Source organism: Adiantum capillus-veneris, chromosome 2 (assembly GCF_014529385.1).
Source record: "Adiantum capillus-veneris isolate H3 chromosome 2, ASM1452938v2, whole genome shotgun sequence".
NCBI classification, from domain to species: domain Eukaryota; kingdom Viridiplantae; phylum Streptophyta; class Polypodiopsida; order Polypodiales; family Pteridaceae; genus Adiantum; species Adiantum capillus-veneris.
Window position 1 is genome coordinate 141,723,765 of NC_140932.1, and position 72,089 is coordinate 141,795,853.

The following is a 72,089-nucleotide window of genomic DNA, read 5'->3' on the forward strand; positions in this document are numbered from 1 at the left end:
TTTTTGAATGCTACCTCTAAGACCAGCCTTGTTCTCCTCTCCAACATGGCCCTCGTCCTCATGTGTGCTGCTTGGCAGACTTGGAATCTCCTCTTTCTTGGTTGCCTCAAGGAAGCTAAAGTTGAGCGACTCAATGAACAATCTTGGAGAGAGCTTATGGAGATCCTCTTCACCATATATGATCATCTTCAGAGAAGAATTCAATGTGCCTTTGTGGCTATGGTGATTGTATTACTCTTCATCAAGGCATTTCATTGGCTTGCTCAGAAGTGGGTGGAGTTTATTGAGACAACTCCAACGGCCTCACTCCTTTTCCACATTTGAATGGTCTCCTTTCTTATGCTCCTCCTCTTCTTGGATTGCACCTTCCTACACACACATGTTGCGTCTCTTTCCTATACAATGGCACAAAAAGTGCTTGAGGAGCTTCTTATGCGGAATATTGTCGCCTCTTGGAATGCATTGATTGTGGGATATGCGTAACAAGAGCAGTGCAAGAAAGCTCTAGGCTATTTTCAGCGAATACAAAGCAAGTGCATCTCTCCCAATTCAATCACCTATACTTTGGTGTTGGAGGCTATGCTTACACCTTGAAGGGATGTGACTCTATGCAAGTTCTCGAGGAGCTTCCTGTTCAGAGTGTGGACACTTGGAATGCACTGATCGCGGGATACGCACAACAGGAGCAGGGCCAAAAAGCTCTAGGTTGTTTTCAGCTGCCTATCCAGACTATGGACTCTTGGAATGCACTGATTGCATGATTTTCCACAAGAGAAAGCTCTAGTCTATTTCCAACAAATGCAACCACCTATGTATGCATCTTGAAGGCACGTGGCTCTATGCAAGATACTGATATAGACAAAAAAGTTCACAATTCTATTGAAAAAAGGTGTCGTGCTTGGCACTGTCTTGGTTGATATGTATGCCAAATGTGGTGCGCTTGAAGCAGCACAAGATTTGCTTGAGGAGCTTCATGTTGCCTCTTGGAATGCATTGATTGAAGATGTGCGCAACAAGAGCGGGTCCAAAAAGCTCTTCCATACCAAAGCTTTGTTGGTGCAACTTCAACCTTGACCAGAAAGCTCTACAATATTTCCAACGGATGCAAAGCAGGTGTATCCCCAAATTAAGTCACATATATTATTGTCTTGAATGCTATGCTTACATCATGAAGGCATGTGCAACTCATCGATTGTTTTCTCCTTCAGGCAGCACAAGGTGCTGATATAGACACATAATTTCACAATTATATTGTTAGTCAAAGGTTGTTGAAAAAACATGTCATGCTTGGCACTACCTTGGTCAATATGTATGCCAAATGTGGAGCACTTGAGAAAGCACAAAAATTGCTATGTTCGGAATGCCGCCTATTGGAATGCACTGATTGCGGGATATGTGCAACAAGAGCAGTGCCTGAAAGCTTTACAATGTTTCTAGCGGATGTAAAGCACTTGTATCTCTCCAAATTTAGCAATATATACTTTTGTCTTGTAGGCTATGCTTACATCTTGAAGGCATGTGGCTCTACGCAGTTGCTCGAGGAGCTTCCTGTCCAGAGTGTGGACTCTTGGAATGCAATGATTGCAAGATTTGCCCCTATGGCAGGGGCAAAAAGCTCTAGTCTATTTTCAACAAATGCGAAGTGAGGGCCTCTCTCCAAATGCAATCACATAAGCGTGCATGTTGAAGGCATGTGGATGTACGCAAGATGCCGATATGTCGTGCTTGGCACTACCTTGGTCGATATGTATGCCAAATGCGGAGCGCTTGAGCAAGCACAAAAAGTGATCTGTCCGGAATGTCGCCTCTTGAAATGCATTGATTGCGGGATAACGGTGCAACAAGACGAGTACCATAAAGCTTTACAATGTTTCTAGCGGATGCAAAGCACCACTATCTCTCCAAATTCAGCCATATATAATTATGTCTTACAGGCTATGCTTACATCTTGAAGGCACATGGCTTTACACAATCGCTCAAGGAGCTTCCTGTCAGGAGTGTGGACTGTTGGAATGCACTGATTGAAAGATTTCCCCCTATGGCAGGGCCAGAAAGCTCTAGTTTGTTTTTAACAAATGCGAAGCGAGGGCCTCTCTCTAGATGCAATTACATAAGCGTGCATCTTGAAGACATGTGGATGTAAGCAAGATGCCGATATGTCGTGCTTGGCACTACCTTGGTCAATACGTATGCCAAATGTCGAGTGCTTGAGAGAGCACAAAAAGTGCTTTGTGCGGAATGTCGTCTCTTGGAATGCACTGATTGGGGGATGCAAAGCACGTGTATCTCTCCAAATTCAGCCATATATACTTTTGTCTTGCAGGCTATGCTTACATCTTGAAGGCATCTGGCCATTCTACGCAATTGCTCGAGGAGCTTCTTGTCCGGAGTGTGGACTCTTGGAATGCACTGATTGCAAGATTTTCCCCTATAGCATGACCAAAAAGCTTTAGTCTGTTTTTAGCAAATGCAAAGGGACAGCCTCCCTCCATATGCAATCACATAAGCATGCGTCTTAAAGACATGTTGTTGTACGCAAGATGCCGATATGTCGTGATTGGCACTACTTTGCTCGATATGTATGCCAAATGTCAAGCGCTTGAGAAAGCACAAAAAGTGCTCTGTCCGAAACATCACCTCTTGGAATGCATTGATTGCGGGATGCAAAGCACATGTATCTCTCCAAATTCAGCCATATATACTTTTGTCTTGCAGGCTATGCTTACATCTTAAACGCATGTGGCTCTATGCAATTTCTCGAGGAACGTCTTGTCCGGAGTGTGGACTCTTGGAATGCACTAATTGCAAGGTTTCCCCCTATGGCAAGGCCAAAAAGCTCTAGTCCGTGTTCAGCAAATACGAAGCGAGGGCCTCTCTCTAGATGCAATCACATAAGCGTGCATCTTGAAGGCATGTGGTTGTATGCAAGATGTATGTTGTGCTTGGCACTACTTTGGTCGATATGTATGCCAAATGTGGAGCGCTTGAGAAAGTACAAAAAGTGCCATGTCCGCATTGTCGCCTCTTGGAATGCACTGATTGCACAATATGTGTAACAAGAGCAGTGCCATGAAGCTTTACAATGTTTCTAGCGGATGCAAAGCACGTGGATCTCTCCAAATTCAGCCATATATACTTTTGTCTTGCAAGCTATGCTTACATTGTGAAGGCGTGTGGCTCTACACAATTGCTCAAGGAGCTTCTTGTTCGGAGTTTGGATTCTTGGAATGCATTGATTGCAAGGTTTGCCCCTATGGCAAGGCCAGAAAACTCTAGTCTGTTTTCAGCAAATGCAAAGCGAGTGCCTCTCTCCAGATGCAATCACATAAGCGTGCATCTTGAAGGCATGTGGATGTATGTAAGATACCGCTATGTTGTGCTTGGCACTACCTTGGTCGATATGTATGCCAAATGTGGAGCGCTTGAGAAAGCACAAAAGCACTATGTCAGGAATGTTGCCTCTTTGAATGCACTGATTGCGTGATACGTGCAATAAGAGCAGTGCCAAAAAGATTTACAATGTTTCAGCGAATGCAAAGCATGTGTATCTCTCCAAATTCAGTCATATATACTTCTATCCAATGCGAAGCAGATGCAATCACATAAGCGTGCATCTTGAAGGCATGTGGTATACACAAGATGCCGACATGGGCTTAAAAATTCACTCTAATCTTGTTAGTCAAGGGATGTTGCAAATTATTGCCGTGCTTGGCAATGCCTTGGTCGATATCTATGCCAAATGTGGTGCGGGATGTCGTCTTTGGAACGCACTGATTGCAAGATATGCCCAAAAAGTGTCGGGCCAGGAAGATATGGGATGTTCTTAGTAGGTGCTTGAGGAGCTTACTATTCAGAACGGTGTTAACTGATTGTGGTATATGCACAACAGGAGCAGGGACAGAAAGCTCTAGGCTATTTTCAACGGATGCAAAGTGAGAGCCTTTATCTGGATGCAATCACCTGCGTGTGCATCTTTAAGGCATGTGGCTCTACGCAAGATGTTGATATCGGCTTAAAAATTCACTATGATATTGTTAGTCAAGGGTTGTTGCAAAAAATTGTTGTGCTTGGCAATGCCTTGGTCAATACGTATGCTAAATGTGGTGCACTTCAGAAAGCACAAAATGTGCTTGAGGAGCTTCTTGTCTTGAATGTTGTCTCTTGGAGTGCATTGATTGCGGGATACTCCCATTAAAAGCATGCTAGAAAGCTCTTAGCTGTTTTCAGCGGATGCAAAGCAAGGGACTCTCTCCAATACGGGCTTGAAAATTCACTTTAATATTGTTAATCAAGGACTATTGCAAAAAATTGTTGTGCTTGGCAATGCCTTCGTCGATATATATGCCAAATGTGGTGTGAGATGTTGTCTTTTCGAACTCTATGATTGCATGTCGGGCCAATGGCCATGAGCTATGGGTATGTTTTCAACAAGTGCTTGAGGAGCTTACTATTTGGAACGACGTTAAATGATTGCGAGATACGCACAATAGGAGTAGGGACAGAAAGCTCTAAGCTATTCTAGCGGATGCAAAGTGAGGGCCTCTGTCCAAATGCAATCACCTTCGCGTGCATCTTGAAGGCATGTGGCTCTACAAAAGATGTTGATATGGGCTTAAAAATTCACTCTAATATTGTTAGTCAAGGGTTGTTGCAAAAAATTGTCGTGCTTGGCAATGCCTTGGTCAATACGTATGCTAAATGTGGTGCACTTTAGAAAGCACAAAATGTGCTTGAGGAGCTTCTTGTCGTGAATGTCGTCTCTTGGAGTGCATTGATTGCGAGATACTCCCACTAAAAGCAGGCTAGAAAGCTCTTGGTTGTTTTCATCGGATGCAAAGCAAGGGCCTCTCTCCAGATGCAATCATATAAGTGTGCATCTTGAAGGCATATGTCTGTACGCAAGATGCCGTATGGGCTTGAAAATTCACTTTAATATTGTTAGTCAAGGACTATTGCAAAAAAAATTCGTGCTTGGCAACGCCTTGGTCGACATACATGCCAAATGTGGTGTAAGATGTCGTCTTTTGGAACAGTATGATTGCAAGATATGCTCGACCAAGGGTCGATGACCATGAGCTATGGGTATGTTTTCAACAGGTGCTTGAGGAGCTTACTATTTGGAACAACATTAAATTATTGCGGGACACGCACAAGAGGAGTAGGGACAGAAAGCTCTAAGCTATTTTTTGCGGATGCAAAGTGAGGGCCTTTGTCCAGATGCAATCACCTCCACGTGCATCTTGAAGGCATGTGGCTCTACACAAGATGTTGATATGGGCTTAAAAATTCACTCTGATATTGTTAGTCAAGGGTTGTCGCAAAAAATTGTCGTGCTTGGCAATGCCTTGGTCAATACGTATGCTAAATGTGGTGCACTTCAGAAAGCACAAAATGTGCTTGAGGAGCTTCTTGTCCTGAATGGCGTCTCTTGGAGTGCATTGATTGCGGGATACTCCCATTAAAAGCAGGCCAGAAAGCTCTTGGCTGTTTTCAGCGGATGCAAAGCAAGGGCCTCTCTCAGATGAAATCACATAAGTGTGCATCTTGAAGGCATGTGGTTGTACGCAAGATGCCGATACGGGCTTGAAAATTAACTTTAATATTATTAGTCAAGGACTATTGCAAAAAATTGTCGTGCTTGGCAATGCCTTGGTCGATATATATGCCAAATGTGGTGTAAGATACAATCAGATAAGTGTGCATCTTGGGGCATGTGGCTACACGCAAGATGCCGATAAGGGCTTTAAAATTCACTCTGATATTGTTAGTCCAGGGCTGTTGCAAAAAGTTGATGTGCTTGGCAATGCCTTGGTCAATAGGTCTGCCTAATGTGGTGCAAGATGTCATCTTTTGGAACGCATTGATTGCAGGATATTCCCGACAAGGGCTGGCCAAGAAGCTATGGGTTGTTTTTAGCAAGTGCTTGAGGAGCTTACTATTTGGAACGATGTTAACTGATTGCGGGATATGCACAACAGGAGCAGGGATAGAAAGCTCTAGGCTATTTTTAGCGGATGGGCCTTTGTCCAACGGAAATCACCTACGCATTGCATCTTGAAGGCATGTGGCTCTACGCTAGATGTTCACTCTGATATTGTTATTCAAGGGCTGTTGCAAATAATTGTCGTGCTTGGCCATGCCTTGGTCCATATGTATGCTAAATGTGGTGCACTCCAGAAAGCAAAAAACATGCCTGAGGAGCTTACTGTCATCCCGAATGGAGTCTTTTGGAGTGCATTGATTGTGGGTTACGTGCAACAGGAGCAGGGCTAGAATCTCTCGGCTGTTTTCAGCGGATGCAAAGCGAGGGCCTCTCTCTAGATGCAATCACATATGTGTGCATCTTGAAGGTATGTAGCTATTGTTACCATATACATGTGGTAGTGATGTGTGTGAACACACTAGGACCGCCGGGGGATTTTTTCCCTCTTTAGGAGGTTTTTTCCCCCGAGCATTGTATATATGCCCATCAATCTAGGGTTATCTATCTTTCCATTGCACACTAAGTAACACACTCTCTATTGTGTGCCTTGAGCTTCCTTCATCTTCTCCAAGATTTGTGTGTTTCTCTGCAACCCTAATTCCAACAATTGGTATCAGAGTAGGTTACGTCCTCCCGGGCTTAGTCGCCAGCTGCTCCAACACACGCCTGCTCACTTTCTCTAATTACATTGAGGTTTGGCAAGCGTTCGCAAGTCGAAAAATATTTTGGGTGGGCTCATAGAGCTCAATCTGCTCAGATTTTTTATTCGGGCTCATTTCGGCCTCCGTTTCCACTACAGGCAGGTCTGCACAGGCTATTTCATCATTTTGTGCAGAATTTCTGTCAGTGCCATTTTCTGCATAACAGGTGCCTTACAGTCTTCCATGGTTTGTGCTATATAGCACGTGTTGTTCCTGCTTTGTTTCTCCTCTTTTCGGGAAGTTTTCACATCAGGTGCAGCATTTACCATGGCTGACAACAACACGGATGTGTTCAAGATGTTTTGCTGTTGAGGACAGGTTGGATGGGGACAATTACCGTATGTGGGCTTACATGATGCAACATGTTCTTGTGTCAAAGGGCGTCTGGAATATTGTGCAGGGCATTGATGTACGTCCTGGTTCTGAGAATGCAGGCGATGTTGAGGATGTTGCAGGTCTTGCTGCAAGGATTGCTGCTATTAGAGTTGTTTTTCCTACGGCTGAACAAGCTCGTTGGGATGTAAAGGATGCGTAGGCTCATGCATTGATTGCATTGTCTGTGAAGCGCACCATTGTTCCTCACATCCGTTCAGCAATCTGCAAAACAGGCTTGGGATATTCTAGCAAGTCTTTATGCAAGCCGCAATGAGGCTAAAATTGCTTTGCTGCGTAAAGAGCTGGAGTCGAAGATTATGCATGAGGAAGATAATATGGACACTTTTCTTGCTAGTGTCAAGGATATCAATGAGCAACTTATTTCTGTAGGTGAAGTCATTTCAGGCAGTTCCCTTGTGCAGACTGTTCTTGATGCCTTACCAGATTCTTACCAGACTTTTGCTAGTACTTGGAGACTTATGACCCAAAGAAATCCTGAAGTTGTCAAGTTTGATGCATTATGCACATTGCTGTTGCAAGAGTCACCTTCTAGAAAAAACAGGACTAGGTAACGTGCAGTCGAACATGCTTTTATTGCTTATCAGAGAAAGGGTGGTAACAGCAATACAACCACTTCTTATGGTTCTGTTGCGAGTGGAAAAAATTATGTTCCTAATGCTTCTATTGGCAGCAATTCGTCTGGAAATTATGGTGATAAGGGCAAAAAGAAAACGCGTTGCCATAATTGTAAAGCTAATGATCACTTGATCAAGTCGTGTCCTAAGTTGAAGGCCAAAGAGGCTAAGAAGAAAGAGGGTGGTTCCACTGCAAATGCTGGTTCCACTACAAATGCAGTCATTGTTGAGTCTTCTGTGAAAGGAGATTGTGTCGCTGATGTTGATGCAGAATGGGCTTTTAGCGCAGAGTGCACTTACAATCCTTTTGTCCATGATGCATGCTTGTCAGTTGCTGCAGATTCACATGTGTGGTATTTCAACAGTGGTGCTACAAAGCACATTACCTCACATCATGAATTGTTCACCTCTCTTGAGTCTGTCCCTCATGGGAATTCAGTCACTTGTGCCAACAATGCCGCTTATCCGATTCAGGGACTTGGAAAGATTGTGCTTACTGCTGCACGACAGTTCCTTCACACTTGTTGATGCACTTTATGTACCTGGCATCAAGAAGAATCTCTTGTCTATATCCGCACTTGCTAGACTTGGACTTGTAGTCAAATTTGTGGATGACGAATGTACAGTTCATGATCTCAGTTTTGGGGATGAAATTGTTGCATCTAGCCTTTTGTGCCTTGGGCTGTATAAGCTCACTTTGTATGACAAGTGTGGATAAAATTTTGCAAATGTTGTTACAGATTCAAGGGCTATTTCAGATGCAAAACTTTGGCATGCACGTTTTGGTCATCTGAATTTTGCCAGTTTGCTGCGTTTGTAAAAATCTAATATGGTTGCTTCTTTGCCGCCTCTTGAAGCACCTGTCAAACATGTTTGTGAAGGCTGTATTTTGGGTAAGATGCAGCTTTCTAAGTTTCCAAAAGGATGATTCAGTTCGGGCCACATGCAGGTTGCAGCTTGTGCATAATGATGTTTGTGGACCCATGCAAACTCCGTCCTTGGGCAATTACCTTTACTTCGTGACTTTTATTGATGATTACTCCAGGCATGCATGGGTATTTCCGCTTAAAGCGAAGTCCGAAGTTTTTATGTGCTTCAAACAATTTTTGGCTATGGCTGAAAATGTCTCGAAATGTACTATGGGCACCCTCCGTACCGATCGAGGGGGGGAGTATATGTCTCATGGATTCAATGCATTTCTGGCTAGTTGTGGGATAAACACCAATGTACAGTGCCTTACACACCTCAACAAAATGGTGTTGCTAAGAGGAAAAACAGGTCACTTACGAAAATGGCACAATGTATGGTCAAAAGTCAATCGTTGCCGCATTCTTTTTGGCCTGAGGCCATTATGTGTGCCACTTATGTACTAAACAGGTGTCCTACGAAAGCTTTGCAGTCTATTACTGCATATGAAGCATGGCATGATAGAAAGCTTCTATTGAGCACATACGTGTTTTTGGCTGTTTGGCATATGCTTTGGTGCCACAAACACAGCGCAGGAAATTGGATGTTAAGGCTATCGAATGTATTTTTGTTGGTTATAGTGCTGAAAGCAAAGGTTACAGGTTGTATCATCCGCAAACAAAACGTATCCTGGTTTCACGGGATGTAGTGGTTCACGCTCTCGCCATGCATCTTATGCATCAGATTGTTATGCTTTGGCTATGTCTAGCTTACATGATGTCGAGGAGCCTCTGTCTTTTGATGAAGCACAAAATTCAGAAAATTGGATGGCTGCCATGCAATCAGAATATGATGCACTTATAGAAAATGACACATGGACTTTATGTGATTTGCCTCCTGGCAAAAAGGCCATTGGTATGAAGTGGGTTTGCAAGTTGAAACGCAAGCCAGATGGTGAGATTGATCGCCATAAGGCTCGACTTGTTGCAAAGGGTTATGCACAACAAAAAGGCATAGATTATGAAGAAACTTTTGCTCCCACTTGTCATATGACTACTGTGCGTTTCCTATGTGCATTGGCAACTCATTTTATGTGATTTGCCTCCTGGCAAAAAGGCCATTGGTATGAAGTGGGTTTGCAAGTTGAAACGCAAGCCAGATGGTGAGATTGATCGCCATAAGGCTCGACTTGTTGCAAAGGGTTATGCACAACAAAAAGGCATAGATTATGAAGAAACTTTTGCTCCCACTTGTCATATGACTACTGTGCGTTTCCTATGTGCATTGGCAACTCATTTTGGTTGGGATGTACATCAATCAGACATTGTTACTGCTTTCTTGAATGGTGACATATTTGAGAAAGTTTATGTAACGCAGCCTCGCGGTTTCGTCATAAAAGGACAAGAGGACAAAGTGTGCAGATGTAAGAAGGCTTTGTATGGGTTGAAGCAATCTCCTCGTGCTTGGCATGAGAAAGCTGACACTCATTTGGTGAAACGAGGCTTTCGTAACAGTCCAACAGAAAGCACATTGTATGTAAAGCGTGAGGGTGATGTACTTCTCATTGTGGTTCTTTATGTCGATGATTTGCTGATCACTGGACGAAATGAGAGACATATTGCTAAATTTAAGGCTGATTTGAATGCTACTTTCAAGATGAAAGATTTGGGGCTGTTACATCATTACTTGGGTATACAGTTTAAGCAGTGTGATGGTGGTATTGCCTTGTGTCAAAAAAGTTACATAGAGACATTGCTATGTAAGTTTGGACTTGAGGATTGGCACTCCCATGGAAACGGGTTTGAAGTTGAGTCTACATGATGCTGGCAATCTTGCTGATGTCACTCTTTATCAATCTGTTGTTGGCTGCCTCATTTATGTATGCAACACGAGGCCGGATATTCAGTTTGCAGTCTCACAGGTTAGCAGATTTATGCATAGCCCAGGGTGTAAGCATTGGCAGGCTGTCAAGAGGATTTTCCACTACCTCAGTGGCACTTTACATCTTGGCTTGTTTTATCCCAAGGGGGATCATTGCCGCCAGACTTACATGCTTTTTCAGACTCAGATTGGGTTGGTTGTTTTGACACTCGAGTGTCCACAAGTGGTTTTTGTTTCATGCTTGGCAGTTCATGTATATCACGGTTGAGCAAGAAGCAACCTACTGTGGCCATTTCGAGTTGTGAGGCTGAGTACAAGGCAGTCTTCACAGCTACAGTTGAGTGTGTATGGCTGAGACGTCTTATGGATGATTTGGGTGTTGGACAGGACATTGCCAACACTATCTACACTCATAGTCAGAGCGCATTGGCAATTGCGAGGAACCCAGTTTTTCATGCTCGCACAAAGCACATTGAGGTGCATTACCACTATGTCAAGGAGAGGCTCTCAGCAGGAGAGATCAACTTGGCTTATGTGCCAACACATGACAACCTTGCAGACCTTTTCACAAAGGCATTGTCTCATGATGAGAAGCTTGAAGCTTTCCGCAAAGCTTTGGGCTTACTCCCCTTTGCGGACTAATCATGTCCTTAGGGCATAGCACTTCCCTTTACTCATGTGCCAGCTCTCGTTCACCGCATCACTCCAGTGGGGATTTGTTACCATATACATGTGGTAGTGATGTGTGTGAACACACTAGGACCGCCGGGGCATTTTTCTCTCTTTAGGAGGTTTTTTCCCCCGAGCATTGTATATACGCCCATCACTCTAGGGCTATCTATCTTTCCATTGCACACTAAGTAGCACACTCTCCATTGTGTGCCTTGAGCTTCCTTCGTCTTCTCCAAGCTGTGTGCGTTTCTCTGCAACCCTAATTCCAACAGCTGTACGCTAGATGCCGATATGAGCTTAAACATTCACTCTGATATTGTTAGTCAGGGGTTGTTGCCAAAAAGTGCCGTGCTTGGCAATGCTTTGGTGAACATGTATGCCAAATGTGGTGCTCTTGTGCGAGATGTCGTCTTTTGGACCACACTGATTGTAAGATATGTCCGACAAGGGCCGGGCTAGGAAGCTCTGGGCTGTTTTCAGCAGGTGCAGAGCGAGGGCGTTTCTCCAGATGCTATCACCTACATGTGCATCTTGAAGGCATGTGACTCTACGCAAGATGCTCTTGAAAAGAGATGTTGTGCTTGTCATTGCCTTCGTCGATATGTATACCAGATGTGGTGCACTTCAAAAAGCACAAAAAGTGCTTGAGTCCTCATCATGGTCTTCATGCATTTGAACTAGAAGCAGGTGCTCAAAAGAAGGATTTGTACCAAGTCAACAGTGAGTTGTGTTGCTTCACATCAGAAAGTCGCATATTTAGGATCATACTGGTGAGTGTATATGTTGGTCAATATGTATACCAATTGTGGTACCCACAAATATCCATAGAGAGGCAAAAAATCCACTCATGAAGAGCATGATGAGGAGTAAAAAACATGGCTATGTCAAGGAAGATCTAGGATGTTTAAACCAAATACGAAGGGAAAGCCTTTCTTCTCTTCAAATGGCCCTCTACCATTGTAAAAGAGCCCTCTCGGCTCTTCCATTACAAAGCTTGGTAACACAACTTCACGCTTTGCAATGTCCACTCCGCCTCCACTATCATGTTTGTTTCTAGCAGTGCGGTCATACGAAAGCTTAAATGTAACCTGCGTGCATCAACGATCTTCATTCGATCGCACGACGAGTAAGCATTACCATTTATTTACTTTTGACACTGAGAACGCAGTTAATGAATGCACTGAAAATCGCACGTTGTTGTGGGAATGACACGTTCTCTCGTATTATAAAAATTGGGGAGGCCTGTGCAAACTCCCCCACTCAAGGAGACTTGCATGTTTTTTTCTTTGAAACATAAAATGGAACAACAAACAATTAATAACATTGACGTCTTGTATGATTACGAACATTGAGTTTGATAGAACTCTAATCCTCCTTGTGGTTTTTTGCGAGATACACGTCTTAAACACTACGATCGATACTCTCTCTCTTTCTCTATGTATCATTTTAATGTCTCTCCTTCTCGTTCATAAATATCTTTAACATAATTAATAGCATCAAATAATAGAACTTGTCTATTTCTTTTTATTTGAGAAGTTTCCAATACTCATCTCGATATTGATACTGGGAGCTTTCAAAATAAAATCCAATGGGAGAAAGATGCTTTGAATCTCGCTTGGCCAAGTGAGCAAGGACGAGACGTAGGCCTTACGTGTGTTGGAGAAAAACAAAGAGGCAGAGCGTGCAGGTCTCTCGCAACGTCCATTGCAAATCTCTCTCTCCCCCCCTCCTCGTGGCGCAAGCATCATCTCTTTCGAGTCTCCTCTTCGAAGCTTGTCCTGACTCCTATCCTCCGTGTATCGTCAACTAATGTGGTTTGCCTCTGTCACGGAGCCAAGGCAGATTGAATTGAGAGACAAATGATGGACACAGCTTCGGAAGCTAGGTTGGCGAATGGGAGAGAGAGAGAGAGAGAGAGCACCAACTAGAGGATGTTGCATGCATGCATGCTTGCAACGGTGCATCTGTGAAGGCAGCCGCTATAATTGTGAACAGCAAGCATCTCTTAGATTCTTGTTTAGCATTTCTAATTAGCATGTCCATGCACGTCACCATTTAAAATCAATCTTAATGAGTAGGATTTGAACACATCATGTATATAGTATGAAACTCAACCTTAACCACTAGGCTATATGCTTAAGCTGGTCCTTGAGCCCCTTTGAGCCATTAAAAAAAAGAATACAAACACCCCCCTTTTCCCTTTTTTTTTCCCACCTTTCACTTTTCCTCCCCCCCCCCCCCCCCCCCCTCCTTTCTCTTTCCTTTTCCCTTTTTTTTTCCCACCTTTCCCTTTTCCTCCCCCCCCCCCCCCCCCAAAAAAAGCTAATTAATTAATGGCTTTTGAAAAAGTCGTTTTGGCTGCCTACTTTTCTCGATCTCAATTTTGATGCGAACAGCTAACGAAGCACTCAGTTCACACCATTTCCGCAGTGACGCAAACAAGGCAAACTAGTTTACCGTCCCCTCCTCTCATTTGACATGCTCGCGATGGTGATCGAAGTTGGCATCGTCATCCATCCGCGTCAAAGTTGGCAATTCATTTTCCCACGTCTGTTCTTTCCACGCATTCGCGGGTGCAACCCTCAACGCATAAGCTACACTTCTGACCTGCGGTGCAAATCTAGAGAGAAGCGATGCAGGAGGTTGTTGCGGGAGGCCATCTTCAAAATTTGGGCTGCCTGGACCATCTCCCCTTGGGTAGCCCTTCTGCGCGCTTCTATTCGAGTACTCTCTCTCTCTCTCTCTCTCTCTCTCTCTCTCACACACACACACACACACCCACCCACCCACCCACCCACCGACCGATGCCCACCCACCTGCTAAGGGCAGTGATCTGAACAGGGTTTAGCAGGAGCCATGGAGGCTTTACCACAACCAGCAACTTGGTCGAGGTGATCTCGCATGGTCCACCTGCAGCTGTCATCAGCAATACTGTGCCATATGATACGGAGCGTCCTCTCCAAATTGCAGTGAGAGAGGCAACTATTGTAGACTTCTGGGAGGTTGCAGATACACACTGTGGTGCTTTCCTTCCGGAGCTAGTTTTTCCTATGGATGCACTTATGCGGTTGGACAGGTAGAAGCTCCTGTAGACGCGTCAAACTGTGACTATTACGTTGAAATCTTGATCATGGATTTAGCAGCTTTGCTTACAGAGTTGTGGCAATGGTTGGAGGTTTGACGGTGCCTCTAGGTTGTCGAAGAAATTGTCTGGTTGCAGTAAGTGATTGCTGGCATTCTGACCTGGGACATCGTGAGCAGCCTTTGGAGAATGAACCTCTAGCTGGTCTGAAGCTGAGCAGTGTTTTGGGGGTACTAACTGTTGACACATTAGCAGACTTTCTGCCCAGAAGGAAGTCAACTGGTTCTCGTAGGTATGCCTGTGCAATTTGCCATGTTCTAGCTGTTTGAGTGTTTTCTTATGCCCTCTACATGTACATGTACTTTCCCACTCTCCATTAAACATTTACCCCATGGTAGAGAAAAGGTCTTTATCAAGGTTTTGAGACGTCATTCTCTTTCCATATCCTCTACTAAGCTACTAGCTGAACACACGCCCACGTGCGCGCACACACACACCCACACACACCAAGCTTCTTGTCTTTCACTGCCTGCTTAGTAGTTACAGCGGGCATCCAGTGCCAATCGGGAGAATCACTACTACAACTTTTCAATACAATTGGAAAAGAATTGAAATACTTCATGGTCGAATTTTGAGATGACAATGAAGAGGCGGACAAAGAACCAACTAGGTGCCCTTGGAGACATCTCATTATTGTATTAGTGATCTGTCACGATTTAACTATCCCGTGTGATCCCACTCGCATGATTTGAGAAAGAATGGCACCCTCGCCTCTTATTTATAAGCACTTGGTCATAAAATCCCCAAAAGCAACTTAAAAAGCACTTGCTATTTATAATAGTGCTGAAACACTAGTCTTGTATATGCTGCAAAAGTTGCTTGGGCCAGTAAAGTGACTTGTGCCAGATATTGATAATCTGACCATAACTTTTGTGTACGATATGAAAAGTTTATGTAAGTACGGTTTTAAGATGTGAAGAAGACTTTGATGGTCATCTCTGACCTCAAAAGTCCAAAGATAGACAAGCTACTTTTCTAAAATGGCAATTTTACGTAAAATTGCAATTTATTACTCAACTTGGACAAGTGTTGTCTAAGGTGTGCTCCATGTCCGCCTAGAGAGGGATATTTCAGAGCTTGCTCAAAATTTTTAACCTACTTTTGAGATGGTTTAGGAATTCTTGTGTGTTTTGACAAATTAGTTGTTAAAGGTGGACATGGGAACACACCTTTGTCTTTGATTTATTTTCTTACTTATCAACATGTACTATGTGTTGGACATATTTCTATGAAAGCGTTTTACTTCTAGACTTCTTGAGAATTATAAGCAAATTTATATCGGTCCCTAAAAGACACGTAGTGGCTTTCTCTCTATAAGATCAGTGTTAAAAGCACTTAAATTATTTGTTTCTGAACTATTTGGCACCGCAAAAAAGCACCTAGTGTAGATTATTGCCATGTTATCATTGCCACATAATCAGCCTACCCTACAGACAGTGCAGGCGTCACAAATGGGTGACGTGGCATGGCCCGACACACTCCCAGAATGGGGCAGCAGACCCAAACACAAACACACCAAGTGTGGCGGTAGTGACACGTGGCAGCAGTACAGCATGCCGGATTTTCCGCCGCAAATCCCGCTGACATACTGACGTGGCAGAGCGTACGGATTTTCGCTTTTTATGCTGATGTTGTACGAAAATCTGCTTTTGCGCTGCTGAAAAGCCTACGTTGGCTGATTTGAGAAGCTTTTGGATTAAGTGCTTAAATCTTACAAGCTTTTGATTACTGCTTTTGGGGCTCTGCTTTTGGGCATCCCTTGTAACCTATAAATTAGAGGGCAGGGCCCTCACTTCTCAGAGCATCTGGACGCAGAGTCTGAGAGTGAGAACCCTCCCACTCTCTTGTACTTTGAACACAAATTAATACAAAAAGAAATACCGAAAGGGGCGCCAGTCTTTGGGGCCAATATCTCTAGGCACGAAACTCCGCCGGGTCGTGTCGAATCAAGTGTGAATTGTGACTGTTTTGAAGCGAATTTTTGCTGTGTCGCGGTAGAATCTTGGCTTGGGGTGTCCAAGTTGGTTACAATGCTATCAAAGCGCGGCCGATTTCTCTTCTACCGGGAAATCCGATCCTTTTCTCGCGACACTTATAAATTCCAACCAAGAACAGTAGACTTCCTTTGCGTCTCGGAATGCAGGAAGAGATCACGAAGAAGATTCTCACGAAGAGTACGGCCCACCTCGGCCTACTCAGGCAGAGATTAAAGAGATGGAACGTTGACTGGTTGACGACGCGACAAAGATGATGATCAACATTGCGAAGGATCCGAAATTTGCAAAATTTTTGACTCAGACATCCTTCAAAGAATTGCACGCCCAGTGGCAAAAAGCCACAGAGCCACTGATCAAACCGGCACTGAAGAAACCTCCTGCTCCGAGGATGTTTACAGAGTAAGAATTGGAAGAGGTGGTTTAAACACGGATTAGTCAGCTTGTTGACGCGAACGACAAAGCCAAAAAGCACGACAAAAAGCAAAAGAAAGGAACCGACTTCCCGGGATATTTGGTTCGTCAGTCTACCTTTGCATCGGCAAGAAAGCAGAAGAAGCGTGTGCGATTTGAAGGAGTATGTAGTTCTTCTTCTTCTTCTGGCAATTCTTCTAGCTCTTCTGACTCGAGCGAAGAAGATAAGAAAGGGAAAAAGAGAAGCAAAAAGCAAAGCTTCGGAAAGGGCAAGAAAAAGGCAAAGAAGCCTAAGTTTCGCCTAGTTTCTGACAGTTCTACAAAGGAGTCAAGGACTCATCCACTTCCTTGAGGATAAAAGCAAGAAAGTTCGATAATTTAAAGAAGGTGGACAGTCAATTAAGTTTGACACTTTTTCTGGATTCCGAGATGCTTCGAGGGCTTTGGCCTTCATATAGCAGTTTGATATATCTTTTTCTGGAGGGCATTACTCAGAGCACTCCAAGATTCAGAGGGCTACCTCTTTCTTCAAGGGAAATGCTCGAACATGGCGGTCCACCCTTCTGTTGAACAAGGAAGTGCTAGTTAAATGGTTGAAATTCAAAAGGCTTTTTATTTCTTCTTGGCTGACTCGGGAGTACGAACGAGATATACGAATTGCTTGGAATCATCTCTGGATGACCAAGAGAGATTCTTTGGACGCATATTGCGAGAGATCTTGGAGCTCTTTTCTACCAGCTTCTTCGTCTAAGAAGATCTCGTTTAAAGAACAGATTGAGCGGTTTTGCTGCGAACTTCCTATAGAGATCCGAGATCACTGCCTAGAACAAAAGTCAGATTCTATTCAAGAATTGATGGGTCATGCGAAACGGGGTTTTGCCATACATTCAGGCAATGTGACTTACCCCACAAATGAGATCATGACTCAGAGAACCGAACAAACGTCTAATAATGAAGGTAGAAAGAAGAAGAGCCCCCAAGAAAAGAAAGATAAGGATTCACGACCCCGTCTCACTCTTCGGGAGAGGGCCAACTATATCAAAGAGGTGAAGTGTTTTGGATGCGGGGAACATGGGCAGTGTCCTAAAAAGGTACAGTTTGAAGAAAGGCTAGAGAGTTCGAAAGCAGCTGAGGAACGTGGACGAAAAGGCAAGATGAAAGCAGGATTTGTTCCAGATTGCATGGGTACTGATCCAAGCACGATTGATGAAAATACGAACTTTGCCGTGCTTGGGGCAAAGTAAAAGATCAAGAAGCCCTGATTTTCTTTGATGGAGGAGCCAAGGCCAACTTCATTTCACCTGAATTGGCGGCACGGCTCGAGATTACATCCGATCGGATAGGCCCACAAGCAGAGGCAGTTCTAGCGGCCCGACAGGGACGTGGCTATTACACCTGTCATTGGCAAACTTCGGTTGCTGTTTGTTTACTCAATCTTTTTGAAACAGTTGAATGATGAACATAGGACATATATGGCCAATATTTTCTCCACACTCATGCCGATTGCTTTTCTCAGGGCCTGCCAGGCGAGTTGCCACCAGCTTGTCCCGAGGATCATACAAATTGATGTGATACCTGGGAAGCACACCTCCAAACCGGCCACCTTACCGTGTGAGTCGAGCCCAGAATGAAGAGATTATGAACCAAGTGAAACCTCTTGGAAAAAGGTCTTATCCAGTCGAGTACTTCACCTTACTGCTCTCCGGTGTTAGTTTTGAAGAAAGACGGTATCTTGGAGAATGTGCATGATTATAGAGCTCTCAATAAAATCACCATCAAGAACAGATTTCCGATTCCTAGGATCGATGATGTTCTAGACCGACTACAGGGATCCTCTTGTTTCGGAAGGATCGATTTGAAGAGCGGATATCATCAGATCCGAATCGCGTCGGGAGATGTCTACAAGACAGCTTTTCAGACGACCTTCGGTTTATTTGAATTTTTGGTGATGGCTTTGGCCTTACCAATGCTCCAGCGACCTTTTAGCGAATGATGAATAGGATTTTTAGAGAGTATAGATCTTTTGTTGGCACTTTCTTTGATGACATTATTGTCTTCTCCAATGATGAGGCAGAACATAGAGAACATATGCTCTAGGTCTTTCAGGCATTGCGGGATCACAAGTTGGTGATCAATGCAAAGAAGAGTGAATTTTTCTTATCAGAGATACACTTTTTGGGACACATCGTCTCAACAGAGCAGGAGTGCAGATGTACCCGGTTAAGATAGAGACCCGGCCAAGATAGAGACTATACGTGATTGGCCCGATATGAAGAATGTCCATGAAGTTAGAAGCTTCTTGGGCTTATGTTCTTACTACCGGCGGTTCATTAGAAAGTTTGCAGAGGTTGCTTCCCCTTTGCATATTTTGACACAGTAAGGAGTGTCACGTGACACATCCAACCCTATGTGTCCGTGGACAAGCTACAGCATGATCAGGGTTCAATTCCGTCAAGAGTCTAGAATAGGAAGTGATCTGGCACTTTTGTGAGTCTCTTCACAGACCGTGCATGTCTACACACTTAAATTAGATGCATATCCTGTCACCAAGAGGTGTATTTTTCCTGTTGCCTTTCGTAAATAAGTATTAGATATATTTATTTTATTTTTACTTGTTTGTCCCAAAACCCTTGAAAAGGTGCAAGTGGACATTGCATGGCCAGTGTGAAACGGCTGCAGCCAAATGGGTTTCTCACATCGGGGATCTAGGTCGGTCAGACAGGGACTGCCCGAGCCAGTTAGCACTGAATTCTGATGAGTATGGAAGCTCGTGTGCGCCAAACTGGAATTTGGGCCACTCGTCAAGTCACTGCAACTTTATAAGTTGAAAGGGGCTAGTAAATTAACCCACATTGTAGATGGTGGTCAAATGGTAGTCTTCAATGATGGTCAGGAGACCGATAGGGACGCCATGGATGCATCTCCTAAAATTTAGGGAACTGCTATTTTTGACCAGAAAATGTGTTCGCGTTATTAGCTCTGGAATGACAAGGGGAACATTTTATTGCTCTGCTGTCAAGTCAACTGACGCACCAGTTGAGATATTTTTAGCAAGGAAAGCCCAAACTCGGAAACTGGGCGACTTGTCAGCCTGTGAGCGATTCTGCCACTCTGGGAGGCAAAAACGAGGTGCATATCAACAAAGGGGGCGCCATTTTCAGCCTCAGGTGGATTGTAGCAGGTACAGAAGCTATGGAATGCTTACCTTGCCCTCTATGCACAGTATGGTGACGGGAGTGATGCCCCGCATGCTACATACTGCTCTCTTTCTCCCCTACGTACAGTATGTTATGCCCCACTAGTGGGCTTCTCATACGACCTATGTAGAGTTCTGGGGGTTTATGCGCGTTTGCCAAGGCAAGAGCCTTCTGAACGGGAACCGGATTAGCTAATTGCTAATCCCCCACAGGTATGCACAGTTCCATCACGAAAGATTGCGAGTTTGGAGAGTTTTCTCGTGTGAAAACTCGTCCAATTCACAGGGGAACTGTCCCATTGCGTGCGGGAGCCCTTGGGACACGCGTACTACGCGTGTTCGCTCCGCTAAAAACGATCCGAAACAGGGAATTACAGCCTGCTGTGTTTTTCTGCAGGTTTAGGGTTTCGCACCTAAACTGCAAGGGAACATCGGGGGAGCCTCGTGAGAGCCTTGGGATGCGTGTACAGGCTTTTGGGCTCCCGACAGTGAAAAACAGAGAATTACAGCCCGCTGAATTTTTGTGACAGCTCACCAGAAAGCTTCCAGATATCGAGGGAATCCGTCCTAGACAGGTGTTTTTGACCTATAGGGTTTTTGCGTCGTTATGCTGTCAAAATCCGGTCGAAAACCTGCGTTTTCAGCCCTCGCCAGGTTTGGACAGCTTTATGAAAGCTTGTGCTAAGTGGTCGGATCGTCTACCTTAATTTGAATAAAAAAATACCGAAAGGGGCGCCAGTCTTTGGGGCCTACAGGGTGTCGGTTTCGTGTGCGCAGTGACATTCTAGTCGCTGGACGCAACTGTGTTCTGTTCCCTTCTCAGTGCTCTGTGTAAAGTTAACAGGTAATTGAAATAGTACCGCCCTCTACGTTGTATAGGCCGGTTATATGGTTTCATCGACGGGATAGTCACTTTTCCTTCAAAAAGTGCAGCGTGGATTGTTGTGGGTGAAAGCAACACAGAGCTTGTCGATATGGCAGAGAAGAGAGACCAAGTACCTGAAGAGGGATCTTCCTCACATGGCACGGAGAAAATTCCTTCAACTCTTCAAGAAGAGGATAGGTTGTTTAGAACTCAACTGCGTTGTTGCATGGACATGTTTCAGCAGTTGGCTAACAACCCAAGGATGCAGGAATTCTTACATGCTCCGACACAGGGTTTTCAGCCTCCTACACAGGGCATGACTGAGCCGTTGCAGGAAAAGGAGATTTCCAATGCGCAGAGGACTCATGATGCTCGAGGGAAAGCCCATGTGGTTGAGCAACTAGCGGTGTCCAATGATCCAAAGCAACTTGCTTTAGCTGGACAGGAACCGTTTGTGAATGGTCAAGGGAGCAATGAACAGGCTATGCGTCAGACCCTTCCATTACCTAATACTTATCCTGGTTATTTTGGAGGTGGTTCAGTGTTTCAAGCTATGGCTGGACCTTCCACAGGTTATATGCCAGGGAATGTGTTCGGGACAATGCAAACAGGCATGGGTAACCCTATGTACGCGAACATGGGTGTCCAACCAGGTTTTCAGGGTGCCTATGGCCAGTTTCGAGTGCCTGGAACACAATTTGGTATGGCTGGTTTTTCGCAGCCATACGTACAAAATGCAGTTATGACAGGGAAAACAGTTGATGCGAGTGCTGGAATGAACACTCATGGAGCACCACTGTTACAGGCACCTGTTTATGAGAATGTGGCTCCTTTGAGTCAGCTTAAGGATTACAAGGAAGGTGGGCAGGGAGTGAAGGTTGAAACTTTCAGAGAAACTGAGGACCAATTGAAGGCTTTGACCTTCATACAGCAGTTCGATGCAGCTTATGCTGGAGGAAACTTCACGAAATCTTCAAAGATACGCAAGGCTGCCACTTTCTTGAAAGGGAATGCGCTCCAATGGTGGACCACATTGTTGAACCAGGGTCAAGCCCCAACAACGTGGGTCCAATTCAAACAGCTTTTTGCGCCTGCATGGTTGACAAACACTTTTGAAGTGGATGTGATGACAGAATGGCACGAGTTGAATGCTAAACAGTGTGCGAATTTGGAAGAGTACAATAAACGGTTTTGGGCCGCCCTGTTGCCAGTCACCTCTTACAGGTTTGTGCCTTTGTCAGAACAAGAGAAGTACTGTTGTGGATTGCCCAAGAAAATCAGGGACTATTGCACAAAGACTACTGTCATGAATATGTTTCAGTTGATAGAGAATGCAAGAGTGGCCAGCAATCTGTCGAAGGGAGATTCCGATGGATTTAATAGCCACAAGAAAGGGTCCCAGGGCAAACAGTTTTCAGCCAAGGGCAATGTTGTAGCAAAGCCTTCTGAGCCTCCCACAAAGAAGCCCTCCACTGAAGAAGGTGATACGTCCAAGAAGCAGTCTAAGTCTTCTTCGGGACGAGGACAAGGACAAAAGAGGCATTTTTCTGGCAAAACTTTTGAAGAACGGAAAGCTCTTAGGGAGGCCAAGAAATGCTACATTTGTGAACAGGAAGGACACTTTGCAAATGAGTGCCCAGAAGAAGTCACAGGATAAGGATGACAAGTCAGACCATAAAGGGAAGAAGCCAAAGCCGAGTGCAGGACTTGTTCCAGATTTGGTTGGAGATCAGCCAAACAGAGATGCCACGGAGTTGTGCAGAGCTTGGGGCAAAGTTAGAGACCAGACAGTGCTGGTTTTCTTTGATCCAGGAGCCCGTGCAAATTTCATATCACCAGAATTGGCATCAAAGTTGGGCATTCGTGCAGAGGAGATGGGTATGACAGGCGAAGCAGGTTTGGCATGCCCAGGACATTCAGAGCATGTTACTCCCATTCTGGGAAAGCTTCGTCTGCACATTCAGAGCTATGTGGATGCGGAAGAATTTCATATTATGCCGCTTGAGGGCTGTGATGTGTTATTGGGTATCCCATGGTGTTACAGGTTGCATGCTATGGTGGATACTTACAACAAAAAGATTACCCTTGTACATAGAGGAAAGACTCATGTCCTTGATGTAAAGCTTAAAGGCGAGTCTGTTCCAGTTGTTTCTGCCTCTGCTATTTCATTTGTAATAAAGAATCATCTTTTTGCGTACTTGATCTTTGCAAAAGAAGTACCTCAAGTTGTATCTAATTTGTCTACCTTAGATAAAGACAAGTCAACTTTTTTGAGTGGTTTCAATGATTGTTTTTCGGACTCTTTGCCAGGGGAGTTACCTCTTGAGAGACCTGAGGATCATACTATAGATCTTGTGCCAGGTTCTAGTTCACCGAATAGACCACCATACAGGGTTAGTGAAGCCCAGTAGAAAGAGATTATGAGTCAGGTCAACGAGCCTTTAGAGAAGGGGTTGATTCAGCCCAGTTCATCCCCTTTTTGTTCGCCTGTACTCTTAGTGCAGAAGAAGGATGGTTCATGGCGCATGTGCATTGACTATCGCGCCTTGAATAAGAATACCATCAAGAACAGGTTCCCCATACCGAGGATAGATGACATTCTTAATCGGCTTGAGGGAGCGTCATTGTTTACAAGAATAGACCTAAAGAGCGGGTATCATCAGATATGCATTAGACCAGAAGATGTCCATAAGACTGCGTTCAGGACAACATTTGGTCTCTATGAGTTTCTTGTCATGCCATTTGGTCTCACAAACGCTCCTGCCACGTTTAATAGAATGATGGACAGAATTTTTAGACCACATAGAAACTTCGTGGGTACCTTCTTTGATGACATGATTGTCTACTCAAAGTCTAAAGAGGAGCATAGGGATCACTTGACTGCAGTTTTCAATGAGTTACGTAAGAACAGGCTACTCATTAATGCGAAGAAGAGTGAATTCTTTTTGCAAGAGATTCACTTCCTTGGGCACATTGTTTCAAAGGATGGGGTACGCATGGATCCCGCTAAAGTGGAAGCAATTAGGTCATGGCCAGACTTGAAGTCCGTACATGACATTCGAAGCTTTCACCAGGAGGTGTATTTTTCCTGTTGCCTTCCGTAAATAAGTATTAATATATTTATTTTATTTTTACTTGTTTGTCCCAAAACCCTTGAAAAGGTGCAAGTGGACATTGCATGGCCAGTGTGAAACGGCTGCAGCCAAATGGGTTTCTCACATCGGGGATCTAGGTCGGTCAGACAGGGACTGCCCGGGCTAGTTAGCACCGAATTCTGATGAGTATGGAAGCTCGTGTGCGCCAAACTGGAATTTGGGCCACTCGTCAAGTCACTGCAACTTTATAAGTTGAAAGGGGCCAGTAAATTAACCCACATTGTAGATGGTGGTCAAATGGTAGTCTTCAATGATGGTCAGGAGACCGATAGGGACGCCATGGATGCATCTCCTAAAATTTAGGGAACTGCTATTTTTGACCAGAAAATGTGTTCGCGTTATTAGCTCTGGAATGACAAGGGGAACATTTTATTGCTCTGCTGTCAAGTCAACTGACGCACCAGTTGAGATATTTTTAGCAAGGAAAGCCCAAACTCGGAAACTGGGCGACTTGTCAGCCTGTGAGCGATTCTGCCACTTTGGGAGGCAAAAACGAGGTGCATATCAACAAAGGGGGCGCCATTTTCAGCCTCAGGTGGATTGTAGCAGGTACAGAAGCTATGGAATGCTTACCTTGCCCTCTATGCACAGTATGGTGATGGGAGTGATGCCCCGCATGCTACATACTGCTCTCTTTCTCCCCTACGTACAGTATGTTATGCCCCACTAGTGGGCTTCTCATCTGACCTATGTACAGTTCTGGGGTTTATGCGCGTTTGCCAAGGCAAGAGCCTTTTGAACAGGAACCGGATTAGCTAATTGCTAATCCCCCACAGGTACGCACAGTTCCATCACGAAAGATTGCGAGTTTGGAGAGTTTTCTCGCGTGAAAACTCGTCCAATTCACAGGGGAACTGTCCCATTGCGTGCGGGAGCCCATGGGACACGCGTACTACGCGTGTTCGCTCCGCTAAAAACGATCCGAAACAGGGAATTATAGCCTGCTGTGTTTTTCTGCAGGTTTAGGGTTTCGCACCTAAACTGCAAGGGAACATCGGGGGAGCCTCGTGAGAGCCTTGGGATGCGTGTACAGGCTTTTGGGCTCCCGGCAGTGAAAAACAGAGAATTACAGCCCGCTGAATTTCTGTGACAGCTCACCAGAAAGCTTCCAGATATCGAGGGAATCCATCCTAGATAGGTGTTTTTGACCTACAGGGGTTTTTGCGCCGTTATGTTGTCGAAATCCGGTCGAAAACCTGCGTTTTCAGCCCTCGCCAGGTTTGGACAGCTTTGTGAAAGCTTGTGCTAAGTGGTCGGATCGTCTACCTTAATTTGAATAAAGAAATACCGAAAGGGGCGCCAGTCTTTGGGGCCTACAGGGTGTCGGTCTCGTGTGCGCAGTGACATTCTAGTTGCTGGACGCAACTGTGTTCTCTTCCCTTCTCAGTGCTCTGTGTAAAGTTAAGAGGTAATTGAAATAGTACCGCCCTCTACGTTGTATAGGCCGAAAGCGACAAAGTCTTCTGTGGCTCTTTCAATGCTTCAACTTCGTCGAGAGTCATGCTTCTTTCTTCTTCAAGAATCTCCATGGCTGAAAATTCCTAAAACCACTTCCAACACAAAAACATGAACATACCTATTTCATGTAAAGTGACTGGAAAAAATCTTGTCTTTCTCAAAGACCGTGTCTGCAATGTAGATGAACAAATAGATGGAGTGCTAAACCGTTCACCACATACACGCAAACAATGAGATCGAATCTTTCTCTTCTGATCTAAAGCAATCAACTGTGGCAATTCACAACGGAAATGCCCATGCTTGGTGCTCATACTTTCATGTGCTCTTTCTTCAAATGTGTCATGCCAAGGGAAAGACATGAAATGTGACTTCCTTGATTGCATACTTTTCAGCTTTTCATGAACAATCCGCATACATTCGTGCTCATTCATGAGTAAAACGTGCTCAACATACAATATGTCATGCCTAGTAAAAGGGATCACATAAGGATGCTGACTAAAATACAGGAAACGGTCACGAATGAAACACTCGAACATTGCGTGCGTACTAATCATGCGAACACATAATACTTCCTGCGAGGGTTCTTTGGACCTAGGCTGGAGAGCCAAGATCGATCCTTGGTGATTGATCGAATCTGCAACGAGGTTAGCTTCGCTAGAAAAAGCATCAACTAACACATCATCCTTGTGAACAATCACATCTTCTTCATGCAACTCATCATGCTTGTGAGAAATCACATCTTGATTATGCAAATCATCATGCTCATGAAAAATCACGTCTTGATCATCATGCTTGTCTTTATCATCCAAATCATCATGGTGATCATTGTCAATCAAATCATCATGCTACTCATAATCATGCAAATCCTGTGTGTCATGCTTTGGAGAAAAAGAGAATGAGAGAGTCTCCTTCTCATGAATCCGTTCAATCTTATCCTGCATATTAGCAATGAGAGATGGGGAATGAACAATGTCCTCTCCATGAATGATAATGGGAGAAGCACTTTTGGCATTGAGAGTGAAAGTGTTAGCCTCCCAATCAATGAGAGGGTTAGCATCACGAAACCATCGAATGCCCAAAATCATATCACATCTTGAGAGAGGAGAGACAACAAATCTTCTAGTGAAGGCAGCTTTTTGAATTGCAAACAACACATCAAGGCACTCCTCCGTGATGAGAGCGTCCATACCGGGAACACAGCTAGAGACCTCGATAGGAGATCTCTGACTAACTTCTAGGCGGGCTCTCTCAACAAGAGAGGGACTGATCACATCATGCATACTACCTGGGTCAAACAATACGACAAAACACTGCCCCGTTATATGACCATAACATTTAATGAGAGAATCATCAATGGGAGGGTCATGAGAAACTTGGGGCACACTCGTGTTATCATTAATTGCATGGACAGAGGAAGTGGGTTCTGTGGATTCTTTAGATTCATTCAATTCAAGCTGAGGACATGTTCTTTTTATGTGACCCTTAATGTGACAATGAAAACAACGACCTTCCTTAGAATAAGTGCTTTGCTCTTCCGACGTGATGTATCCTCCTACAATTCCTTGTGCTACCTTTTCATGTGGAGTAAGCTTAGGTTTAGCAATTGTGTTAGCCTTACCCTTAGATTCATTGGAAGAATTCTTTTCTGAGAGACTGTTGGAAGAGTGGTTAGAAGAGTTACCATTCTTACCATTCTTACTATTCTGATGGGAAGTCTACGAGGTACTTGTAGACGTCTTGTTCTCCTTAGGCTTTCCCTTGTTGTGCTTCATCTCTTGTGCGAGAGCAATCACTACCGCCTTGTTGAGATCGATTGGATCGAGCACCTCGACATCGTACTTGATATACTCGTTCAATCCATAAAGGAATGCCTCTTTGCGTTCATCATCCGACTTGCGTAATTGGGTACCTAGCTGCAAAACACGATTAGAAAAAGACATAATCGGCATACCATTTTGCTTGAGAGCGCGCCAATCGTCCTTCAATCGTGCGAGGTATTGAGGTGGCATAAACCGCGCCTTGAGCTTGTCTTGGAAATCAGCCCAATTGAAGGAAAGGGGCGTGAGTTCGTCGGCTTCCTCTAGGTGCGCGGCTAGTTGTGCCTCTTCCCATGCGTGGTACCAATTGATGGCATCACCGGCAAGGTACATAGTTGCCGTCAATGCCTTGCTATTCCTTGTCTTCTTAGTTGTCGCAAAATAAGCATTAATTTGATGCAACCAAGAATGAATAACGGTAGCATCCATCTTACCATCATACTTACTGAAAGTCAACTTCTCTGTGACTGGGTTGTTGGAATTCGCATCGTGGCTTGCGCCACTTGAGGAACTCCCACGATCTTTGACTGGTTCGGTCTTCGAGGCAAGTACTTGTCGAACCAACTCTTGAGTTCATAGTTCTCTTTGAGTCTCTCGCTTGATCTCCAAGGCCGCGCTTCATGCTGTCGCTTCCTCCTTTCTTTGTTCTTTTCGTTCATTGCGCTCGCGTTCTAAAGCAATGCGATTTGCTTCTTGTTGTGCGGCAATTCTTTCGTGTCTTTTGTCACGCTCGCGGTCCTTAGCAATGCGATTTGCTTCTTGTTGTGCGGCAATTCTTTCGTTTCTTTCGTCGCGCTTGCGGTCCTTAGCTTCGTGTTGTTGTGCTTTGCTTGCTAGTTGTGCCAACGCAACTCGATTCGTTTCTTCTTGTTGTGCCATCATGTCCAACATCGACTTGACCATCGCCTCCATAGAAGTTGGTCCAACTTGTGGCGTAGATGGCGAAGGGGGAGGGTCGGAAAAATCTCTTGGTGGGGAGAATTGTTCGTCGCCTCTCTCATGCTCATCACCTGTATGCGAAGTATCCATTCCGCTTCGGGTGACGACCATGCACTAGGTTCTTGGGTTCTTGGGTTCTTGAGGTTCTTGAGGGTCTTGAGGTTTTCTTTCGCTTGCAAACTGCGTTTGAGAAGGATCTTCTCTTCAGCCGAGTTCTACTCCTTTCCGGGGGCGCACCCCTTGGTGGCCTTGCGCTCACACCAAGGTTGCTTTTTTCCACCTCACGTCGATTGGCTGGCCGCTAAGTGCACGGTCTGCTCTCAATGAGTGAAAAGAGACACAAGGGGAGGCTGGACAAGCCCTTCTTTCTTGGAATTCTTGTCACTCTTCAAAAACACGATTAGGAATCGACACGCCCAAGCAAACTTGGGTTCGTGCGACCTCAACTAGCAAAAAAAATTTTAAAAATTCTTGTGATTCTTGTGGTTCTTTCCTTGAGTTATACAGAACACTGCCAAAGCTCTGATACCAATGTAAGGTGCAACAGAATGAATGTTGTTCTTTCTCAAGCTGAGTGATCCATATTTGCTCAAGGTTCCTTTTAGTTCTTATGGAAGGGAGAGCCTTCCGTTCTTAATGGAGAGTGCTATGATCACGAACAAAGTGAGTGGACACTGTGCGTGCAAGTGTATGAGACTGAGAGATAGAGAGAAGAGAGATACGACACCAGAGACGTGTAAAACCCTCCTCCGAAGGCCCCACTCTTGTCGGCGAGAGTGGTCTACTTATGATTGCACAAAGTGGTACAATGTTGATGCATGTGGTTGATGCAAATCTAGGCTATGTTGACAATGACAACCGGGATGGCGATGACGACAATAGGGTTGAAAATGAGATGGTTCTAACTGCTTCCAAAAACGCTAACTGCTGATTTCTGCTGAGGGTGATTTGCTGATTTTTCGGGGCTGTTTTGGGCTGCTGAAAAATGTTGCAGTAGCCTGATAAAACCGTTGATGACTGCTGTGATCTATGGCTGAAACGCTGCTGCAATGCTGCGATCTGATGCTGAAAAACACCAGGAAACAAGGCCTTCTGGCGAGCCTGAAAAACGCTAGGTGCAAGGGGGGCTGCGGTCAAGCATTTGCTGAAAACGCCAAGGCAAAGGTGGGCTGCTGGCGATGATGCAAAACGCTAGGTCTGGGTGGGGAAAAACGCCAAGAGGTTCTTGGAGAGTCTTGCTGAGAGAGGGGGGAACTTGTTGCCAATGGCCTGTTGTTCTCCTTGCTCATCTGCTGTTTAGGGCTAACCTTGGTTTGCTTATATATTTTCTTACCCAAATTGCCCTACCGTACCTTTGTTGGAAAGTCACTTAAATTAATAAGTGAAAAATGTCAAAAATAGGGAAAATAGGCTAAATGCACTGGAAAAATCCCCTAACTGATTCTAATGGATTCTGATGGGAATGCTTATGATCATGTTGTGTGCAACCAGAGGATATGCATCTATACTAAGTGATTGGGCATGCACGGTCTACGAATAGACTCACAAAAAGTGCTAGATCACTGCTAATCTAGACTGACTGGACTGACGGAAACCTTGTTATGGTGTAGCTTGTCCACGGACACATAGGGTCGGATGTGTCACGTGACACGTAAGGCGTGAAGCATGATTGGAAGCCAAAGAAAGACAAGCTGAATTTGATCGCGAGAACAAAGCAAGACAAGAGAAGGGCGACCAACACATGAAAGAGTTCTTGCGACTCTTTTCTCAAGTGCAGGCACAAATGCAAGAGATTCAGGAGACGGAGACTCTCTCAGTCTCTTCTTCTCCCAAGCATGATACACAGGATTTGCATGATGATAAGCATGATGATTTGAATGATGATGATGAGCATGATGATGTGGATGACAATGACAAGCATGATGATTTGCATGATCAAAATGTGATTTCTCACAAGCATGATGATTTGCATGAAGATGATGTGATTGTTTACAAGGATGATGTGTTAGTGGATACTTTCTCTAGTGAAGCTAACCTCATTGCAGATTCGATCAAAACGAAGATCGTAGCACCTTCAACAATCTCAAATGGCGCCTTCCTCGTCGAAGAGTGTATCGTGTTATTGTAGGCAAATTCCACTAAAGGTAGATACTTTTCCCATTGAGTCTTCCGATCCGAGATATAAGACTTCAATAAATCTAAAACCACCGAATTGGCAATCTCAGATTGCCCGTCAGTCTGCGGGTGGAATGATGACGAGAACTGCAACCTTGTGCCAATGTTCTCCCAAATTGCCTTCCAAAACAAACTCGTAAATCTGGGGTCCCTGTCGGAGACAATCGTCTCAGGCATGCCATGTAGTCTGAAGATCTGGGCCACAAACAGTCTCGCTAAGTGATCCGGTTTGACTGTTTTCTTCACTGGAATGAAATGAGCTTGCTTGCTATCTGTCAAGAACAGTCCAGATACCATCATGACCACCTTGTATTCTCGAGAGATCAAAATGGAAATCCATTGCAATACTTTCCTAGGGGTGGGTGGGTATGGGCAAAGGCTGTAACAATCCCTGTGCTTTATGGCTGTCAAACTTGACCTTCTGGCATACCAAGCAACTGCGCACAAACTCTTCCACATCCTTCTTGAGTCTCGGCCAAAAGAAGTCTCTCTCTACCCCTTTCATGGTGGTAGCAATGCCGCGATGACCCGTAAAAGGTGGTTAGTGGCATTCGGTCATAACCTTTTCCCTCAACGGCTGTGTAACGCACAACATGGTTTTTTTCATCAAGTAGCCATCCCGAATGGAATATCCCGCTATTGTCTCCCCAACCCGTATCCGTGTGAAAACGTCTGCAAAATCTGTATCTGTGGCATACTGGTCGACCATATCCTTGAAGCTCCTATGATGTATCGCGGAAATAGCTCAGAATCAACGGCTTCCGAGACAAAGCATCTGCCACCACATTCTTCTGTCCCTGAACATGGACAATCTGAAAGTGAAACTGTGACAAGATATTCGCCCACCGCATCTGCTTTTCCGATAGCTGCTTCTGTGACAAGAAGTAGCGTAAACTCTGATGGTCTGTAAAGATAGTAAAATCGGCTCCGAGTAGGTAATGCCGCCACTGAGTAAGAGCATGGATAACCGCCAAAAGCTCTTTCTCATAAATGTGTGCTTTCATTTCCGGCCTTGAGAACAATCGGTTCTCGTAAGCAATGACATGGCCTTCTTGCATTAAGACCGCACCCAGACTACGATCACAAGCATCACAATATACTTCAAATGACTTCTGCAAGTTCGGCAAAGTCAAAACTGGTCCCGTAGTCAATTTCTCTTTCAATGTCTGAAAGGCAGTCACCTCTGTGGGTCCCCACGAGAAAGGGACTCCTTTCTGTGTCAAGATATGCAAAGGGGAAGCAACCTCTGCAAACTTTCGAATGAACCGCCTGTAGTACGAACACAGTCCCAAGAAGCTTCTAACCTCATGGACATTTTTCAAATCGGGCCAATCACGGATAGTCTCTATCTTGGTCGGATCCATTTGCACTCCTGTTGTTGACACAATGTGTCCCAAAAAGTGTATCTCTGGTAGGAAAAATTCACTTTTCTTTGCATTAATCACTAACTTGTGATCTCGTAATGCCTGAAAGACCTGAAGCATATGATCTCTATGTTCTATCTCATTCATGAAGAAAACAATGATATCGTTAAAGAAAGTGCCAACAAATAGTCTGTACTCTCGAAAAATTCTGTCCATCATCCGGTTAAATGTCGCAAGAGCATTGGTTAAGCCAAAAGGCATCACCAAAAACTCAAATAACCCAAAAGTCATCTGAAATGCTGTCTTGTAGACGTCTCCCGACGCGATTCTGATCTGATGATATCCACTCTTCAAATCAATCCTGCTAAGCACGAGGATCCCTGTAATCCGTCGAGTATATCATCGATCCTAGGAATCGGAAATTTGTTCTTGATGGTGATTTTGTTGAGAGCTATAATCGATGCACATTCTCCAAGATCTGTCTTTCTTCAAAACCAACAACACTGGAGAGCAGTACGGTGAAGTACTAGGCTGGACAAGACCCTTTTCCAAGAGGTCTTTCACTCGGTTCATAATCTCTTCATTCTGTGCTCGGCTCACACGGTAAGGTGGCCGGTTCAGACATATTTGTCCTATCTTTATCAAGTTCAGACATATTTGTCCTATCTTCATCACTCAACTCTTTCATAAAGATCGAGTAACAAACAGACTGGATTTCGTTAATTTTGAAATGGCCGAAGCCAATACAATAGGGACTGGCTCGCTCTTCAGTTTAATGTCAAGTACAATGGTTCTGCCGTTCTCTGTAGTCAATGTTGCTTTCCTTTCCCGATAGTCGACCACGGCGTTGTTCTTGTGGTACCAGGGAATTACCAAGAGAACATCACAACCTTCCAAAGGCATTATGTAAAAGTCCTCATGCCCCAAATACCCTTGACAATGCAACCGAAGTTTGCCAATGACATGTGTAATGGCTATGTCCCTGTCGGGTGCCCGCTAGAACTGCCTCTGCAAGTGGTCCCATCCGATCGGGAGTGATCTCGAGCCGCGCCGCCAATTCCGGTGAAATGAAGTTGGCCTTGGCTCCTCCATCAAAGAAGATTAGGGCATCTTGGTCTTTCACCGTGCCCCAAGCTCGGGAAAGTTCCGTACTCTCGTCCATCGTGTTGAGATCGGTACCCACGCAATCTGGAACCAATCCTGTTTTCATCTTGCCTTTTCTTCCACGTTCCTCAGCTGCTCTCGAACTCTCAGGCCTTTCGTCGTCCTTGTCATTCTGTTCTTTCTGTGCCTTTTTAGGGCACTTCGTGGAGATATGTCCCGTTTCCCCGCATCTAAAGCACTTCCCTTTCCTGATGAAGCGAGCCCGCTCCTGAGGAGTAAGCTTGGGTCGTGCATCTTTCTTTTCTGAGTTGCCCTTTCTCTTTCTACTTGCATTTGTAGAAGTCTGTTAAGCTCTTTGTGTCATGACCTCATCGGTGGGGTAGGTCAGATTGCTAGAGTGAATGGCAAAACCCCGTTTCACTTGACTAATCAACTCCTGAATAGAAGCTGACTTCTGTTCAAGCAATGATCTCGAATCTCTGTAGGTAGACCCAAGGTAAACCGCTCAATCTGTTCTTTGAACGAGGTCTTCTTGAATGAAGAGACGGGTAGAAAAGAGCTCCAGAATCTCTCGCAATAAGCGTCCACTGTATCTTTCTTGGTCATCCGAAGATGGTTCCAAGCAGCTCGTATATCGCGTTCATACTCTTGAGTCAGCCAAGAAGAAATAAAAAGCGTCTTAAATTTCAGCCATTTAACTGGCGCAATTTTGTTTAAAAGAAGCGTGGACCACCAAGTTCGAGCATTCCCCTTAAAGTAAGAGGCAGCTCTCCGAATCTTGGAGTGCTCTGAGTAGCGTCCTCCCGTGAAAGCGATGTCAAACTGCTGTACAAAAGACAAAGCCTTCGAAGCATGTCTATATCCCGAAAACGTGTCAAATTTAATTGATTGTCCACCTTCCTTAAACTCTCGGACCTTCTTGCTTTTATCTTCCAAAAAGTCATATTGGTTGGCTTTATAAAAATTCTTCTTCTTTGCATAAAAGTTGCTGTCGTCAGAGTCTGAACTGTCTGTAGACGAGTCCTTTGTAGAACTGTCACTCACGGGGCGAGATTTAGCCTTTTTTGCCTTTTTCTTGCCCTTTACGAAGCGTTGTTTCTTACTTCGCTTTTTGCCTTTGTGGTCTTCTTTGCTTGAGTCAGATGAGCTAGAAGAACTGTCAGAAGAAGAAGAAGAAGAAGAAGAAGAAGAAGAAGAAGAAGAAGAAGAACTCGGTTCTTCTTCAAATCGAACACGCTTCTTCTGTTTCTTTGCCTTTTCAAATGTCGACTGACGACCCAAATAACCCGGGAAGTTAGTGCCTTTCTTCTGCTTTTTGCCGTGCTTTTTAGCTTTGTTTTGCGCGTCAAAAAACTGAGCAATCCGTGCATCAACCACCTCTTCTAATTCCTTCTCTGAATACTTCTTGTGAGCAGAAGGTTTCTTGAGAGCGGGTTTTGGGGGTGGTGTTGTGGTTTTTTGCCACTGCGCATGCACTTCCTGAAAAGAAGCCTCGCTCATATATTTTGCAAATTTTGGGTCCTTCGCAAAATTGAGCATCATCTTTGTTGCATCGCCGATCAAATGACGACGCTCCATGTCTTGACGCTCTGCCTGAGTAGGCCGAGGCGGGCCATACTCCTTGCCGGAATCTTCGTTGTGATCCCTTGCCGCATCTCCAGATGCAGAGGGAGTCGACTGATCCTTGCCTAAAGCCATAGGTGCCGCGGAAAAAAATTTGGGATCGGATTTCCCGTAGAAGAGAAATCGGCCATGCTCTGATACCACTATAACAAACTTGGACACTCCAAGTCAAGAATCTACCGCGACATCACCAAATAACCACTTCAAAATAGTTCACAGTTCACCATTGATTCACACTGGCCCGACGGAGTTTCGTGCCTAGAGATATTGGCCCCAAAGACTGGCGCCCCTTTCGGTATTTCTTTTTGTATTAATCTGAGTTCAAAGTACAAGGGTGCGGGCAAGCACTCACCCTTAGACTTTGCGTCCAAATGCTTTGAGTTGTGAGTGGCCTACCCACTTATTTAAAGAGTACAAGGGATGCCAAAAGCAGAGCCCCAAAAGCTTCTTTTAAAAGCTGTCCATAAAAACTGAAAATTAAAAGCTCTCACTCTCTAGCCTTACTCAGTAAAATAAAGCAGTTCATAAAGTTCTCTCTCTCTCTCTTGCTGGATTTGCGTGGCCCAAAAGCTGCCCATGCTTTTGCATAGAATAAAACAGAAGCCCACACAAATCTGCCCAACTTTCTCCTGTTGCCGTAAATCCCGCCTTGGAAAGTGTTGGCGTCCGTACAACCCTGCCACGTCATCCTCCGCGTGATTTTCGGATCTGTCGTACAGGCAGCCTCGTCATCATGCCAGTTTGTAGCAACCATGCCAGAATTAGGATTAGGGTTAGGGCAAAATTAGGGTTAGGGTTTTTGCAGAGCGGGCAGCCACGTCATCACTTTGTGACATCTTATCTTGAATCGAAAGAATATCCGATTCATTCCTGAGCCATCATCGTCGATCTAACCATCTCATCCTTGATTTCACCTGCAAAACATACAAGGAGATGGCTCACCTCGTTGCAAAAAAGTGGATGTCCACCTCCATGCTTCCCAATCCATAGAGAAGCGAGTTCCTCGCTCCTATTTCCGGTTATCTATCACAAACAACCAAGTTGTCAGTATATCAATATCTCTTTAGTTTCCTTTCCAGTATCGGGTTTATCTTATGGTCTAGAGTTCTGTTTCAGCTCTTCCTGCGAGTAAAGCTTCCGCTTTTCTACACTCGTTTGTCCTTTCAGCTTTCGTCTTGTCTTGAGAGGGGAATCAATGGCCTCAGGCCATCTCGAGTGAATCTCATCAATTGGGTAATCTTCAGGCGTTTCGCAAATCTTGGGTCTTTGGAGTACTTCATCAATCTTTTCACTCCCATGTCAACCTTCAGTGGACGCTTGTATTCTGCTCTAGCAAACTTTACCAAAAAATTTGCCCAAATCTTCATTCTTTTCTTTCAGTTCCCGTGACGGATTTCAACTTTTCTTTGCCTTCCTGTTGAGAGATGTCATCTCCATGAGATTCTTCACGAGAACCCATGTGTAATCTGAGATTCTTAATGGCTTTATGCCCTGTAAGACAAAGCGATGAAGACGATAGCGCGCCCGATGCATGATGTATGAAGGGTGGGAGTGCCTAACAAGTCCGGGGTCTTGACACGAAGATTCTTCAAATAACAATTTCCAAAATTGTGCCCAAGTCATCTATCTGCTCTTTAGTAGGACCGGTATGCGTTGAGAAAAGCACACGCCCGATGCTCTGATACCACTGTAACAAACTTGGACACCCCAAGTCTAGAATCTATCGTGACACCAGAGAGAATCACTTATAATACTTCACAATTAAAAAATTACAGTTCAATTTGGTCAACATGGCCCTGCGTAGTTCCGTGCCCAGAGAAATTGGCCCTAAAGACTGGTGCCCCTTTAGGTATTTCTTTTATATTAATCTTTGAGCGAAGTACAACTCCCGAAGGGTCCTCGCTCTCAGACTCTGCGTCCAGATGCCCTGAGAAGTGAGGCCCTTAGGACTCTTTTATTCTTACAAGGGATGCCAAAAGCAGAGCCCCAAAAGCATTAAACTGAAAAGCAAAAGTTCTAAAAGCAGCTGGTTCCCAAAATCTGCCAAAAGCAGTCAGGGCAAATTACGAAAATTCCGTACAGTCTGCCAGCGCAAAATACGGGACTGTTTGTACAGTCTGCCACGTCAGCATGGCAGCGTAGAATCTGGAAATCCGTACTGTTGCCATGTCATCGCATCTGTACAATTCTGTCGGGTCATCTTTCCCGCCCGGGTGGTCATGCCATGTCATTAGTCCGGGTGGTTCTGCCACGTCATACATTGGCCACTTACTGCTAGAGATTGTGAGATACTTTTCTACCAATCTCTTCTTTTAAGAAAATCACCTTCAAACAGCAAGTTGAGCGGTTTTGTTGTGGTCTACCCAAAGATTCGGCGATATTGCCTCAAACAGAAGTCAAATTCTATTCAAAGGCTTATGGGGTATGCCAAGGAAGGATTTGGAATGCACGCCGGCACTCTAACTTATCCTTCAGACAAGCCAATGTCCATCGCAACAGGCAAGATTCTTCTAATGGAAACAAAAAGAAGGGCAAGCAGCAAAAGAGGAAGCCCATTATCAATAGAGAGGCTTGCAAAATACTATAAAGATGGCAAGTGTTATGGTTGTGGGGAGCAAGGGCACATTCTTGCAAAGTGCCGTAACGAAGCACCAAAGGAGCAGGCTGAGGACAAACTAGAGAGTTCCAACGAGTGTGCAAAGAAAGGGAGGACAAAGGAAGGATTGGTTCCAAATTTTGTGGGGGTGAGCCCATAACAAATAGATGAGAGTATATCTCAGTTGAAGCGGCTCGACTCGAAATACTGCTTGAAGAAATGGAACCACCAATGTAGGCGGTTTTAGCAATAGCAGGCAAGGTAGGATCCGTATGTACGTACCTTACCGTACGGTACGGTACGTCCGTACAGTACGGTATCGTACCGTACGGATCTGTATTGTACAATCATTTTTTTGTTGGAAAAAAAAACCAGCGGGTTTGCAAAATTGGGTTCGCCATCAAGTTTTTGTGTGCAAATTGGCAAATCATGATCAATGCGAACTTTCAAGTTCTCTGTAGTAACTAGTTTGTTGTGAAACTTCAAATTTTAGGTTGTGTATATCTGAGTTGTATGTGTTCTTGTCGCTTCAATGTTGATTCATTGAATGTCGAGCAAGGAGTCACGACTTGCTTCTGGTATTCGTATGAAAGCTTTTCCTTGGTTCGTAGAATAGTGAACTAACATGCTTGAAGTGATACTTAAGAAATTTTTATCAAGTATGGACCGTATTGTAGGTTTTTGGCTTCAAGAAAAAAAAACATACGAATTTTACGTACCTTACAACTCTATCCATTTTGTACTATGTACAGGACGTACCGAATACGTACCGTACCTTATGTACCTTACCACCTTGGTAGCAGGGAGGGATATTGCCATTACACTTGTCATAGGCAAACTGCGGTTGCGTTGTCAGGGGTATTTAGGGCATGAGGACTTCTACATCATGCCTCTGGAGGGGTCTGACATCCTTTTAGGGATCCCTTCGTGTAATATTTTTAGCTAAGACAGATAGAGAAGCAATCTACACACTCGGCAACACTTTAAGTACTTCAAAAGAACTTAAAGAGAGAGGGAGAGAATCCGCGCGAGAAAGCATGGAGTGGTGGAGTTCCACCCCTTGTCGCACTAGCCCCGAAGATTGGCTCCTCTTTCAATATTTCTTTATTATTGATTTGTCAAAGTACAAATCCCGAGGGTCTAGCTCTTTGAGACTCTTTCTAGATGCCCTCCAAGAAGTGGCCCTCTGGGCACTTGTAAATACAAGGGATGCCCAAAAGCAGAGCTCCAAAAGCTCAATAGAGAAATACCGTTGGGGGCCGCCTCCTTAGGGGCCAATCATCTTCGAGAGGAACTCCGACTCTCACATGTGGTTTGCAGAGTCTCAATCTTGTTGTCACAAGTGACGATTGTGACTGTATTATCAGTATTATGCATACCTTTTCCACAGAGTCACAAACCGAGAACTCTTTGTCGAAGGTTGTATCCCTTCATCAAATATTTGTGGCCCTACAACAAACGATTGCAGTATTCCATCAAAGGATGTGACTATTTGCCTAAAGAATGTGTCTATACATGATGGAACATGACTATTCATTTGTGTCTCTTTGTCTCCGAAAAAAGGAGCCCGTGTATCACTTTTTGGAGCATCTAATCAATCAATTTATTGTTCATCTTTGTTCTTGGTGTCAAAAGTCTTAGGTCTCAAGTTTTGTTGTTCAAGTTCCTAGTATTCAAGTCATGAGTGTCAATAAAACACAGGATCAGCCTATATCGTCACATGTGTTTCAAGTCTATTCTAGTTATTCACTGGCTGGTTTCAAGTTGGATTTGTCGCAGTTGAGGCTTGAGTGATTGCTTCTCGTGTGAGGACTAGAGGAGACCTTTGCTTTGATACAAGTAAAATAGGTTGGCAAATCTTGACAGGTGGTGAAGAGCCTGAAACGGTTGCATTCTCAAAATTTCAAAGGACTGAACTTGAAAACACCTTCAAATAGAGATCAGATCACCTGTATAGAGATAGACGAGAGGTGGATTTCCTCTCTGAGAAGTGATGGCCCCTAAGGTAGACGTCCCTGGCGGTATTTCATGAACAATTTGCAAGTTACAATGGTTTTCTGCACTTAGCGGAGCATCAGACCATTTCCCTGTTAAAATTGGCACTATGGCCATCTTTAAATAGGACCTGAGTTGCTAACAGCAACTAGTCTAAAAGCCATTGAGTTACAAAAATAGCATTATGCTCAAAAAGCTCCCATGTTAAGATGATGCTGAAAACGCATCTGGGATCCAAAAACACTTGTGTTGGGATGAGCCATATGCTGCCATGTCATCATGCCATGTTAGTTGTGTCGTCGGTTCAATTCAGCTTCTGGTCTCATAGGTCACTTTGGCCTTTTGAAGACATTAATATAACATTTCAATTTCAATCTCTCTCTCTCTCTCTCTCTCTCTCTCTCTCTCTCTCTCTCTGAGTGTTTCTCTGAGAGTTGTGCATTCCATTGATCAAAAGCGTGTGATCAGATGGCACCTAGCTTCGGGAAGCTTAATCATCAAACCCCTCAAAGCTCGATGGGCAAGCATATTTGTGACAATTTTGGCTGTTGTCTTGTTGTCAAGTCTCTCTGTACAAGCTGCAAATCACTTGATCACTTCCGAAGTCAATTTTTTGCACTTCCAACGACTCATCCTATGTTTCTTTGTAGGTTCCCTCTCTCTAGATTTCTGGCAATACTCACGATTATTGTTTTGTACTGCTTGATGACGACCTATTTGCAAGAAATGCACTGGATTGAGCCAAAGATAGAGATGAAGGTTCATAAGGAACTATTGAATCCACGAAAGCAAGTGGAACCATATCCATGTTGATAGTCTTTGAGATGAGCCTGTACTGTAGATTTTTAAGTCAAAACATGTACTAGTTCATTCATCTCTTTTGCATGGAATATCTAGTGCACAATCTAGATACTAATTGCTTGCCCTATGACCTTAATCATACAGCTAAACATCGACTGCAGATACACAAACTTTATGAAGATGATGATGGTGGTTTTTCATCAATGAGAAGACCATATGGTTGCTTTGGAAGGTCTGTAGCACTTAGGAGAAAAATGTTACTTCAACAAGGTTTACCTTATGAAAGCTCTTTGACTTAAGAATGAAAGAAGGTAGCATTATTGCCCCTCATATTTGAAATTTGAATCATTGCAACATCATATAAAGCTAGTTGCATGCTTAAAAGTTGAACTTATACGGGGAAATTAAGCCTATATCCTTGATATACTCTCTACCTGTGTCTTGGGACACATTTGTTACTGCCATTAACAATTTTACATCTCTTGGCAGTACCTAAGACTGAAATCCATTGAACAAGGCAAGATGTGTGTGTGTGTGTGTACGTATAGTATTATGTTTCTATGCTCAGTACTTAACGTATTTTATGGTTCAAAGTTGTTGTTTTGTACCCTACAAAGTTACATATTGTATTTAATGTATCTATCTACCTTGGTCGTCATTGGTCTTTACAATGCCACATTAGTAGTCGGTACAGTGCCACATTAGCAATTGGTATGGCTGCTGCCATATCAGCAGTTTGTGACAGAGCAAGTGTAGTGTGAGAGGCTGTAGCTCACTTCTGGTGTCAGAGGTAGCAATGAGGAAGGTAATGAAAGCAAGATCTGTAGTAGCTGGCCAAGGAAGGGTGAATGTGGGTGCAGCTATATAAATGGTGCTACTTGTTTGGATAATCACGCACACAATACTTTGTGTGGCATTGACAAATCTCAGTCTTTTTTTATAATCAATAATTTTATAGCATAAATCCTACAACATAGACATTTGAACAAATAGCACGAGCACTTACTACAGAGCACTAGCCATTCTGATCTTGAGCATTGAGCGATGAAGATGACAGTTATCAACTGTATTGCGAGAATGGCAAATATGCTGCATTTGTCACACAGGGGAGTCACTCTAGAGTCTCCTTGCACTTGGAAATTGTCCTCCTGATGCTCTTTGTCTCCATAGCTTCTGTATGGTAAGGCAAGAATAGTTAAGGCACAATGGAACCTGATCAAAGTTTGATGACACTTTGTTTACAATCCTGCGCTTCCGCATGATCTAAGTCTCTTGGGCATGTTCACTGTCAAGTACATTAGACCACTATACAATGTATACACGAGAGCCTTTTCAATAGGCTTGAGGCTTACGTTGAGGTATTTGTTTGAGTCCAATTGAAGTATCTAGAAGCTTCTTGGAGATTAATCAAGTAGTATGAGATAGAAGCTTAGTAAGAGATGCCACCTGAACATTCATTCAGCTTAGTACATACCATTGGCATCAGTGAGTTTTCTTAACAGATCAAAGAATTTGGGCTATTGAAAATTTACAGGTTTTTTGGAAATTGCAACTAAACTATGGAAAACTTTTACTGACTGCAAATTTTCATTTCACAGGTAAAAAACAAGATCTAGCAGGTGTTCTATGAACACTGATTGGCATCAAGAATCTGGAATATTTGTGAAATAGGACGTGTCTACGACAAGGCACATGTACAACAAGAAATGGGTTTTTAGTCAGGAAATGCACGAAATACCTTAAAAAAGCGAGCAGAGACAGCTTTGCATAGGACACATCAAAGAACACGTTGAAGATGAAGCATGTCTCAAAAGATCGCAATGGAGATGCTTTTTGCTGGCTCGAGAAAAGAAAAGAGGCACAGTTGAATGCATTCTGAAGACACTTTGTTTGTGATGGAGGCAGTTCTATTTTGCTTATTTTATCTTTCTGTCCAGACATGCTGTGGGGCTTATTTGCTTAAATAAAGGCTCCATTGCCTCCCCTCTCATGGTTTGGTTTTAGTCAATGCTTAACAAATGGCTGCTTCTTTACTGGAATGCACAGTTTATTTGAAGTCAGAGGTCTTTGGTGCATGAAGAGCACATGGTGTGGCCTAGTATAACTTTTCTTTCCTGAAGTCTCCAAAAGGAGAAAAAAAGAGGGACTTCATACTCGTGGGGATTATAGGCCTTTAGTTGAACCTTCGCGAGATCGTGTGCTCTGTGTCAAATGTAACATGTTCCATATCACTAGTTAGAAGGGCATTTAGGTATGAATTTGACAGTATGGTCTAATGAAGTTCTTCAACAATTCTGATGAACTTGTTTATGACACAGGACTGGAATTGCTTACATTTCGAACGTAGCTGTTCGTCAAACAGCAAGGCGGAAGGGGATTGCCAGAAGACTTGTACAAGAAGCAGAGGTAGTAGCATCAAATTGGGGTTGCCGCTCTATAGCTCTTCATTGTGACAAGGTCAATTTGGGTGCCTTAGCCCTCTATGTAGGGGCGGGCTACAAGACTGTGAAGGCTCCTGCTAATGCAAAATGGCCTCAGCCCAAGGCTGCATCTGGTTCAGAATTTGGCTTGATGCTAAAACGCCTGGGATCAACATAAGCTTTTTACTTGCCTCATTTCAAAAAAGCTTTCGGTGAATAGTATTTGTATATAATCTATTACTTCATGTGATACATGTCAAGTGTAATCACCATTAACATATAAATTGTTCTATGTAATGTGGTATATGTTCTTGTATGCTATCATTTTATGTTTTATATATATATATATATATATAAAATATATATATATATGTCCTTGCAGTGACTGTTTACAGTAAATTGACAGCTGTTTTCATTGTGTCGCAGCTTGCCTTTCTTTCTGTGATTTTGGTCCATATGAAGGCCACGGGGGCTTGAAACTACAAACAAGTGGTGGTAGCAAAGCCATGATCTGCCTAGGCAGCATGAATATAAAACCCCGCCCTTGCAATGAACTAAACAAAGAAGAAAGCCAATGAACATAGCACAAACGAGCATTGGATTTATGTAGGTTAGGGCAATGGTGGTTAGCACAGCAAAATTTGAATGTATCAATAGATTCTGAAAAAGTTGGAGTTTTTCCAAATTGTAACTCCTTTAGAACCTTCTTATCTAATTCAGCCTTGCTAGCAGATCGATTAATGTGGTAGATGGTTGTTTTAATAGCTTCTACCCACTCCATCTTGCAATTTCTTGGATTGATAGAAAGACATGGTTATGCTTTCATAGAAGGTTGAAAGTTCCAAGGTTGTGAGGTTAATGATAGTTTGTATGCGTAGGTAGCAAACAAAGGACAGGATCTTGAACGGTCGTGGGTGCCCAAACACTTCTTCATAAGTTAAACCTTACATGTTAAGAAAACATTTAAAGTGACTCGCCACGTGGAGAACCCATGGGTAAGGCTACTCTTTATGGTGGCTATGGACTCATTAAGCTTCTCCATTAGCCCTTCATTTTTTGCCACTAAATTATTTCTATTATCTCTCTTAACTTTTTGGTGGTTAGGTGTGCAAGATTAACTTGCTAATCAGCTCATGAGAAAGTCAATCTCCTCCTTTTGTTTTAATCTTATCAATTTTCATGCATGATTTGATTAGAGTCTAGAGCACACACTTGCATGTATAGATTAGTGTGTGTGCATTGATGTTATGCTTGATTGGTAGGGGGTGTGCTTGTCTCATTGAATCCATGTGTGTGTGTGTGCGCGCGCGCTAGTAAGATGGCTTAATCTCGTTGCTTAACAACTTTCTAGATCACCTATTTCGAATTAGCCCCACACAATATTTGCATAATTGTCTTTTCTTGAGATAGGGTTCAACGCAATGCCTTGAGCAACTACCCTTGTGCGGAGAGAAATTAAGCATAATCTGTGTGTCAGTGTAGTTAATTTCTCTAAATTAGCTCTTAATAGTATATTCATCTTTAGCTAACATAACCCTCTCTCTCTCTCCCCGCCCCCTGCCCCCCCGCCCTTCTCCTTCTCCTTCCTATTCCTTCTTACATTTCACTTTTCCATTTTTTTTCTTGTCATCATGTGCAAAAAAATTATGTTTGAGTCTTCTATTAGAATTATTCTAACTTTTTCTCCCTTTTGTAACTTTTACTCATCTCTTTAAATAATTACACATATATGTTGATACATATTTGTAGTTTTCTATCAGAATTATTCTAGCTTCCTTTCAGTTTTGTAACTTTTACTCATCTCTTTAAATCATTTCTCATGTATGTTGATAGGAGTATCATTTTTGTGAATGTTATAGACGCTATGCAAAGAGTGAGAATTTAAACTAACTTTTGTTGAAAACAATTTCTTTGTATCGTTCAAGTTTGCGACAAAAAAACAAGAATCACTATTCATTGGCCTTAACTATGGAAAACACCCCCCCCCCCCCCCCCCCCCCCCCCCCCCCCCCCCCCCCTTTTGTTTGAGGCTCCTTCTGCTTGGACCATACTAGGTCAAAATTTAAGAAATTGGTTTTTTATTAAAAAATGGACCACTACTACCGGGAGCCAAGCCCTTGAATGAATCATGATGCTCTGTCGAGCGTGACCAATGTCGTTTGCTCTCATGGCGTAGTGAAGGCGGCCTTCTTCCCCCCGACTGTCGATCCCCATTAAAGGCCATAGGCGTGCAGCTCGATGCTATCTCACACTCATGGTGGAGCGCGGCCTCGCTCTCTCGATACCGTGGCACAGCACACGGGCAAGACTTGCCTCCTCCTGCTATAAAAACAGGTGAGCGCGCATCTCTGCCCCTCACTTAGCCATTGTGGGTGTGTTGAGTTCTTTTGTAAAACACCTCTTGTCTGCTTTTTACTACCAAGGAGAATGGAGCTCTCCTCGGAGGTGACTCAGGTGTTCAATCTTACCCCTGCTGAGTTTGCTGTTTTACTGCACTATTTATGCACAAATTAAACACTAAAAGGTTTTTGAGGGAAGGTAGTCCTACCTTATGCTTGTTACAAGCACGCATACTGTGCAGTTTTTTCGGCTATGGTATTCTTGCAAACTGTGTGAATGGTATTTTCGGTTGATATTATTTCAAAGGGCTTGATATGGTAAACTTAGGAATGGTACATCCCTGCCTTGCATAAAAACTGCTCCTGACCTCAGACTGGTTAGGTCGCCTCTGTGGCTTACTGTAGGCTATGTCGATTCTTGGAAATTGTTGCAGGTGCATATAGTTATGAGCTTGACTGGCTACTTTTGCTAAGCCTAGACATTATGGCTGGCCTTGGGTCTCTTGTGCATAAAAAATGTTCGTTAATGGTTGTCTGCATAAAAAATGGGGGTAGCCTCAGTACGGTGTAAAGGGCTCAAAAATTACCCGTTGCAAGACTTCACCTCCACATAAAACCTTTTGTGCATATATGGCAGTATGTGTATGCAAGTATATGGTTGTGAGTATGATGGTTGGCTTGATGGCCGTTCCTAATACATGCTGCAGTTGGATATGTATTGATAAACGCGGACTGTTATAGTGTCCCGACTGTATAAATGGTGGCAACATGGGGTTATGGCCGATGGGTCACTTGGCTCTGACTCTAGCGAAAATAAACAACTTAATGACTTGTTCTTGTCGCTGTTGTAACTGGTTTTTCTCTAAGGAGATAAAGGTATCTAATTGACTGGCAGATTTAAAAAACGGTGGGTTCTTTTCTGAGATTAACTGGTTGCCACTGGGGCTTATCACAATTGAGAGCTCATATCAGGCCAGACACTACAGTCCGTGATAACCTGGCATTTTGTGAAGGTAAGTATACAACAGCTCATTTTTTTGGCTTTGGGAAAAAACTATGGTTGGTAGGACCGGACACTACTGTTCTTAAAACCGCTAATGACTTATGGATATGAAGGTAAGTATATGGCCGGGGTTGTTTCGGCTTGGGTATAGCTTCCAAGCTATTGCTAAAAAAATGATGAAGTTCCACAAAAAAAGGGGGGAGTCTTGCTACTCTCTTGACTGGTGACATTGTTGTCTTATTATTTTTTTAAAAAAAGGGGGTAGTCACCACCATCATTTATGACCTTTGGTTGACAAAAAGAAGTCGGATTTCACATCTCTTTGTCTAAAGAAGTACCTTTGGTACCATGGGTTCTACTGATTTTTGAAGGTAAGTATATGGTTGCTTTTTTATGCATAGCTACTGAGCTATGGCTCTTAGTTTTACTTATTGATGGACTTCACCATAGACTATAAAGTAATATGAAAGACTGCTAACATACCAAATCTAATGAATAAACTAGCTTGTCTAAAGTAATTAAAACCTATAAGATGGACATGGATAACAACTGATATAGTCCATTGATACCTGTAAAACACATCCAAGGCTAACAGAATTGTTGTCTTGTTTGGATGGATGCAGGTAAGGACTCTATTTTATCTTGGATGACTTTCTTTTCTTTGGCAAGCAACCTTTCTGTAATGAATTACTCACTGAGGAACGGGGAAGTTCTTTTACTTCTAGTCTTACTGAAAGAGGATCTCTTTCCTACAATCATTGTACCTAAATAATTCTAATACTGAGTTATTTTTGTACATATCAGTTCATTATTCCTTGGCCAGCTGTCTTTTGAATGTAAAAGTTCAATTATGTCTTATTAGTTAAGATTTAAACAGCTACACACACATCCTATACATAAGGTTTCTTCTTTTTGGGGAAAACTGGGATACTGGCCTAAGAAATTATAGTAGGAATGGAGCTCTAAATTGGACCCACAGTTGGTAAATCCTTCATTGGTAGACTGGTGTTAGGTGGCCCCTTTTAGACTCTTTTTCTGGTTCTCTGCTCACGGCTACCATAGTCTCTGACTTTGCCGGTTGAAGGTTTGCAGGACCAAGTATACTTTACAATTTAGACACTTTGCTAATCTTTATGTCACTTCTTTTCAGGACTGCTCACGTTATAGATTGACAGCTCGCATGAGCACTAATCACAACCTTGAGAATCATGTAAATATTCTTGAACAGATTAAGCTTTACATTAAAAACCAAACATCAAAGAATGCCTTGGCTTCTAGAACTAGACCTTTCCTTGCTAGGAAAGCCAAATTATGTATTACATACTATGACAAGAAAAAGTAAACCTGACCTCACTGTTTTTGCAGACTCTTGCCTTATCTCAAGGATTGGAACTTACCTCAGAGCCCCTCTCTGTGGCCTCCTCTCTTGTCCGCAGATGTATAAGCAGTTTGGATGCTTCACAGCTTATTTATGATTCAGCTCTTGTCTCGGATAAAAAACTGTCTATCTTGCACCCCTCATTTGTCTGCACCCCAAATACCCCCTCCATCCCTCCTACTGGTGGAATATTCTGTAGAGATAGTGCAGCACTAGAAGCAGTAAAAGAATTCCAAAATAATCTTTGCTCCCTCAATGATGTTAACCTCCTGGAGATGGTACCAAAAATCTCTAAAGTGTTCCCTGTCTTACCAATAAGACAAATAGAAATTGAATCTCTCGGAGTTGACCATCAACTGTGGGTTCTGCCGAACAAAGCCTTCCTAGCCCCTATTCTTAGTAAAACTTGGGTGTACTTGGCCAATCTCCCTGCCTCAACAGTGGAAGACTGTAAACTCAAGATTCTCAAAGGTGGGCAGTTCTTGGACAAGAGAGGACTGATTAAAGCACCCTTTAACCTTCACCTCATCGACCACTCCAAATGCCCCTCAAATGCTGGATTGTGCATACGTACTAAAGGTAGTATGGAATTTGCAAAAAGCAACCCAGATTTCTACGCAGAGTCTATCTGGAATATCTTCCGCCCCTATGTGAAATGTGCTTGCAGGTTTCTTGACCCCAAAGCTACCTGTGAATCAAGCATCATGTGGTTTGATCATGCAATATGGTTTATCCTCAACCATTTGGATCTGCTATTCCCATAGAAACCTATCGACTTTCATCTATCCCTCATCTGCTCTTGGCTTGGTGGAGAGGCTAAGCAGATTGTGATTGCACAAATTGCCTTTAATATCTTCCGTGGCCTTATGCATGACATTCTGAAAGAGCTTAAAGCAGATGAGCCCGGTCTATACCTCACCACTTATGCTAACTTTAAAGGGATCAAGTTCATCACTAATCTGCTTAAACCTTGTATTGAAGATGATGATTCTCCTGCTCTAAAAAGAGCTAACTCTTTGGCTACTCCCAACTCCTTCACTTCTTTTTTTACACCTAGCTCCTCGTCTAATCGAGGAAAATCTCGTACTTTTACAAGAGGGAGAGGCAGATTCCCTGCAATCAGAAACTTCCCTGAAATCTAACCCATGGATATATTGCAGGTCTCTACAAACCCATGTGGAAGAAGGGTTCTCAGCAAAGATGATTCGAAGCATGGTGCTATCTACATACACTGTGTGTTTCACAATATCCTTCTCGATTGGATCTTACCAAAAAAACTTTTTTGTGAGTGCTTTGACTTATTTTTTGGTAATCATAAACTGCTTGACAATGTTCTCATAGGATGGAAATACCATCATCCTATAAAAGGATTAGTTTTAAATAATGACTTTCTTAGACAAGAAACAATCCCTTACTATACATGCATTCAATTTGCCTCATTCTACAGAAATTTTGAAGGATTTGGTAACCACGTTTGTACTCAGGATCTTAGCATTATCGATAATGTCACAATACGTAAACTACTAGCCAAAGGGCTCAACTATCCAAAAAACCGTTACCTTGCTCTATCAGCTTTACTTAGCTGCCTCACTGACCTTGTCAGTGCTCTCCGACTGGAGATGACAATCCTACTGGACTTAAAGGAATTAGTGAAGGAAGGCTTCCTTCATAAAATTTCTCTACTTCCTAGGAAGTGGCTTTCTTCTGATAGCTCTTGGCCTACTCCTCAACTAGCTCTTGATTTTCAACTAATCTCAGATAAATGGCTTGTGGTCGGGCTTGACAAAAGTGCCAACTGTCCTACTATTATGTGCAAATACCTTGCTTGGAAAGCCGCTCGGGATCGAGTGTCAGGTAAAGAATTCTGTCTTACTAACAATACGCCGCAAGAAATCTCTAACAAGATCTCTAAACATCTAGGACAACTTGGTTATTCTCTTAATAACACTAGGCTTCCTGTACTATTTCCTACATCTAAATTCCACAAACATAAATTCAGATGGATATCTGATGCCTCTAACTACATCTTCACATATATCACCAAAGATATTACTCTTTGCCTTGATATTATTCTCACAGAATTTGAACTTATTTGTGCAGAGAAGCAAAGAATCTGCAAAGACTTCTTAAATGTCCAATACAATCCCTTCTGGTTAACAGAAAACGCTACAGAAGTCACACTTAACCTTCCTCAACATATCTTCCACATCTTTACAACTGACATTACACAATGCTATGAAAACATTCCACTTAGTGGAAATCTCAGCCTTAAGACTGTTTTTAGCTAAGGTTATTAATTTAGCCTTTTCCAATGCTAAAAAGAGAAAGTATCATTTTATCTCTCTATCCAAGAAACCTAGATGGATTCAAGCATCTCACTCCATACACCCTCTACACTTCAATGAAACAAAGCTCTGCTCCTATATCTTCTGGCTACTGAATGACTTCACTATTATAACAGGCGGCTATTGCTTTAACCAATGCCTTGGCATCCCTATGGGCTTCTCTTGCTCACCACTTATGTGTAACATTTACCTAGCCTTTTTCGAATACAAATGGTGTCTTAAGAATATGGAAACTAACCATAAAATACTTCCATTATTCAATCATACTTTTAGATATATGGATGACCTGTTGAGTGTTAATAACATAATGTTCTCTAAAGAGATTGATCAAATCTACCCCCACTGCCTAAAAATTGAGCCTACCTCCCTCCCAGATAATTCGATTGCTGTTGAGAACTTTTGCAAAACAACCCAATTTCTTAACCTTTCAATATCCCTTCATTCCCCGTCTACAGGTGGATATGACCTTAGATTTATCTGGAGAAAGGATCTTCTTAAACTTCTTCATATAGAATTCATTAAAAGAAATAGCAACAGGCCATACAAAGCCTCTATTTGCTCCTGTATTGGCCTTCTTTACTTAATTTGTTACTCTTCATCTACCTCCTCTTTGGCCTGGGAAGAGATATCTGTACTAATTAAAAAATACTGCCAGAACGGATTTAACCATAATCAGATCTGGAACACCATCATACAAGCCCTCATTTGGCATATGCCACTTGGATCAGAAGGGGTTGTGGCCTTCTGATGAAGAATCATATGTATATCATTACCTTACAATTTTTGTCTTGAAAAATGGGGCTAAATAGAAACCAATACGTATAACTACTTTAAAGAGCTTCTAAAAAAACAACAACAATAGAGAACTGGATGCATAAACACTTCGGACAATTGTTTTAAGTTTTAAAAAAATTGTAAGTTGGACATGGATAACAACTAATATAGTACATTGACACTTGTAAAACACATCCAAGGCTAACGAATTTGTTGTCTTGTTTGGATGGATGCAAGTGAGGACTCTATCCTTTCTTGGATTTTTTTTTGGCTTGAAGCAATTACTAGTCCGTGACATCACTGGCTCCTAATACTGGAACTACTTCTTTGATAGGTTATTGTCATTTTGCATTATAATGAGATCTCATTCGTATAGCTATGTACAAAGCTAATTCTAAGACTCAGTTGTTTTTGTACTAATCATTGTCACTTTTCTAAAGCCAGCTGTCTTTTGAATGTAAAAGTTTATTTATGTCTTATTATATAAGTAAAATAGCTACATACATGTCCTATACATAAGGTTTCTTGAACTCTTTGGGAAAACTTAGTGCGAATCTTAGTTCTAAGATGGACCCACTATCTATAATTCCTTTTTGGGTTGGATGGTGTTAGGTGGTCCTTCTTAGGCTATTATTCTGGATACCTGCTCACTGCTATTATAGTCTCTGACTTTGCCAATTCAAGGAGTGCACGTACAACCTACAATACCTATCATAATTTTTGTTAACTTTCAGTATCACATACATTATATATTGACTGCTTGCATGAGAGTGATCCACGACTCGCAGAAGCATACAATAATTTTAGAACAAATTAGTTTTTTCCTAAAGGACCATTCTCCAAAAAAAGCATGGACTGTTAGGACTAGACCTTTTTTGGCTCGATGAGCCAAAAGCCATGTCATCTCTTATCCTAAGTAATCCCCTGCTTCCTAACAATTTTCTCTAATTGCATACCCTTGCCCTTTGGCAAGGTCTGGAATTATCCTTTGAGCCCCTTTCTGTGGCTACCTCTCTTGTCCTCATATGTATTTGTACCTTGGACGCTTCTCAATTAATCTATGATTTAGCCCTTGCCTCGTTAAAAAGTTATCTATCTTCACATGCTTTCTTTTAATGATTGGGTCAAGATTACCTTGGACAAGGACTCCAAAGATGGGGGTGGCTCTGATTTCCCATTACTTTTCCCAATTACCTATACTTCTTTACAATATCAGCAAGAGCTAGCCCTTTTTTCTTTTTTGGGAGCTGAGCTATCTAACTTTCTCAAAAAATTGTGTGGTATTAATCCATCTTTCATCAGTACCTTGGCTACTTCGACTATATTGCAAACTGGCGGCACCTTATGTAGAGATAGTGCGGTGCTTGAAGTTGTCAAGGAGTTTCAAAACAATCTTTGCTCCCTTAGTGACTCTAATATTTTGGAAATGATACCCGAAGCGTCAAAAATCTTTCCTTTCTTATCGATTAGACAAATTGAAATTGAGTCCTTTGGGTGGATGATCAGCTCTAGATTTTACCCAACAGAGCTTTTCTGGCACTAATTCTCAGTAAAACTTGGGTGTATTTAGTTAATCTACCTACCTCCACAGTTGAAGACTGCAAACTCACGGTTCTGAAAGGAGGACAATTCCTTGACAAAGGGGAACTCATTAAAGCCCCCTTCAAGCTTATATTATTGACCATTCAAAATGCTCTTCTAATGCCGGATTGTCATTCGGAGAAAAGGTTACTTTTGGCCCTCATGGAAGGAAGCGTCTTACTAGGAAGACCTTTTGCAAGGAGTATATATACGTACATTGTCTTTTCCAAAGTGAACTTCTGGATTGGGTGCACCCAAAAACAATATTCTGTGAGTGTTTTGATTTACTATTTGGCAATCATGAAATACTTGATAAATGTGCTCATTGGTTGGAAGGATCAACAAACTATTAAGAATCTTGTCTACAATAATGATTTTTTATGACACAATTCTGCTCCAATTTGTGCTTGAGAAAAATATGCTTCTTTTTGTAAAGTTTTTTGATGTTTATGGCAAGCATGTCTGCATTTGTGTAATGGATTTAGTAAGAGATACCACTGTCTGGAAAAATTTAGCTAAAGGATTAAACCACATCCCCATTTTCCCAAAAAATCAATATCTTGATCTATCAGCTTTACTTACCTGCCTAATTGACCTTGTCAGTACTCTCCGACTGGAGAAGACAATCCTACAAAACTTAGCTAAATTGGTTGAACAAGTTTTCAATAATCTCACTTATACCATACAAATGGTTGTCTACTGATAGTTCCTGGAGCACACCGAATCTCGAAGTTAAACTACAAAATCTCTCACAAAATTGGTTTATAGTAGATCTGGATAAAAGCTCCAACTACCCCACTTTTATATGCAAAAATCTAGCTTGGAAAGCAACTCATTCTGGACTATCTGGGAGGGAATTCACACCGCTAAACATAGTTCCTTGTGAGGTTATTGATATAATTTCCAAACATCTTTCAAACCTTAGCTACTCTCTTCAAAATACTAAGCTTCCTGTGCTTTTTTCCACCTATAAACTTCATAACAATAAATTCAGATGGATATTAGATACTTCTAATGGTATTTTTACTGATATTACTAAAGATATCACCCTTTGCCTTGACCTTGTACTCTCAGAACTTGAAGCTGTTTGTGCAACCAAACAACAAATCTGTTTTAACTTTCTTCAAATTCACTATAACCCCTTTTGGCTAGTAAAAAACTTCATTGAGGTTACTCTCAACCTCCCCAATCAACTATTCTATCTCTTCACAACAAACATCACTAAATGCTGCAAGAATATACCTCTCGAAGGTGAATTAGGGCTGAAAGATATTCTACTACAAATGGTTAGGTTAGCATTTAAACATGCTAGAAGGAATGGTTTTTTCTACATTTCTCTCTCTAATAAACCTAGAAGGATTAAGAAACCCACTCCTATCACCCCTTACACTTCAATGAGGAAAAGCTATCTAAGTATATTTTTTGGATTTTAGAAAACTTCACTATTCTCTTTGGAGGACAATGCTTTAACCAAATCCTGGGCATTCCTATGGGATTCTCATGTTCTCCCCTTATGTGTAATTTATATTTAGCCTTCTTTGAGTACAAATGGTTTCTCCGAACCATGGGTGATAAAATCAACTATCATAAACTCTCTCTATTCAAACACACATATCGGTATATGGATGACATATTAAGCCTCAACAATAAAACCTTTTCAAAGGAAATTAATCTTATTCACCCAAACTGCCTTAAGATTGAACCAAGTTTTGGCCATGGGTTGTCTACAACCTTTGGCTTCTTTTCTACATTGGTACAATTCCTTAACTTCACAATCACACTTCATAACCCTTGTAATGGGGGCTATGACTACCGTTTCACTTGGAAAAGAGACCTATTGAATTTCCATCCTACTGAATTCATAACAAAGAACAGTAATTGACCACATAAAGCAGCTCTTAGTACTTGTATTAGCCTCCTATATTTGATCTTATATTCTTCCTCTAACTGCCTCTTAGCATGGAAAGACATCAAGTTGCTTATTCACAAGTTCTGCCTTAATGGATTCAAAAGGAGTGACCTGATAAGTGTAACTTAAAAAAAACTCTCTCAAAATGACTGGCCTAGCTTGCCTTTTAGCCATGACAACTTCATCTTTCTAATTAGGTAGTAGGCCCATACACAGTGGAGTTACCATTAGGGCCAAAAACGTCTAAAATAGGGTTGTTTGGTAATCCACGGATTAAGAAATAGGTCAATACTCACTTGACACGTATACAAAAGTATGGCATTCCTGTTTCCTCTAGCTTGAGCTTTTGTGCTTCCACTTTAGCGGAAAACATCTAAATGTCACTTTCATTTGGCTAAATTGCCTATACTTGATGGCGTTCCTGTTATTTTTTATGGATAACATCATATTCTGGGCCTGATGTACAAGTGATCTTTTCTATTTAATATTGGACAATATTAAGCTAGAAGATACGAAATCTTTCTTTTCAAACAGTGATGATGACACCTATTAATGACTAACCCGTATGTTTTTTAATGTCTACTTTTCAATTAGCCTCTACTTCTAAGCACCGCATCGAGAGCTTGCACTCAACACGTGCGTACATAATATCTACATCAACATGGGACCACACCTCAAGACATCCTTTCTCACATTGTTTTGGATCAATGACCACACTATGCGATTGTTGCTTGATTGATCTAGTCACTCTACCCCCACTTGCCCCGTTTCGGTAGTGTACCCACATTGTGCGCAAAAGGACTCAATGAATTTTTCACTCCTCCCCCTATCGCACCGGTCCAGCTCTTGCCCACAGTGCTCTTGTCATTTGTGAGCTTGTCACCCTCCTATCACGTTGTTCTAGCTCTATGGCCACACCACATAAGAACCTTGAATCACCTTGTTAATTGGATTCCTAGGGTTTTTCTAAATCATGTACAAAGGTGCTTAGAGACTTTGACACTCCCCATGTTGCGTCATTTTAGCTCCTACCCACACCGCGCGAAGAGGGCATCATACAGCTTGTCACTCCCCCTCTCATCGGGTCATTCAGGCTCCATGCACACATGCACAAAAATCTTGAGTGGCTTTATTATTTGGAATAGTTTTCTAAATCATGTGCAAAAGCGCTCAGAGACTTTAACACTCCCCATGTTGCATCATTTTAGCTCCTACCCACACCACGCGAAGAGGGCATCATACAGCTTGTCACTCCCCCCCTCATCGCGTCGTTCTGGTTCCATGCAAACACCATGCAAAAAAAATCTTGAGTGACCTTATTATTTGGATTTATTTTTCTAAACCATGTGCAAAAGCGCTCAGAGACTTTGACACTCCCCATGTTGCGTCATTTTTGCTACTACCCAGACCGCACGAAGAGGGCATCATACAGCTTGTCACTCCCCCCCTCTCGCGTCGTTCTCGTTGCATGCACACACCATGCAAAAAAATATTGAGTGACCTTATTATTTGGATTCCGTTGGTTTTTCTCATGCGTACAAGATATTAGCAAAAGGCCTATTTGGTGCCACACTATGCCTTGCTTGCACAACAGGATAGGGGGTATTTTTAGAATCTCACTACCCCCTCATGTTGTGTGGGTCATTTTTGGAACGGCAATTTGGTGCCACACTATGCCTTACTTGCACAACAGGATAGGCGGTTAGTTTTAGAATCTCATTACCCCAATCGTGACGTGTGGGTTATTTGCATTCACAGATTCACCTTTCTTGCCTAGTATAGATGTCTTTTTATATATAGATCTATTAAGCATATTGGACCCAAGCATAGTCACAAAATTACTCAATTTTATTTTACAAAATAAAATACTTGTAACTTTTAAAAGTTATATTATTTGAAACTTTTGAAATCACATATGAGTCCGAAATGCCCAAAAACCCCAAAAACGACTCGCTATATGCTTCGTTCTGACACCCGGAAGCTCAAGGCACACAACTGAGAGTGTGTTACTTAGTGTGCAATGGAAAGATAGATAGACCTAGAGTGATGGGCGTATATACAATGCTCTGGGGAAAAAACTTCCTAAAGAGGGAAAAAATGCCCCAACGGTCCTAGTGTGTTCACACACATCACTACCACATGTATATGGTAACAAATCCCCCCTAAAGTGATGCGGTGAACGAGAGCTGGCACATGAGTAAAGGGAAGTTCCATGCCCTGAGGACATGATCAATCCACAAAGGGGAGTAAACCCAAAGATTTGCGGAAAGCTTCAAGCTTCTCACGAGACAATGCCTGTGTGAAAAGATCTGCAAGGTTGTCCTGTGTTGGCACATAAGCCAAGCTGGTCTCTCCTGTTGAGATCCTCTCGCAGACATAGTGGTAATGCACCTCAATGTGCTTTGTGCGAGCATGAAAAACTGGGTTCCTCGCAACTGCCAATGCGCTCTGATTGTCAATGTAGATAGTGTTGGCAGTGTCCTGTCCAACACCCAAATCAGCCATAAAGCGTCTGAGCCATACACACTCAACCATAGCTGTGGAGACTGCCTTGTACTCAACCTCACAACTCGTAGTGGCCACGGTAGGTTGCTTCTTTCTCAACCATGATATACATGAACTGCCAAGCTTGAAACAAAAACCACTTGTGGACACTCACGTGTCAAAACAACCAACCCAATCTAAGTTCAAAAAAGCATGTAAGTCTGGCGGAAATGATCCCCCCTTCGGATAAAACAAGCCAAGATGTAGAGTGCCACTCAGGTAGCAAAAAATCCTCTTGATAGCCTGCCAATGCTTAGACCCTGGGCTATGCATAAATCTGCTGACCTGTGAGACTGCAAACTGAATATCTGGCCTCGTGTTGCATACATCAATGAGGCATCCAACAACAATTTGGTAAAGAGTGACATCTGCAGGATCACCAGCATCATGTAGACTCAATTTCAAACCTGTTTCCATGGGAGTGGCAATAGGTTTGCAATCCTCAAATCCAAACTTACATAGCAATGTCTCTATGTATTTTTTCCGACACAAGGCAATACCACCATCACACTACTTAAACTGTATGCCCAAGTAATGATGCAACATCCCCAAATCTTTCATCTTGAAAGTAACATTCAAATTAGCCTTAAATTCAGCTATATGTCTCTCACTTGGTCCAGTGATCAACAACTCATCTACATAAAGAACCACATTGAGAAGTACATCACCCTCACGCTTTACATACAATGTGCTTTCTGTTGGACTGTTACAAAAGCCTTGTTTGACCAAATGAGTGTCAGCTTTCTCATACTAAGCATGAGGAGATTGCTTCAACCCATACAAAGCCTTGTTACATTTGCACACTTTGTCTTCTTGTCCTTTCTTCACAAAACCGCGAGGTTGCGTTACATAAACTTCCTCAAATATGTCACCATTCAAGAAAGCAGTAACAATGTCTGATTGATGTACATCCCAACCAAAATGAGCTGCCAATGCACATAGAAAACGCACAATAGTCATACAACAAGTGGGAGCAAAAGTCTCTTCATAATCTATGCCTTTTTGCTGTGCATAACCCTTTGCAACAAGTCGAGCCTTATGGCGATCGATCTCACCATCCCACTTGCGTTTCAACTTGTAGACCCACTTCGTACCAATGGCCTTTTTGCCAGGAGGCATCTCACATAAAGTTCATGTGTCATTTTCTATAAGTGCATCATATTCTGATTGCATGGCAGCCATCCAATTTTTTAAATTTTGTGCTTCATCAAAAGACAAAGGTTCCTCAACATCATGTAAGCTAGTCACAGCCAAAGCATAACAATCTGATGCATAAGATGCGTGGCGAGAGCCTGATCGAGTACGACTAGACAAAGGTGCATCCAATTTACTGTCACGCAAAGTGTGCACCAGCCATTTGGGCACACCTCTAACATGCTCATTTTCATCTCTTTCCTCATCAAGTACATCATGTACATCTGCATCAATAATAGGATGATCTATAACATTTTTGAAAACCCCCATAGGCTGTACATTTGCCTCATTCGAATTTACATTCAAACTTCCACCACTAAAAAGAGGCAACAAAGTGTCATAATGTCCTGTGAGCTTACATTACTGTCTCTAGTACATGACAACAAGGGTTGAACAGAATCTTCCACAAACACTACATCCTGTGAAACCAAAATACGCTTTGTTTGCGGATGATACAACCTATAACATTTGCTTTCAGCACTATAACCAACAAAAATACATTTGACAGCCTTATCATCCAATTTTCTGTGCTGCACTTGTGGCACTAAACCATAAGCCACACAACCAAAAACATGCATGTGCTCAATAGATGGCTTTCTATCATGCCATGCTTCATATGGAGTCATAGACTGCAACGCTTTTATAGGACACCTGTTGAGTACATAAGTGGCACACATGACAGCCTTGAGCCAAAACGAATGTGGTAAAGCTTAACTCTTGACCATACATCTTGCCATTTCCATAAGAGACATGTTTTTCCTCTCAGCAACACCATTTTGCTGAGGTATATACGGCAATGTACATTGGTTTTTTATCCCACAACTAGCCAGAAATGCATTAAATTCATGAGACATATACTCCGCCCCTCGATCGGAACGGAGGGTGTCCATAGTACATTTCGATACATTTTCAGCCATAGCCAGAACTTGTTTGAAGCACACAAAAACTTCGGACTTCTCTTTAACGCGAAATACCCATGCATGCCTGGAGTAATCATCAATGAAAGTCATGAAGTACAAGATATTTCCCAAGGACGGAGTTTGCATGGGCCCACAAACATCACTATGCACAAGCTGCAACTTGCATGTGGCCCGAACTGAACCATCCTTTGGAAACTTAGAACGCTGCATTTTACCCAAAACACAGCCTTCACAAACATGTTTGATAGGTGCTTCAAGAGGTGGCAAAGAAGCAACCATATCAGATTTCTGTAAACGCAGAAAACTGGAAAAATTCAGATGCCCAAAACGTGCATGCCAAAGTTTTGCATAAGAAATAGCCCTTACGGCACAAAAGGCCAGATGCAACAATTTCATCACCAAAACTGAGATCATGAACTGTACATCTGTCATCCACAAATTTGACTACAAGTCCAAGTCTAGCAAGTGCGGATACAGATAAAAGATTCTTCTTGATCCTAGGTACATAAAGTGCATCAACAAGTGTGAAAGAACTACCATTTACAACAATAAGCACAATCTTTCCAACTCCTTGAACCGGATAAGAGGCATTTTTGGCACAAGTGACTGAAAATTCCCATGAGGGATAGACTCGAAAGAGGTGAACAATTCACGATGTGAGGTAATGTGCTTTGTAGGACCAATGTCAAAATACCACACATGTGAATCTACAGCAATTGACAAGCATGCATCATGGACAACAGGATTGTAAGTGCACTCTGCACTAAAAGCCCATTCTACATCAACATCAGCATCACAGTCTCCTTTTACAGAAGACTCAACAATGGCCGCATTTGTAGTGGAACCAACATTTGCAGTGGAACCACCCTCTATTTTCTTAACCTCTTTGGCCTTCAACTTAGGACACTGCTTGATCAAATGATCATTAGCTCTACAATAATGGCAACGCATCTTCTTTTTGCCCTTATCACCAAAATTTCCAGACGAACTGCTGCCAGCACATGGTCTTGCTATTGGTCTCAAGCGGGAGGCATGTCACAAAACTGTGGTTTATCCATTTGGAGGTGGTGCAGCGAAGTATTCATGGCATGGCCCTCACATACCCCTTACACCTTTCTTGTACACATGAATCTATAAGCTTACAATAAATTAGAATACCTTTTGTTGAAGGCACGTGCTATGTTACATATACTTTGGTAAACTCCTTAGGGTACGAGTGGATCTAAAACCAAGGTAGTGATTCCTATTAATTTGGTAGCTGGAGCCCATGCTCAAGAAGCTACAAGAAACATATTGGTCAAGGACAGGCCAAAAATTCCAGAAAATTTGATTTCAAGAGTTTAACGATTAGTAACAAAAGTTTTGCCACTCGCAGCAGAACCATAAGAAGTGGCTACATTGCTGCTACCACCCTTTCTTTGAGAAGCAATAAAAGCCTGTTCAACTGCACGTTGCCTAGTCCTATTCTTTTTGGAAAGTGATTGTTGCAACAACAATGTGCATAATGCATCATACTTGACAACTTAAGGATTTCCTTGGGTCATTAGTCTCCAAGTACTAGCAAAAGTCTGGTATTTAATCTGGTAAGGCATCAAGAACAGTCTGCACAAGGGAACTGTATGAAATGAGTTCACTTATAGAAATAAGTTTCTCATTGATATCCTTGACACTAGCAAGGAAAGTGTCTATATCATCTTCCTCATGCATAATCTTTGATTTGAGCTCTTTATGCAACAAAGCAATTTTAGCCTCATTGCGGCTTGCATAAAGACCTGCTAGAATATCCCAAGCCTGTTTTGTAGATTTTGCTGAATGAATGTGAGGAACAATGGTACGCTTCACAGACAACACAATCAATGCATGAGCCTGCGCATCCTTTACATCCCAACGAGATTGTTCTACCGTAGGCAAAATAACTCTAATAGCAACAATTCTTGCAGCAAGACTTGCAACATCCTCAACATCACATGTATCCTCAGAACCAGGACGTACATCAATGCCCTACAAAATATTCCAGACGCCCTTTGACACAAGAACATGTTGCATCATGTAAGCCCACATAGGGTAATTGTCCCCACCCAACTTATCCTTAGCAGCAAACATCTTGAACACATCTGTGTTGTTGTCAGCCATGGTAAATGCTGCGCTTGATGTGAAAACTGCCCGTAAAGATGTAATGTCCCCAACCCGCCTATACCGAGATCTGGATGGGATCCTTGAGAGGTCTCTAGGCCTTATAAAAATCGGAGTTTCTAAACAAGAAAAATCCAAGGAATAGACCTTTACCATCGACAATGGCTTGGGTCTATAGCCTTAGAAGCATACCTAGTCCTGTCTCGCAGCGGAACCGGAACAATGTATTCAAACGGCCTTAAAAAAATTCTTATTCCGGCCAACGCTTTTTCCCCCCCTCACATATGTGAGGGCACAGCCGTTGGTGGATTCCTCTTCCAAGTGAGAAGTTTCTAAAACGTTTTAGTACGCGAGAATGGATGGTTACCTGACTAATCAGGTCCACCCTTCCATGATTGACAACCTTAGTCAATCCCCACTTACCACCCCGCACTCACACATGATTCATTTCTCTTACTATCACATTGTTTTAAACATTTAAAATAATGGTTTCTTTTAACTTTCCGTCACAGTAATTCCTTGAATCAATTATTAAAGACAACATTGAAAGCATTCTTTTAGAAAACAGACATCTTTAAACTTAAGACAGGGTACTGCCAATCAAAACATTATCCATAATAACCATGACCAGTACTCTTCTTGTCTCAAGACCACCTAAGGGTGAAAAACGGCACCCATTCCTTATTGAAATCCGGAGTGGATAAACCCCCACCCAAGGTTCCGGGTGCCCATACACCAAACTAGTTGCCCATACAACCGGGCGGCTCCCCTAGGATAAAAACGGTATCCTAACTTATGTAGAAACATCAAGACATGACACGGAGTAGAAACTCATCGTTCATGGGGGTAACCGACTTATCCGTGGCTAGAAAGCCAATTATTATCATCAAAATATTCCAAGGAGTCGGAGGTGTCTGGAGACAAGCTGTCTTAAGGATGATCAAACATATCTTTCCTAATTCAACCAGTTTTAACCCAAACAATTCTTTCCTACATTATAAGCTGGAAGTTACCTTCCGTTTTCAACCAGTTTATCCTTCTTACGTATGTAATGCTAACTTTCAAAAGAACTTAAACTAATAAAAGACTTAATTGAATAATGGGAAACTCACCTGGGATTGATTGGCCATATGTTGTTGCGCTGGCGCCTGAAGACTCTCCTCCGTAGGCCTACTACTAGGCCCGGCTTCGTCGTCATGCGATGCTCTAGTTCGTTTTGGAGCTACGTCCTCATCATCAGATGTAGGATTTGCTCGGGTCCTTTTTGGTATCATAACTTCTTATCCTTATAAAAAGGACGTCTAATTATTAGGTAAATAGTTCAAAGTCTAGACTTAACCTTTGTATTCAATCGTAACCCATCCAAGGTTAAATTTATAGTCTTAATTGGTAAATTCTTGACCTAGTAATTTCTTATTTGTGTATATAAGCATGATAACTTTTTCCACTGCTTCCTTAAGGGTTTTCTAAGCTCTCCTAACTTTCTTATAATTTTCTATATCTTTTTCCTAATTTTCCCATCAACTTTTAAGCTAATAATCTACTTATTTTGGGCTTAATATTTATTGTATTTAATTTCTCTTAGAGATTTCATTTTCTTAACTTGATACCATAGGTTTGCACTTACTATAATTTTTCTAAAAAATTTTAACCACAAAGTCTATTTATATTAATTAATCATTTGCTAAAAATAAGACTTTTGGTCAATTATAATTTACTAACATCACTAATTAACTATGGTATAATTACCACAAGTAGATAATAATATTTTTGACCTCTGGTAATTATCTTATTATTTTTTAACTTAATTATATAATTTCCATCTTCAATTTTCAGCTAGAATTAGGATAATTTGATTTAGATAAATATCTATACTAATTTTCTATCCTTGGCATAATTATCATGGCCTCTTTACCCTATAATATAGCTCTGATAAATAGTATGTTATCATATAGCATGATTTACTAATTTCCCTCTTTAGTTTTTAGCTAAAAATAGTATAATTTGACTTAGATAAATATCTATACTACTTTTCTATCCTTGGCATAATTATCATGGCCTCTTTACCCTATAATATAGCTCTAAAAAATAGCATGTAATCATATAGCATGATTTACTAATTTCCCTTTAGTTTTTAGCTATAAATAGTGTAATTTGACTTAGATAAATATCTATACTACTTTTCTAACCTTGGGATAATTATCACGGCCTCTTTAGCCTATAATTTAGCTCTGATATATAGGATGTAATCATATAGCATGATTTACTAATTTCCCTCTTTAGTTTTTAGCTAAAAATATTGTAATGTGACTTAGATAAATATCTATACTACTTTTCTAACCTTGGAATAATTATCACGGTCTCTTTACCCTAAAATATAGCTATAAAAAATTGCATGTAATTATAACACATAATTTTCTAATTTTCCCCTTTAATTTACCCCTAAAGACAACGTAATTCCACTAAGATAATTAGTTAAACTAATTATCTGAGATTGGCATAATTATCACGATTTTCCTAACATTTAGTTAACCTCTAATAAATAACTCAATCCAATTTGAATCTATTTGCTAATTTTCCCTATTGAAATTGTCTAAATAACAAAGTATTTTTACTAAAGTAATTAGCTAGATTAATTATCTGAGCTTATCTTAATTATCATAGGTTCCTTAACACCTAATCAACCATTGATAAACATATAACAGCATTTGAAATCAATTTATTTATTTCTCCGATTTAAATTTTTTAAAAACTAGAGTAATTATGAGTAATTAATTAGCTAGATTAATTATCTGAGCTTCTCCTAATTATCACGGGTTCCTTAATACCTAATTAACCACTGATAAATATATCACAGCAATTGAAATCAATTTGCTAATTTCCTCTATTTAAATTTCTCCAAAAGCAGAGTAATTATGCCTAATTAATTATCTGAGCTTATGCGAATTATCATGGGTTTCTTAACATCTAATTAACCACTGATAAATATATCACAGCAATTGAAATCAAGTTACTAATTTCCCCTAATTAAATTGCTCAAAAAACAGAGTAATTCTGCCTAATTAATTAGGAAAATTACTCAGAAAATTACAGGATAATTTTCCTAGCTTAATGATTGTCTAATGCAACTCTGATAATTACCTCAACTTAATCTAAGCTTAATCAATATATTCACCATTAATTCATGGTTAATTTGGCTAAATTCAGCCCTAATATGATAGGATAATTAATTAGCTTAGTATTACTAAGCTTAATTATAATAATCAGTAGATATTACTTAATTATGAGTATACATAAGCGTAATCTTTGATTTATGAACAAAATAGCTTAATCTAACCTTGCTAATTAAGAAAGATTAGACTAATTACCGTTTAGGTTAATCAATTAGAGATTAATCTCTAATGATTTCTGTGTAGCGTTCTCTCTAGATGAGAGAGAGAGTGTCAAGGCTCCGAGTCTGTGTAAAATGTGAAGCTAGGGGTTCTATTTATAGTTTTCTGGCACTCTTAAGCTCTCACAGGCTTAAAAAAGCAGTTGTTTGAAGTTCAAGCAGCCCCCAGCAAGTCAAAAAACGCCCCCTGCTGCTAAATGAGTCCCTGGCAGGTCAGTGATGACCCTCCCATTACCTGCCAGCTTTTAAAATGTCAATTTTGCTATAATTTGACCTATTTTTGCTTAATTGATAAATATCTTGTAAATATCTAGAAGGACTTTAGTAAAGTCTATGCTTAATGATTACTGCAACCCTTCAATTTTACCTATTTTACTCAATTCACAGTGTAAACTTCCAGGGGTCATAACTATGCCAGTTTTTATCGGAATTCAATTCTGAAAATTTCTAACCCGGGGTTTGCTGTGCTTAAGATTCCAAAAATACCAATATTTGCCATGGGCGGACAATTCTACATTTCTTTCTCGATAATCATATCAGTTTGATTAAGATTTAGACAACCTTTAAGGTTTCAGAAACTAGAAACCTTACAAAAGAGGAGATTGTCTGCTGGCAGTGCACATGGACCATTTATTGCAAGCATCCTCCACCAAATGCATGGCCGAGGGTGAGCGGTGGAAACTGTATTCGGTTTTTTGACTTCTCAGCCTGATACGCAAAACCTTTATAAAGGTGAGGGTCTCCCTCACTTAGCAGGCTCGCGTATGCTTGTGTATAGTTTGTTAGTAGCTGAGAGAGAGTTGTCTAAGTGATTGAACTTGGAGTGTGTAATACTATGGCTAAAGGGAAGGAAAAGCAGCAGGTCTTGGAAGTCCACCCTTTGGCTTCCTCTTCTTCTCAAGTGGAGTTCTTTGGCTTGATGGGTTAAGTTTGAAAATATTACTACTTGCATGGTAATTGGGAACTCATAACATGTCTCAATGTGTCGTGATTTGCATATGGCATGAGTCTGCTTGTGGTTTGGATGGGCAATTTTGGAATCGATAAGACATGTTATGATGATGAAAATAACCACTTAAAAGGCAAGAAGCTCTATCTATTTGGTATTGTGTATTAAGAATTGGATGGTGACAGCATGATACTTAAAAATCTAAATGACATGTTTGATAAGCATGAATGAAGAAATGGTTTTCGAAAAACCTGGTACTTGTGCAGGTCTTATCAATTGAGGACTAAATTGGTTTTCTTGGGATGGTATATGCTAAGCTGAAGGTTTTGATAAAGTATCGGTTGTTGGTATACATGGATGATCATTCTTTTTAGGATGGCATGGTTATGCTCTCAAAGCTTTAACACTTATTTGGACCTTGCCTAAGGTAGAATAGGATCTCGACGTAAGAATAGGATCTTGACCTAAGAATAGGGTCTTGACCTTGTGATGATTGGCCATGTAGTTTCCATTTTGTTGAATATCCTTTGCTGGTATGCCAATGAAAATATTCTTTTCCTACGGCTGACATTGATTTGCACTAAACTCATTAGCTAAAATATGTCTCGACCTAATGCTAACCTTAGCTTGCTTAAAGCACAATAACCATGTATGTTGTTTATATAGGGATGCTTTTAGTTTGGATTGAAAATGAAGTAATTTTCCTTCTTAACTAACATATATATCTCATCATAGTGCCTTCTTGGCTGATGTTGTATACATGCTGGATAGATTTGGTTACTGGCTTTTTGCTAGATTCTTATGGTATTACATAATCTCGACTTCAGGTATAAAACTCTTGGTTTTTTCATATAAAATAGACAATGTCTCTCTCTTTGTTTGCTTCCTACTTGACAAGCATGGTTTACACTGAACTCCGTAGTCTAGATCTAAAGCTAACTTCACCTAGTATACAGGACCGAAACCGGTTATGGTGTTGATATGGGGATACTTTTTGGATTGAATTAATAACATGGTAGGTATTCTTCTTGTTTAACAGATATAGCTTAGCATAGGGTTTCTTGGATGATGCTGTATACATGCTGGATAGATTTGATTACTAACTTTTTTCTTGATTCATATGGAATCACATATTTCCAAATTTGGGTACATAACTCCTGTATTTTTTTATAGGAAATGTGTCTCTCTTTGTTTGCTTCCTACTAGACAGGCATGGTTTACACTAAACTCCTTAGTCTGGACCTAAAGCTAACTTCACCTGGTATACGGCATCAAAACCGGGTATGGTACTAATATGGGGCTACTTTTTGGGTTAAACTGATAACCAAGTAGGTATACATCTTGTTTATTAGATATAGCTCAGCATTGGGCTTCTTGGCTGATGCTGTGTACATTGGCAAAAATAGTTGTTACTTTTTGTTGTCTAATAGAATTTTGCTAACTTATGACATCTCGAAACTGTGGATGACATGGCTGGATGGTTTTGGTCTCCTAGTTGGACTCTTATTACCGATTTCCTGTTTCCAAGTATAAAAAATCTTGGTTTTTTTAGTTTTTTGGATATTCTCGACATGACATTATGTCTGGGAACATAGAAAAGATCTAGACCAACTAAGGGCATATAGGTTTTTATAAACTAGTTTTTTTTTGACTTGGCATGTTATTATAACATGTACAGAATACTTCAGATATAGTCATTATAGTTAGACTCTCGGTTTTTTTGTATAAGGTTGATGGAATCCAGCCATTTGGTGGTGGGTGTCGTTCACGATTATGGCAAAACCTGTCAGGGTTTTCTTATATAAAAAAATTGTGTAATGACGATTTTGATGCTAATAATGCCAAAAATGATTTGTCTAATGTTATCAGGTTATACCAAGGTATAGGATGACTGCTCGGATGAGTACTATAGTCGATCCGATCAAGAAAGCACAAATCTTGAAAAAGCTTAAGGCAACTAGGGTAGAATATATAGCCTCCTTTGAGGCAAAGAACATGGCATGGTCGAGTAAGAGAGCATATCTTAATAGAACCTGCAAGAATAAGGAGATAAATTATAATGATGTTGAAATAACAATCATTGGAAGTTGAAGTTTTTTATGAAGTTGTAATTGGCTACCAAAGTCTATTTAAGTTTATCTATCAATGATAAGTTTATTTGCACAAAAAAGTTGTACCTTTGTGACATGGATAACAACTAGGATGCCTGTACATCACCTACATACAGAGCCAATGCTAACAGAATGTTATGTTGATTCTATGGGTGCAGGTGAGGGCTGCTCTCTTTGGTTTAGCTTTTTGGTTGCTTTACTATTTGGAAGATTAGCTACTGGTTCGCAGTTTGTAAAGGAATCTCTACCCTTTGGATGGTGACTTGTACCAACTTGGTGTTATTCATTTATACAAAATCATGCTATCTAGGTTTGTTTTGTATAATAAACCTTGTATTTATCTCGGCACCTTGGTCTTTGAACATGTATATGTTCGTCTGTGGGTAGTATATGTCGATAACTAAAACACACACACACACACACACACACACACACACACACACACACACACACACACACACACACACACACACACACACACACACACACACACACACACACTTAGTCACTGCATTTGATTAGTTTAGCTATTTCTAGTTACACTAACTCTACCTATTGGTATCACTACCCTAACTATGTATGTTGATAATACTTTACCCAACTCACTTCTATCAATTTGAATAAGCTTTTGCTGCTTGATTACAAGTAGCCTACTCTTAGCATAAGGTTCTCCACCTTAAGTATGAAATCATTGAATTGATACTTGAATTCCTTATTGCTGGCCTACTATGCTATCTTGATTAGCATGGTTGAATGAGTACCACTAAAAGCCTAATGCAGAGGGAGCAACCCCTTGTGGATTTAACCTTACTTACACTGCTATCTTGGTTTGCATGGTTTAGTGTGAACCGATTTTTTGGAACATAGGCTCAGTGGGAGCAATCCCTGAAAAACATTCTCAACCCATAAATTTGGCTACCTTCTCGCTTACGCTCTACAATACTAGGTTAGTATACTATGTCGGGACAAGAATCTTCCCCTTTCACTCATAGTGCTTCACGATGAAATACATCTCGATCTGATGGTGGATGGCTTGGCACGACTTTGGGCCATCCACTGCTTGGTATGATTCTAAGCAGTAAAAGCATCCTACCCTCCTATAGAGAAGGACTTGTGCTAGGTGTCTGCAACACCTCCTTAACTGAAGATTTTTTGGGGTTTTCCCTTGTCTCGGGTTTCAGACTGTAGCCAACATACTTTGAGCTGCTTCTCACCAAACGACTACCCCTATGAAAAGGTGAGGGATTTCTTCTCCTCCCTCACGTAGCCTTGGTGTAGAAAAGAATGTGCAAGTAAGGTTGATGCTTGGCTCTGCAATAATCCATATCCACTGCTACTGTGATGATTGTTAGGATGGCTTCCACTTTAAAGGTTTTTTATTCACCATATTTAGTGTGTACTGTGCATTTATCACATTGTCTTTTTACCACTAATGTAGGTTTGACAGGACCTTGTGCTTTTGATGTATAAGTGATGGTTGATATTTTGATATAGGAGGATAAGGGAGTAACTCACTCAAATGATAAATTTGCAAGTTCTATCTGGTTATAATACATACATTTCACAGATAATACCATAATTGTTATCTGGCTTTATATTTCTACTGAGGTGGGTTAAATGTTGAACATTGGTTTATATTATGGAATGTTATGTGATTGTTCATATTCCTTAAGAGATTTACATGGGGATTTTTCTTGAGAAATGACTTTGGCTTACAAGGTTTGTTGTACAAAACTACATGAAGTGATTTACTACTAAAATCTGAGTTCGGTATATGGTGGGTTAAATGTTGAACACTGGTTCATATTTTGTAATGTTATGTGATGGTTCATATTCCTTCAAGGAGTTACATGGGGATTTTTCTTGAGAAATAACTTTGGCTTACAAGGTTTTTTGTACAAAACCACAGGAAGTGATTTATTGTTGAAATATGAGTTTGGAAATCGTAGGCTCTAATCTGGTTATGATACATATAGATAATACCATGATTATCTATTGATATCTGGCTAAATCTCTCTGCTGAGGCGGAGTTGCTTGTTAGCTTTGATCTACCTATAACCTGTTGATGTGATTACTGGTTGCCTTTTTGAGTCTTGGATATCTGGCTTACTTGTTTTTTTCTACTACAGCCAGCTCTTGGGGGTACTGCCATAAATTATATGTAAACTTATTCATACATACATTTTCTAAGTTTGATGCTCTATTGAAAATTGGCATAAAATCTGGCCCTATTTTGTGTTAGAGGCCTTTTTAAGGAAAGTTGTTTACTAATCTAAGCTTGGACACAAAACAAGAAGCATTTTCTTTGAATTTTTGCTGGTCTTTTGACTAGATAATGCTAATAACTGGTTTTGATGGTCTCCAATTCTGCTCACTTTACTTGAGAAATTATTCTATGCAAACTCTGTAGTAGTTACCTATCATGTAAAGTTATGGAAAATTGGTTTTTTGCATAACATGCTGCCTGTGATGGGTATGCTGCCTGTGATGGGTATGGTGTTGTAACATGGGGAAGCCTAGTGGCCTTGACTTGCTAACTATGATTGGATATTTGTGCTTCATCAGCAGGTGTCTTCTGCTAGCTATGTCTACGTAGGAGATCTGGTCTACAATACATTTTTCTGGTTTTTTTTGGGAAAAGAGGCCTGATCTTTGGATATGGCTAGTTATTTCTCTCGACTTGATCCTACTCTCATGCAATGACTATATCTAGGATTGGTTTGAGGTGGCCTGCTTTATGGATGGCTCTAGCTCTAGCTCTGGTTAATACTTCTCTGACCCTAGGTGTTACTTCTCTGGGCAGATAATTCAGCTATTATTCAAAAGGAGATCCTTTATGATACCTGGTGTAATGATGATGAGTGTGCATACCTGCTGCAAAGTATTAGAATCCTGGTCTCTAGACGTGACTAAACATTTTTTTGGAATAGACTCTACTCTCATAAATTGGCTATTTTTGGGAATGGTTTGAGGTGGCCTGCTTTTTGGCTGATACTTCTGTGGCTCTAGCTGGTACTAATCTGGGCTGACAATTCAGATAATTTCAGAGGGAATTCTTTATGAAATATGATGTAGTGCTGATGAATTTGCATAACTTGTTGCAAACCATTGGATGAATTAGTGACTTCTGGTTCTTGATATCTGGCCTGAAAATTTGGTCGAGTGATAATCCTAGTTGATTCTGGCTTTGAAGGGTTCGACCTCGGAGCATATTTTAAAGATAAAGTTACATAACTTAGCATTGCATGCAAGTTTTTCCATACTTTTTAAGCTAAAGAAGTACATACAATGATATGTATAAGTCGACTTTTTTCCAGTAAATGGTTATTATAAAAAAGCAGTTAAAACATATGGAGTGACTATGGCAGGAATATGATGGTAAAAAATCCTTGAGATTTCAATATGTAGGACAGTAGCTAGTCTAATAATTTTTAAGTTTGACATGGATAACAACTTATAGATTCTTTGAAGCTTGTCATACATAGCCAAGTCTAACATATCTGTTGTCTTGACTAGTCTCACACACACACACATCACACAAACACACCCCCCCCCCTTGGGTTAATGTGGCGGTTACCACTGGAGCATCCTCTCATGATAACACAATAGGCACCATTTTGCTGTGATTATTACTCCTCAAATATTGTACCAAAACCGGTATTTATAAACCAGGTGAGGGTTCTACCCCTAACTTAGCCTTGGTGCTTGTTTTTTCTTTTGTGTGTGAGAGCATAAATAGTGAGCTTTTCTGAGTACGTGAACTACTGAGTATTGAGTTGGAAAATGGAGATGGTGGTACACAAGGACACGTCTCATGTTGATTAAAAAGCTATGGTTTTTTATTTTGCAATACTCTACAAAAGCATGCTTAACACTTAGTTGGTTAATGATGGTTACGTCTGTTGGATTAAGCAGTTCGTTTGCATCATTTCTCTCACATGGGTTTGCACCACTGTTTACTGTCTCACTTGCAAATTCTTGTTCACTTACTAGCTTGATAAAAATCACACATTTGATGAGGTTTTTTTACTAATGGTTAAGGATTTTGATGCTATAAACCTTGGTTTTCTACCGAAAACTCTCTATCCTTGTCTTTATGCTGCCAAAAACTTGGTGGATTTAAAAAATTAGGGTTACCCATGAAAAATAATCAATGATTTTTGTATTACTTGTGGTGCAAATGATCACTAGAAAAATGAGTTCCCAGAGCCTGACAAAAACCTCAAGCCAGTCGAAGCTTATTGCATACAATGTTGTAGAAAAGGAGGACACTTTCCGGAAGATTGTCCAAAAAATCCTTTAAACAAGGGTAAAACAATAGTGAACGTAGTCCAAGTGATACCTAGTAGCTCATCTCAGAGTGAATAGATTGCTCCAATCAAGGTAATCACCAGAGCCTAGTCTAAGAAAAAGAAACATAACTCCTCTGATGATTCAGAGAATACAAAACTTTCCTCTCAAAAGACCAAGAGAAGCAGAAATAAAAGGTATGAGATGAGAAAACAGAAACAAAGATCTGAAATTGAGAAAAAACAAAGAAGCTATTCTAGGAAAATGTGAAAGAAACTGGAAGCGAAATCAAGGAAACCACTGTGAAATCTGGAGGATCAATTTTGGTAGACAAATTTTTTGAGCCAATTAATGCATCCTTGGAAGCTTACCAAGCAGGACTTAAAGCATGCCAAAACATGGAAAACAAATGACAAAACTATCCTTCTCCAGATATGGAAGCAGCTAAGCTTGAAGCTTATCAAAATTTGGTAAGAATTACTCAAGAGATTCTGAAAAAACAAAAACCCAAGCTCGAGAGTATGGCAAAACCTGAGGAGCTTGTGGTAGGAACCAGTAAAGAAAAATCTGAAGTGGTGATAGAACTCACCTTGAAACAAAAGAGCCAGAACTTATAGTGCCGGACAACAAAGATGCCTTAGACGAAATTCCATTCGTAGAAGAAGACTGGCCAGGACACTTATGGAAAAAAGTTAGAGAGATTAATGATGGGAGCTTAACTCTGAAGTCAGCTCCAACATAGGAAGTTTGGTTAGACAATCTACCTCTTGATATGGACATGGATGTAAATCCTTGTATGGGGGTTTGCGGATTTGAAGCTTCAGAAATGTCTAAACCATTGACTTTGAAAACATTACCCTCTTACTTGGAAGATACATAAGATGAATCCATAGTGTGTAAAACCACTCAGGTAAAAAGAGCGAAAAAAACCCTAGAAGTAGACAACATCCATTTGATCATGTCTACACCCATCCAATGCACTCTTACTTTAGGAGAATTGTTGAAAATCCGACCATA

General features: G+C 41.6%; 1 protein-coding gene across 1 annotated transcript; it reads left to right on the forward strand.

Annotated features, from left to right (window-relative positions):
• Positions 1–13,584: 13,584 nt before the first annotated feature.
• On the forward strand, positions 13,585–42,515 carry LOC147463759 (GCN5-related N-acetyltransferase 4, chloroplastic-like). Its single transcript, XM_086490699.1, has 4 exons — positions 13,585–13,877; positions 13,995–14,229; positions 14,309–14,527; positions 42,110–42,515. Exons 1-4 carry the CDS (start codon positions 13,787–13,789, stop codon positions 42,387–42,389), a joined length of 825 nt encoding a protein of 274 aa, XP_086346825.1. The 5' UTR covers positions 13,585–13,786; the 3' UTR covers positions 42,390–42,515.
• Positions 42,516–72,089: the final 29,574 nt, after the last annotated feature.

Bases quoted from the DNA above. Each gene is read 5' to 3' on its own strand.
- LOC147463759 (XM_086490699.1), top strand. From the start codon at position 13,787: ATGCAGGAGGTTGTTGCGGGAGGCCATCTTCAAAATTTGGGCTGCCTG. The intron at 14,230-14,308 runs GTAGAAGCTCCT...CTTTGCTTACAG, and splicing joins GCACTTATGCGGTTGGACAG to AGTTGTGGCAATGGTTGGAG. The intron at 14,528-42,109 runs GTATGCCTGTGC...TTTATGACACAG, and splicing joins AAGTCAACTGGTTCTCGTAG to GACTGGAATTGCTTACATTT.